This window comes from Zingiber officinale, chromosome 1A (assembly GCF_018446385.1).
Source record: "Zingiber officinale cultivar Zhangliang chromosome 1A, Zo_v1.1, whole genome shotgun sequence".
NCBI classification, from domain to species: domain Eukaryota; kingdom Viridiplantae; phylum Streptophyta; class Magnoliopsida; order Zingiberales; family Zingiberaceae; genus Zingiber; species Zingiber officinale.
Genome location: NC_055987.1, coordinates 151,230,662 through 151,302,750, shown reverse-complemented (window position 1 = coordinate 151,302,750; position 72,089 = coordinate 151,230,662). Strand labels below are relative to the sequence as shown.

The 72,089-nt window shown below is 43.9% G+C and overlaps 1 protein-coding gene and 1 long non-coding RNA gene across 2 annotated transcripts; both read left to right on the top strand.

The window, feature by feature from the left end:
- The first annotated feature begins 45,751 nt into the window (after positions 1-45,751).
- Positions 45,752-52,562, top strand: LOC122037970. Its single transcript, XR_006127779.1, has 5 exons — positions 45,752-45,889; positions 46,668-46,736; positions 47,124-47,184; positions 47,381-47,414; positions 52,331-52,562. It is a non-coding gene; the product is annotated as an uncharacterized LOC122037970 (long non-coding RNA).
- Positions 52,563-54,246: 1,684 nt separating this feature from the next.
- Positions 54,247-54,835, top strand: LOC122037969 (homeobox-leucine zipper protein ANTHOCYANINLESS 2-like). The gene is made up of 2 exons (XM_042597476.1): positions 54,247-54,370; positions 54,454-54,835. The coding sequence occupies exon 2, from the start codon at positions 54,478-54,480 to the stop codon at positions 54,781-54,783; it is 306 nt and encodes a 101-aa protein (XP_042453410.1). The 5' UTR covers positions 54,247-54,370; positions 54,454-54,477; the 3' UTR covers positions 54,784-54,835.
- The last annotated feature ends 17,254 nt before the right edge of the window (positions 54,836-72,089 follow it).

Here is a 72,089-nt window from a genome sequence, read left to right as displayed (position 1 = left end):
AGGGAGAGGATGGCCGGCCACACCAAGGAACAAAAGAGGGAGAGAAAATAATAGAGGTTGTGTCTCATGAAGGCACCCCTACCCCTTCTTTTATATTCCTTGGCCTAAGCAAATTAGGAAATTTATTTACAATAAAATTTCCTTAATTTCCTTGATATGATTTATTTGAGAAAAATAAAATAAAATTTCCCAAATAAACTCTAATGGCCGGCCACATCAAGAGGAAGCAAATTGGACAAGTTTCAATCAACAATTAAAACTTTCCTTATTTGTTTCCGGAAATTTTAAAAAAAAATAAAATTTCTCTTTAAAAATCTCTTCATGGTTAATAAAAGGAAATTTCTATAATTTTAATTTTATTATCATGTGAATAATTTTAAAGAGAAAATAAAACATCTCTCCAATCTACAAATAAGGAAAGATATCTAATCTCTTTCTTTAATCTTTTGTAGATCTTTTACAAGAGAGATATTTTAATTTTAATTCTCTTTAAATTATATCTTACACATAATAATAAAAATTAAAATTAAATTTCTTTTTAATTTAATTTGGCCGGCCCTACTAGCTTGGGTCGGCCACCCAATTTTATACCTAGGCCGGTCCTAGCTTGTTCCCAAGCTAGCTTGGCCGGCCCCTATTGGGTGGGTATATAAGGTGGGTATAGGTGGGTATAGAACTCTATAAATAAGAGGCTACGATAGGGACCGAGAGGAGGAATTGGTTTTGGTCTCCCGATAAAATTAAGCATCCCGTGTTCGCCGAACACAACTTAATTTTATCAATGATAATTCATTCCACTAGAGAACTATTATTGAACTACCGCACCAATCCCAAATTACATTTTTGGGCTCCTTCTTATTATGAGTGTGTTAGTCTCCCAGTGTTGAAGATATCGAATGTCCACTAATTAAGTGAGTTACTGACAACTCATTTAATAAATATCTTAGTCCAAGAGTAGTGCCACTCAACCTTCTCGTCATGTCGGACTAAGTCCACCTGCAGGGTTTAACATGACAATCCTTATGAGCTCTTCTTGGGGACATTATCAACCTAGTATCTCTAGGACACATTTTCCTTCTATAATCAACAACACACACTATAAGTGATACCATTTTCTAACTTATCGGGCTTATTGATTCATCGAACTAAATCTCACCCATTGATAAATTAAAGAAATAAATATCAAATATATGTGCTTGTTATTATATTAGGATTAAGAGCACACACTTCCATAATAACCGAGGTCTTTGTTTCTTTATAAAATCAGTATAAAAGAAACGACCTCGAATGGTCCTACTCAATACACTCTAAGTGTACTAGTGTAATTATACAGTCAAGATAAACTGATACCTAATTACACTACGACCTTCTAATGGTTTGTTCCTTTCCATTTTGGTCGTGAGCTACTGTTTATAATTTATAAGGTACTGATAACATTATCTTCTGCATATGACACCACATGCTATGTTATCTACAATATAAATTAATTGAACAACTACAAACAAATGTAGACAATTTGACCAAATGTGATTCTTTATCATAATGAATGTTTACAAAGCTTAGGCTTTCAGTATACACTCCAACATCTTCTTGCTTGTTGCTTTCCCTTATGATTCGCCGCCACCACGGAGCACCCAAGCGTCGCTGCTGCCGACTGACTTCCTCCGAGACTTTGCCGTGATCCTTCTTCTTCTCCAAGCCTCTTCTTTTCGTTTGTTCTTTCTATCACCTGAGATAATCTCTTTCGCAATGACTTCTCCTTCTTGGGTCTCCTTGTTGGCGGAGCACTTCCCAGACGCTTCGACTTTCGCTGAGTTGGATTGGGATGACCTACGGTACACTTATGAAATCCCTACTAGCTTTCACCCCATCATCCCTACTGGTGTGAACCTGTACTTCGATCCTCCGCCTGGTTATTGTACTTTCTTTACTGAACAATTTGTATCTAGCCTCCGTTTACCCCCACATCCTTTTTTGTCTGGAGTGTGCCGCTACTTCAAGATCCCCCTAGGTCAGCTAACTCCCAATTCCATAAAGATTTTATGTGGCTTCGTAATACTCTGCGAAGTTTGTGAAGTTTCCTGGTCAGCTCCCCTTTTTCACTGCTTCTTTGCTCTTGCTCGGCACGCCGACGGTCTTTTTTATTTCCAAGCTCGCAACCACACCGCTTTCTTCTCTCCTCTCCCTCCTCCCAGTGCTAACTGGAGGAAAAAGTTCTTTTTTCTCCGGTTTCCAGAGCAAACAGACTGGCCCATGCGCTGGCAACCTGCTCTGCCTCTACCCCCGACATTGGAAGAGTTCCATATGGATCTCCACTTTAATATGGCTGCAACCCAGATGGAGGATTGGCTCCTGAATCTGACAAGACTGCTATCTGGTGACCTACTTTCTTATTTCAGGCTGAGCCCTCCTTCTCCTGAAACACCGCACTCCTTAGGTAAGTTTGTACTGAGCTCCCCCTTTCGCTCATTTTTTACTAGATTGATTCTTCGCGTTGGCACCTACAGCTGAGGTTTTGCGCCGCGCATCAGAGGTTCTACCTTTGCCCCTCAGTGATCTGGAAATAATGCGGCGCGGTCGGGTGATCTTGGAGAGGAGGCTACTCCCTCATTTTGGATCCACCTCATCTGGGGCAGCGCCTCAGTCTACTTCCAAACCCGCCTCACACAACGCTTCTCCTTCACGTGCTGCCCCGAGCCGAGATCGGAGTCGTGCTCCAGCCGGCCGTTTGGCCAGACGCATCTTCCGAGGAGCCCCCCGGGCCTCTAGACGTGGTCGCGCAGCCCTTCATCGCGCAGGTCGAAGCTCATCCGGTCGGGGCGCCATAGACAGGGGTGCTGCAGCCTCTTCACAGGGTCAGCCTCGCTCTGAGGATTCTGACTCCGATAACCAGCCTCTGCTTCACAGGCGTCGCCGAAGACCAGGTCTGACTTCACAAACGCTTGATTCTATTTCTTCTACTACCCAATTGTCCCCCGCTGCCACCGTGGCTAGCTTCAACGCCATTCCCCTTGTCATTCTTGCTTTGTCTATCTGGCAGCCTCCCCCAACCCTTACAGGGGAAGACCAGCTGCATTCCGCTCTGCCCCCACTCTTGCTGAGGAAGATAGCCCAGGCGATCGTCACGACCCCGTGCCAACTGAACCCATTCCCGAGCCACCTCCCGCTCCTCCTGGTGCTGACGCCGGCCCTTCTCAACCTTCCTCCTCCACCCGCCATCATTACAGAACCACTATCCCCTCCGAAGCTGCTCTTGCTCGGCGACATGACGCCCCCACGAGCCTTCTGATGATGAAAGGTTCTCTTGGCAGCTTGTGAGCGGAGAGCATGAGTCAAATGGGTAGTTTGTCACCATTAGCCCAGATGGATAGGTTATCAAAGTCCTGGGATACAGTAAGTACTTCTCACCTCGCACTTGCCATTAATTTACCTCAGCTGAAGGTTGTTTCTTCCATCTAGACTCATGCAGAATCTTTGGTGCTGAACCAATCCTTCCACACCCTCCATCATGAAAGCAAAGAACTCCGGGAGAGAGTTTCCGCATTAGAGCTGCAACTGAACGACCCTGCCCAAGCCAGTTATGCTTTGCGAGCGGAGATTCAAGCCTTAACCAATCAGACCGACCGGCAGAAACGGTCCCTGATACAGGCGAAAGATGAGCTCCGAGCTATGAGGGAGGAAAGAGCTGCCTCCGAGGCGGGGTATCAGCAACAACTAGCCCACCAAGCTCAAGAAATGTAGTCCAAAGATACTCTTCTGCAGGAGAAGAATAATAAACTGGAGGTTCAGGCAGCACAGTTGGAGACTCAAGGGGCTGAGCTGGAGGCCTTGAGGGCGGAACTATCCCAGTCTCGGGCAGCTTTGACAAGAGCATCCACTGCCCTAGCGGTCTGTCAAGAAGGAGAGGATGATCGTTGCCTGCGAAGTCGAAGGTCCTATCTGAGCTCTCCTGAATTTTTATCCCAGGCCGGGTTACGCTTTGCTGCGACCGTACCATACACGGCGGCTGGAGTTATCAGACAACTGCATGCACAGGACTTCTTGAGCTCCATCCCTCCCACAAACTTCTTGGATCAAGGCTAGATCATTCAAGGCTTTCCGGATGAGATCTTTGCTCATTTCAAATAATTTGTTCCAACTGCTTAAAACTGATGAGCTTTTTACATGTACATGAGTATCTTCGAATTTTTGCTTGACTATCCTACTGTCTCCGGAACCCTCGGCCGACCTGGCTTATACCCATAGAGTTGGCACCCTTCAAACTCGATAGGGCCGTAGGTAGTTAGCACTCCAAGGTCGGTCTAGATTCCTTCCTTGAGCATCCTGCAAATAATAGGCCCCTGATGCCAGTTTTTTGATGACTTTGTATGGTCCGTCCCATTGTGGCGCCAGCTTTGTCACTTCCCCTAAGGGCTTCACCTACTTCCAGACTAGGTCTCCTTCTCCGAAGAAACGAGGGATCACCCTTCTGTTATAGTTCTGTCTCATCCTCTGTCTATATGCTTCCAGCCTGGCAGCTGTTTGCTCGCGGATTTCGCTGATGAAATCCAGTTCGGCTAGCCGTCGCTCTGTGTTTTCTTGGTCGTACATCATTCTTCTTACGGATGGTATCCCGACCTCCAGAGGTACTACTGCTTCATTACCATATACCAAGTGAAAAGGTGTCAGACCTGTGCTCTCTCGGGGTGTCGTACGATAAGCCCACAAAATGCTCGCCAGTTCGTCCACCCAACTGCCCCCCGTATGATCCAGCTTGACCTTGAGCCCTCGCACTATTTCCCGATTAACCACCTCTGTCTGACCGTTGCTCTGAGGATGCACCACCGAAGTAAAGGCTTGCGTTATGCCGAACCCCTTGCACCAATTTTGTATTTTGCGTCCTTGAAATTATCTGCCATTGTCCGACACCAATTTGTGAGGTAGGCCGAATCTGCAAAAGATATTCTTCCATAAGAATTGGATCACTGCATCTTCAGTGATTTTGGCCAGAGCTTCCGCTTCCACCCACTTGGAGAAGTAATCTACTGCTACCAGCAAGAAACGTCTCTGCCCCGTAGCCATCGGGAAAGGTCCTACGATATCCATACCCCACTGGTCAAATGGGCAAGACACTATAGAAGTTCTCAGCAGCTCTGTAGGTCGGTGCATCAGGTTCTGGTACCTTTGACATGACAGACAAGTATTCACCAGCTTCTGTGCGTCCTTCTGCAGGGTAGGCCAGAAATACCCGGCCAATAGCACTTTCCGGGCCAGCGTTCATCCACCTGCGTGGTTGCCACAGCATCCCAAATGTATCTCCCGCAAGGCCTGATCCGCTTCTTCCATATTCAAGCACTTGAGCAGAGGTCTGAAGAAAGACTTTTTGTACAACAGATCTCCGATCATAACATAAGAATGGGCCTGTCTCCTGAGCATGCGTGCCTCTTCTAAGTTGGTAGGTACAATTCCTTACTGGAGGAAACTTACTATGGGTGCCCTCCAATCAATTACTTCTTCCAGGTTATTTTGTAGATCTATCTGAGCTACAAGGAAGGTCTGTGCTATGGATCTGTCAAACGTCCAAGTGGTCAGGGAGTTGGCCATTTTAGCTAGCTCATCTGCTCTTTCATTTTCAGCCCTGGGAATCTTAGTGATTGTGACCTCTTTAAAATCTTTCCTCATCTTCTCATAGGTTTCCTTGTAAACTTGCATCTTTTCGTTGTTCGCTTCAAAATGTCCGGACACCTGCTGAGTTACTAGCTATGAATCCGAGTATATTACGACTCGGCTTACCCCCACATGCCGAGCTGCTTGCAAACCTGCTAATAAGGCTTCATACTCTGCCTCATTGTTGGTAGCTCTGAAATTTAGCCATACAGCCAGCTACATGATGTCTCCCTGCGGAGATATTAGAAGTGCACCTACACCACTTCCCCGATGGGTAGCTGATCCGTCTACATAAATTTTCCAGACCTCCTCCGAGTCTGTTTGATAAACTTCTGTCAAGAAATCCGCTAGAGCCTGTGCTTTGATCGCGGTTCGGGGCTGATACTGTATATCATATTCCCCTAGCTCGGTTGCCAATTTGATAAGCCGACCTGCTACCTCCACCTTGGTGAGAGCTCGACCCATTGTACTATTTGTCAGGACAGTGATGGGAAGCGCCAAAAAATACGATCAGAGGCGCCGAGCCATGAGAACAAGTCCGTAAACCAACTTTTCCAGAGGAATACCGAGACTCAGCCCTTCAATAGATGGTGAAAAAATACCGCCGTTGTACATTGTCCGCTCTTTAACGGCCACTACGACCTCGTGGGTGGTGACAAGTAGACCCAAGGGCTCTCCCACAACGAGCTTAAGCAGTGATGGCGAGGACTCCGGTATTGCTTTAACTCCTCAAGGCACTGTGCATTCTTCGTCCATTGAAACTTGGCGCCTTCACAGGCACTTTGAAGAAGGGCGCTCAATCTGCAGATCGGAGATGAATCGGGACGAGTCTTGTTATCCTGGCCGACCTGCGTTTCCTTGATTCGAGGGATGCATGTTCGAAGTGCTTGAACCTTCTCGGGGTTGGCTTCTATCCCTCGTCGGTCACCAGATACCCCAAAACTTCCCTCCTTTGGCCCCGAACAAGCATTTGGGATTCAGCTTTACCCCAGTCCCACAGGTTTCTTCTACATCTTTTATTAGGCTGGACGCCTGGGACTTGATCAGGATGTCATCAACATAGACCTCTACGTTCCGCCCGATCTGACTCCGAAAGACTTTGTCCATCATCCTTTGGTAGGTAGCCCCAGCATTTTTGAGTCCAAATGGCATGACCGTATAGCAAAAAGTACCGTCGGCCGTTATGAAGCTGATTTTCTCCTGATCTTCCATAGCCAAGGGTATTTGATGATATCCTTGATAAGCGTCCATCATGCATATCCTTTTACAGCCAGTAGTTGAATCTACCACCTGATCGATCCACGGGAGAGGATAACAGTCTTTGGGGGGTGGCTTTGTTGAGGTCGCGAAAGTCTATGCACACCCTCCACTTGTTATTAGGCTTTTTTACCAATACAACATTGGAGAGCCAGGACGGGAACTGTACCTCTCGAACATGTCCTGCCTTCCTGAGCTGATCCACTTCAGCTCGGATAATCTTATTATGGTCGGCAGAGAAGTTTCTCTTCTTCTGCTTGACTGGCTTGGCCTCGGGTATAATATGCAACTTGTGCTCAGCCACCTCTGGTTTGACCCCGGGCAACTCTTCTGGTGACCAAGCAAAAACGTCCCTATTGCGGATCAAGCACCGTATCAGCTCCGACTTAAGCTCCTGTGGCAAGTCACTGGCAATGCGAGTGATGCTCTCTGCTCTGTCAACATGCAGCCGAATTTCTTCCCAAGGTATAGGCTCCTCGGCAATAGGCAGAGGCTCTTGCGTCCTCCGGCTCTTGCGCGCCTCCACCTGGACCATATCAATGTAGCAGCTGCGGGACACCTTCTGCTCTCCCTTGACTTCCCCGACCTGCTCGCCTACCGGAAACTTGATCTTTTGGTGAAAAGTGGAGACGGCAGCCCGGAACTCATGCAGAGCTGGCCTTCCCAGGATGACGTTGTAGGAGGAAGGCGAATCTACCACTATAAAGGTACTCCTCCGGGTGCGCACCAGTGGCTCAGTGCCTATGGAGATGACCAACTTGATCTAACCCATGGGCTTGACTTCATTGCCTGTGAACCCGTACAAAGAAGTGGTTACGGGTTGGAGCTCAGCGGCGTCAATCTGCATCTCCTCGAACGTAACTCTGAATAAAATGTTGACCGAGCTCCCGGTATCCACAAAGACCCGAGCCACTCGGCTGTTAGCGATAATGGCCTTGATTATGAGGGCGTCGTCGTGGGGCAACTCCAGACCTTCCAGGTCTTGAGGCCCAAAGCTAATAACAGGGCTGGAGGCCTGCTCGTGGCTGCATCCCACGGCTCCCACATACAACCGTCGAACGTGTGACTTACGGGCTCGGCCTGAGTCCCCGTCAGTGGGCCCTCCTGAAATCATACCGATCTCTCGCACAGCAGCGTTGCCCCGGTTCTCCAGTTCTCCGGCATCTCTTCGGTCTTCCCCGAGGCCAGCTTGGTTAGATGGGCCGGCTAGGTCGGGCCGGGTCTGACGAGCACGTCCCGCTGCGGCCCGTTCCTCCTCCATCCTCTGTATTTGGGGCGCTAACTCCGGGGGGGGCAGACCCTGCTCGGCAGCTCTCCTGGAATCACGAGCGAATTGGAAGCAGTTACTAAGATCGTGCGTCCTGGACCGATGATATGTGCAATATGGTGCTCCCCTTGGTCCAGGTCTGGGTGCGTGTATAGCAGCAACTCGCGGAGCTGGTCTGACTCCCTGAGCGGGCTGAGGGGCAGGCCTGGGTTGACCGCGCTGGAAGGGCTGAGCTAGTTGCGGTACTCTCCTTTCAGGTTGGTTGCCTGGAGCCACCGTCCTTTCGGCCTTCCGCCTAGCGGCCTGCGCTTCTTCCACCTTGATGTAGCAAGAAGCTTTCTCCACCATATCGTCAAAGCTTCGGGCGGGGTTTTTGATGAGGTCCCTGAAGAATTCCCCTTCTCGCAATCCGTGGGAGAAGGCGCTCATCAATATTTCTGAGGTGGCGGAGGGGACGTCATTGGCCACCTGACTGAACCGGTTGATGTAGCTTCACAAGGGCTCGGTCGGATCCTGCTTGAGAGCAAAAAGACAGTGGTCGATTTTTTGATACTTACGACTACTGGCGAAACGGCGTAGGAAGGCCGTTTTGAAATCCATGAAGCGATTGATGGACTCTGGGGGCAATCCATCGAACCACTTCTGCGCCGACCCGGACAGGGTGTGTAGAAACACTCGGCATTTGACAGCATCGCTGTATTGATACAAGATAGCCGCATTCTTGAACTTCCTCAGGTGCTCTTCCGGGTCCTTGCTCCCATCGTATTCTCCAATGTTCGGGGCTCGATACCCCTTGGGCAGGCTTTCCCTCAGGATCTGAGCCGATAAGGGTACCTTGTCATCCGGGTCTTCAGGCAGATCTCTGGCAGGGATTATAGATTTTCCCTTTCTTGAATCCCGAGGTGGATGTAGAGAGCTTTCCGCCACCGACGCCGGCGGCTCCTCTTTCTTATATGCTCAGTGGCTCGGAATGATAAGTTCTGGTGGCAGGCTCGTGGAGGAATAGGATCTTCTTCCTCTGCTTCCTCTTTGAGCTGTGAATGGAGGCGTTGTTCACCAGTGGACCAGGCGAGGTCGTGAGACTGTTCCTTGTTTTTCAGAGGCGGCTTGCTTCCTGACCTCCTTGAAGAGCTCGTACTCCCCCGCGGTCATGGTGACATTAATCCTCCTGCTGGAACTTCGACCGGAGTCCTCCATCTTCACGCTTCGGATCAGGCTGTTGTGTTTCCCACAGACGGCGCCAAATTTGATCCTGTCTGAAGGCTGAGTCGAACGGAGGCTGGTCGCGGTGGCCTGGTTGTTGACGGAAAGTCGTGGGCGATTCGGCTCTCACGAGCGGCTGACGCTGCTGCAGGACCCTGCACACACTCAGACGATCTCCCCTCCCTCACGTTAGAGACCAGAACCCATGGAAAAAGTCCCCGAATCAGGCCCTCCGACGCTCAAGTCAGGTCTTTTTTCCCCAGAAAAAACAGAGAGACTAAAAACGAAAAGTTGTGGATAAATCACCAGAGAGCGCGTACCCGCGTACGAGGAATCTCCTCCTTTTTATGCACCCGCCTTGCTTCCAGAACCTGCCATCCTGTCAGAAAACGTTAGACGCTGGGCTTTGTCGTATATCCCCGACACCTGTCGTGCTGCTATTGGTCGTGAAGGCATCTTCTTGTTTAGGAATCTTCGCCTTTACACAGGGGTTTTGTCTCGTAGTGAGGGACATCTGTCAGGCTGCCATTGATTATGAGAGCATCCTCTCGCTTAGGAACCTCCGCCTCTGCACATCTCCCTGGTATGCAATGATTACCCTTGACGGACAGTTGTGATCCTCCGACTCCTGCACAGCTTAGCTCGTCCTATTTATCGCGGTCTGCATCTACCTCACACCCTCGACTAGATCCTGCCTCTAAGCGTTATCTGCTAGTCGGGCTGACTCCGACCAGCTCTGCTGCTTCCGACCTGTGAGTCGTGACTTGCACTTCCGGGCCTTCAAATCGCAGGCCTGTAAATCGGGCTGCCTCTACCCAGCTCTGCCGCTCCTGACCCATGAGTACTTGCTGGCCCTCGCCCGTAAGCCCGTAGATCGGGATGTCTTTGCACAGCTCTGACGCTTCCGATCTATGATTTGTGACTTGCGCTTCCGGGCCTTCAAATCGCAAGCCTGTAAATCGGGCTGCCTCTACCCAGCTCTGCCGCTCCCGATCTATACCCGATGTTCCGCCTGTCGTTTCCCCTTGTCTTTCAACTACTTTGCCTCCTTGATCAACAAGTCTGCCTGGCCTCTGACTACCCCACATGCTTGCCTCTGACTGCCTAGTTAGCCTGACCATTGACTGCTGAATCACCCTGACTATTGACCGCCACGTCCTCTTGACTTTTGACCGCTATATGGCCTTGAGCTTTCTAACCCTTTCCTCTTGGGCCCCTCCCTTGCCAACCGTATCATATATGATTTAAGGTCAGGAGATGGACTCACTATGTATATGCATTCGAGCTCTTTCATAGGTCGGATGCCCGTCAAATCAGTTTCTCTTAGGTTGATTTATGTTAGGTTGGCTCTTATTAAGTCGAGTCTTATCTGATCAACATAGCCAAATGGTTGTTATGAAATCGAGAATGTTCGATCGGCCTTGGAGGTCACCGAAGACATTGCTCGTCCAGTCAGTCGGATTTACAGCCTCCTTCAACTAGACTTGAGGGGAAGACTTGTGATGTGACGGTAAAGGAAGCCCACCAAGTATGATTCAAAGGCGGGAACAACAGCCGAAGTAGAGGTCAAAGTTAAGGCGGTCAAAGGCAGAAAACTGCCAGGTCACTAAAGTTGGCCGAGCATGTGGCAACGGGTCGAGTGGGCTTGAAGGGTCCGTTCGACCTAGAGACCCGTCTGAGCAGATCACTCATCCGATCGGGACGACTATAGAGAGGACATTAGATGCTCACAACTATGACGACTCTATAAGGGCTAGTCCGATCGGACTGTATGTCCGATCGCGCGAGGAACAACTTACCGAGTTGACCGACCGTGGAGAAGAACAGCTGAGAACGATCGGCGGGGATCTCGGGCTAGCGATTCCCCTACTCGCCCAAACAATGGGGCACCTTACTTAGCTCATTGTATCCTTTTGGAAGTTGATGTCGCTGGCAGTAGGGGATGGTCAACAGACAAATCGTACGACAAAAGCTTCTACTGTCATGTCAGAGATTTGCATACTTTGTTAAGGAATGGTGTCAGTGACAATTTTCTAACGTGTATTTTCATAGGACAGTTGGGAAAACGTGCATGTGCCTTGAGAACCATGCACGTTTGCTACTGGAGCACTATATAAAGGGGGAGTCCATGCACCGGTGGAGGTATGCTTTATTTGTGCTTAAGCTACTATTGTTGCTACAGTTCTTTGTCATCTTTCTACTATTACAGTGACTGACTTGAGTGTCGGAGGGCCAAAGCCGGAGACTCATTCCCTGGCCCAGTACTAACGTTCTTGATTTTTACAAAGTGGAGCGGAGTCTTCACAATGTCAACTGCTGAGCCACATCCCCAGCCAGCTGTCTTCACCATTTTCGGACAGGATCACCATCGAATATTTAACTTCCATTCTCATTTTATCCCTCTATACTCATCAGAGGATTAGATATCTATATCCTATCCATCATTCTATTACTACTTATATCATTCTTTTTAAATATATATATATATATATATTTATTGTACTTATGAATATTTATTAAATTATTTTAAAAAAAGTATTGGCGAGGATTCCTAAAAGGAGATAAGATATATATTGATGATGTATTGATGATTGGGTAAAAGGTAAACTAAGTTTTTTGTTTAGATGGAAAATGTGTTAAAGTTTTTCCTTTCTCAATAAAAAATAAGTTAGGTTTATATATATATATATATATATATATATATATATATATATATATATATATATATATAAAGTATCAAGTAAGGTATGAGTAGAATTTTACTACATTTACTTTCATACCTAAATTTGAAAATACTCATACTCAAAACCCTGATTATAATTAGGTATAAAAATTTTCTCTGTATTCTCTTCTATTTGGGTCAGATTCAGAGAAAATTATTATTTCTAAGTGTAAATCCGTCCATGAATGATGTAGCTGCTATAGATTCTTTAAGTACATAATTAGACTTTACTTATCTCCATATAGGTTGGCATTAAAAGGTTGTTTAAAATAGTATCTATCTTTTTTTAAAAAATAGTTAATTAGACATCTAAGAGTCAATCTAAGTTGCAGTGCATTTAAAAAAATTTTCTTTAGTAGTACTGTAATCCTCAGATTGCTAACTGTTTAGATAAATTTTTGTAAGTATTTTTTAATTTATTTTGATGTTGAATGAAAAATTAGAATGGAACTCACGTCTAAAATTAATTGAAAAATTAAATACATGGATTACTTAAAAAGAGGAATGACACGTGAATCAATGATAAAGAAATTATGATGCCATCGGAAGTAATCGACCCTCATATCAGAGAAACAATCAGAAATCTACATGTGGCGTGAAATCTAAGTGTTTACAAATGCATGAAACATATGAAATGCAAAGACTCCAATTAAATAAAAATAAAAAAACAATTCCAAATCAAGATCCGATCATCAATGATACGGTGATGTTGAGGAGTCTCATCACACTATTATGATAGAGGTTAAAGGAGATCAAAGTTAAGATGATCAACGAATGAGTCGGTGTTGGCCAATCGAGAGAATCATACTCTGACCGGGGATTAAGCACCGACCCACCGTCTTCGACACCAGGAGTAATCAAACAAACGCTTAAGGAGCATGTAGAAGCCGAGCCGAGCGGCTCCTCCGTTTGGCCAAGTAGTAGACTCAACATCAGCCGAGCAGCAGACTCAACATTAGCCGAGCATACAGACAGTGGACTTCCGACCGAGCGGCTATCCCATTCGACCCAACAATAGATCACGAGGACAGTGGACTTCCGGTCGAGTGGCTACCCTACTTGGCCGGGCGACGGACAACATGTAGACAGCAGAATTTCAGCCGAGTAGCTATAACTCCGCTCGACCAAGCAACAGACACAGCAAGATTGTTGGAGCAATCTGGGTACCCTAGGTTTTGATATTTGGGCAAATGTTTAACTTAGGTTTATTGTTGTATTTGATATGCATTGTGAGTGTGCAGGATACAGGTACAACAAGGAAAGTCGAAGGGTGATCTTGGCAAAGGAGGAAAGTCCAAAGATGAATCTTGGCGCTGTAAGTCCAAGCATGTAGTCTTGGCAACGTAAGTCCAAGTGTGACTTGAAAATAGATGAAGTCCCGGAGGCACGACCTCTTGGCAAAGGAAGACCCGACAACAATGACAAGGCTGATGGAAGCTCCAGAAGGTAAGACGTGAAGGATGGGGAGGCATCCGAGGGACACAAGGTTGATGGAGGAGGCTACAAGGCTAGGTCTAGGTTGGTTGGGCGAGGACGGGTGCTGAATGAATTTACTCGGGAGTTAAATCCTAGGATTAGGGGTTTACTGTAACGTAACTGTAGAGTTACTGTGGAAATACTGTAGCAGTCGACCAGTATTTTCATCAGTCGACTGGTGCGGTCGACCGGGCAGTTGAATGGAAGCGAACAGAATGCTTCTGTTCGTTCGGTTAGTATAGAGTAGTAGACTGATGGAAGTATCAGTCGACTGGTATCGAGCTGTTGGGTTGTAAAGGTCGAATCTCCACATAAGGTAGTTGACTGATGGTTTTGGCAGTCGACTGGTAGGTGGGGTTTTCCTACTCGTGGCCTATATAACCAAGCATTGGAAGCTTAGTTAAGGTTGACGAAAATCAAGGTGATTAACCTCTATTAGAGTCTCCAAGGTCTTCTTGAGTTATCAAGAGTTTATGTGAGTTTGTGGCGAGATTTCTCCATCCACAAGAAGCTACTTGAGCTAGCCGGAGGTTTTCCGAGGAGTCATCCACTGATGAATCGGGATCGTCCACCTTACGGACAGCCGTGGAGTAAGAGTAAGTGATCTCCGAACCATTTTACATAAACGTGTTAGAGGTTTGATTATCTTGGTTATTGCCTCTAGATTTAGCTTTTTATTTGTTATATTTGTTTTGTATTTCCGCTGTGCACTAACAAGCGTAGGAAGCGACGATTTGGGTGAGACGCTATCCAACCCCCCCTTCCCTCTAGCGGACGTTAAGGTCCCAACAAGGATATCTTTTGATATCCTTTTGGGAGCTAGTGCCGCTGACAAGCGGCATGGTCAAACAGAAGATCGTACGACGGAAGCTTCCACTATCACTTCGGAGATATAATCGGCCCGTTAAGATACTGTGTCAGGGACACTTTACTAACACGTCTTTTAGAGAAAGCTTTGAGATGCATGCTCTCCTTAGGAAGCGTGTATGCGCGCTTCCGGAGCTCTATATAAAGGGGGTCCAAGCATCGGCGGAGGTATGCATTACATGCGATATTTACTGTTGCGCTACAGTTCTCGTTGCTCCTTCTTCTTGTTTCGCCAAAGACTGACTTGAGCATCGGAGGGCCATCGACGGGGACCCATTCCTTGGCTCAGCACTGCCGCTGCTTGTGTTGTAGGTCGGAGCGATATCCACTGAAGGTCAACCGGAGCGTCACATCCCCAGCATCCATCTCCCCGACTTTCGGACAAGATCATATTTGGCATCGTTTGTGGGAATGTCACCTACATTCGAGCCAAAAAGATGGAAGATGATGGACGACTAACCACCATGACGCTTACTCAAGAGGAGCTGCAAATGCTCGTGCAAGCACGAGTGGCAAAAATGATCGAGCAACAACAATAACAGGCGCTAGCTGATCGGCTAGTGCCATAGCCTGCAATATTGGCGGTCGGCAGATGAGCAGGGCAAGAAGATCGAGCGGAGCATCTCTCCACATGGAGGCAAAATCGAAGGCCTACCGGCACCTAGGGAGAAGCGTCGCCCCGCGCCGATCCCCTTCCATCGAGCTCTGTTCCAAACCCCCTCGGAGATAGCCCAAGCGCATCAAGAACGAGGATCATCTTCAGGCGATGCTCCCGTTCGGGACATACGGAAAGACAAAGCGCCCCGAAGCAACACGTTTCCCGAACGGATCAACAGACAGTTCTTAGAAGAGATCTTTCAAGCCCCTTTGCCCCGACACTACACCCCGTTGGCAATCGGGGCATACAACAGGTCGACTGACTCAGATGATCATCTAGATCAGTTCGATAACAAAGCCACGCTGCACTAATACACGGACGGAGTGAAGTGTCGTGTCTTCCTCACGACTCTCTCCGGGTCAGCGCAGCGATGGTTCAGAAGGCTGCCGGACGGCTTGATACTAAGTTTCAAAGATTTCCGAGCCGCGTTCCAGCACCACTTCACCAGCAACCGACGCTACCAGAAGACAAGCGTCAGCCTCTTCGCCCTAAAGCAAGGGCCCAAGGAAGCGCTTCGAGCATACATTCAGCGCTTCAATCAAGTGGCTATAGACATCTCCTTGGTATCATCTGAGACCATGATGAACATCTTCACCCGCGGGCTCGCCGAGGGAGATTTCTTTCGGTCACTCATCAGGAAGTCGCCCAGGGACTTCGACCACATGCTCAAGAAGGGCAACGAATACATCAACATGAAAGAAGCCCAGGTGGTCAGGAGAAAGGAGGCGTCGACCGAGCATTCGGCGCCGATCGAGTGTTGACCGTCAAGCAGCCATCAACCACCCAAAGGGTCAAGCGCTGAAGGAACACGATCGCACCAAGACACCAGGGCACGCGCCATGCAGCATGTGGCGTCCGGATGACCTAAGGCATCGAAAGGCAATGTATGGGCGTCTATGTTTTGTTCATTCCACCATTCGGTGATGCACAACACGCAAGACTGCCGAGAACTGACACCGATCGTCAGCCGATCGACCCCAAGAGGATGCCGTCGCCGATCTCCCTCTCCTGATTGACAACAAAGGCATCGATCGACCAGGCAGCAAGAGGAAGAAAGAAGGGAGCCCGAGCACCATCACCATCAACGAAGGGAGGAAACCGATCCCTCAAGGATCCCGACAGAGCGAAATAGGTCATCCGCTCAGGAATAAGAAAATAGGAACAACGCTTCCGGGGGAGAGATATGCATGATCGCCAGAGGGTCGACCGACGGGGACTCCAACCGAGCCCGAAAGTCATACGCTTGGTGGTTAGAGATCCACGCCGTGGGATGCAACAAGTAGAAGGCTGAGGGCCCCCAGATCAGCTTCGGCCCCAGCGATTTGGAGGGTGTAGAGATCCCTTATAATGATGCTTTGATCATCCGAGCAGTGATCGTCAACTACACCATTCACCGGACCTTTATTGACATAGGGAGTTCGGTGAACATCATTTTCAAGAAAGCGTTCGATCAGTTGCAGATTGATCGAAGCGAGCTGCTGCCCATGACAATCCCACTTTACGGATTCATAGGCAATGAAGTTTTGCCGATCAACCAAGCAAGGTTGGCCATCTTGCTGGGAGAAGAGCCGTTGAGGAGGACCCAGACTGCCAACTTCATAGTGGTGGACGTGCCATCGACTTCCAACATCATTTTGGGCCGACCGACCCTCAATGAGTTCCGGGCGGTAGTGTTAACTTACTACCAGAAAATAAAGTTCTCAGTGGATGACTAGGTGGGCGAGGTCAAGGGCGACCAACTGGCCGCTTAGCGTTGCTATGTGGAGATGGTCAAGACCGAGGCAAAGGCCGCTTGGAAGACTCCACGGCTAGAGGTAAATGTTATCACTGAGAAGCCTCCTACTCTGGTATATGATGAAAAGGAGGAGGTCCAGATCCACCTAAGCCGGTCGGATGCCACGACCTTCATCGCCGCTGACCTGGAGGAGAAGAAGAAGGCAGAACTGATCACCTGCCTCAAACAGAATCACGATGTGTTGCATGGTCGACACATGAGCTGCCCGGCATCTCCCCGAAAGTGGCTTAGCACGAGCTTCACGTCCGACCGAACGCTCGGCCGGTCAAACAAAGGAAAAGGGATTTTAGTGCGGAGCAGAACATAATCATCCGGGCGGAGATAGAGAAGCTACTGGAGGCTAGCCATATCAGGGAAGTCCAATTCTCGAGCTGGCTAGCTAATGTTGTGCTAGTCTCTAAGCCGAGCAACAAATGGTGGGTCTACATCGACTTTCATGATCTTAACAAGGCTTGCCCAATGGACTTCTATCCCCTACCCAGGATAGATCAGATGGTGGACTCGATGGCGGGTTACGAGCTCATCTGCATGCTCGACGCATATCAAGGCTACCACCAAGTGTCGCTCGCCCGAGAAGATCAAGAGAAGGTCAGCTTCATTACAGTCAATGGAACATATTGCTATAACGTCATGTTGTTCGGACTCAAGAATGTTGGAGTCACCTACCAAAGGCTGACAAACAAGGTGTTCTGATGGTAAATCGACCGTAATATGGAGGTATACGTCCACAATATACTGATTAAATCCCTCCAAGCTGCTGACCCATACGCAAATATCAACGAGACTTACCGGACGCTGAGGACATATGGAATAAAGTTGAACCCAAGCAAGTGTTTGTTCGGCGCAACCGCTTCTTGGGCTACATAGTCATCGAGCGGGGCATCCAAACTAATCCGAACAAGGTCCATGCTTTGCAAGACATGTCTCCACCTCGGAACTTGAAGGAAGCTCAAAGGCTGACCGGTCAGATCACTGTGCTATCCAAGTTCATATTCAAGTCGTCCGATTGGAGTCTGCCATTCTTCAAGATACTGTGCCGAGTTACAAAAGTCCAATAGGACGCCGAGTGCAATTGAGCGCTGGAGGAGCTGAAGGAGTATCTGAACTCACTGTCTGTGTTAGCCAAGCTGATTGTGGGTGAGCCGCTTTAGATCTACTTGTCATCCAATAAGCATGCGTTCGGGTCAGCTCTAGTTAGGCAGAATGGCTAAGAGCAGCAGCCTGTGTATTTTTTGACTCATATATTAAAAGATGTCGAGTCCCGCTACACTGGTCTCAAAAAGTTGGCTTATACCTTAGTACTCGCCGCGCGGAGACTTCACCCATACTTCTTGGCGCACTCAATAATTGTGATGACCAACAGCGCTTTGGAAAGAGTCCTCCTCAATCCGGAGGCATCCAGAAGGTTGATTAAGTGGACGATGAAACTTAGTGAGTTCGACATTCAGTATCAACCCTGAGCGGCGATCAAGGCTCAAGCCTTGGCAGATTTCATCATAGAGTCTAGAGTGACGAGCCAGCAGCAACATAGAAGATATATCTGGGCGAATCGTCCACTCGACAAGGTAGCGGGATTGACATATTGCTTATCTCACCACGGGAGGACCGGATGCAGCTATCCATTCGGCTGGACTACCAAGCCACTAATAACGAAGCAGAGTATCAGGCGTTGATAGCCGACCTACAAGCAACTTGGTACGTGGGAGCGGTTAAAGTCCTCATCCACTCGGACTCCCAGCTCGCCACCCAACAACTATCTGTGACCTTCGAGATAAACAACACATGGCTAAGGCTCTATGCAGAGGCTTTCGAGAAGCTAAAAACCAACTTCCAGGAGGTTGTTATCAGAAGATCTCCCGATCAGAGAACCAGGCGGTGGATGAGTTAGCGAAACTAGCCAGTTCGTTGATGTCGATCGTCATAGGTCAGCCGATCGAGCAAGTCTCACTTGTGGCGTACTTTGACCGAATGAAGGGAATAATATTCCCAAACGACTAGAGGGCGGTCCTGACAGAGTTATTGTAGTCGGGGGCTTCACCTGACGATCCATAAGAAGCTCGCTTGCTGAAGAAGATGGTCGGACGGTTCACCTTGATGGGGGATCATCTCCACAAGAGAGCCTTCTCCAGACCCTTCCTCAAGTGCGTCGGATCGGAAGATGTCGAGTACATCTTGAAGGAGGTGCACCAAGGCTCTTGCAGAGGTCACCCGGGCGGCCGAGCGCTAGCCCGCAAGATAATCCTAGCTAGGTATTTCTGGTCGACCCTCCAGGAGGATGCCGCTCGGATGGTGGCCACCTGGCTGTCCTGCCAGAAGTATCACAATATGCCGCACCGACCGACCGAGGAAATGAAAGCATCCACGGTATCATGCTCGTTCAACCAATGTGGCATAGACATCGTCGGGCCTTTCCCTATGGGACCGGTCAAAGTAAATTTCTGCTCGTTGCGGTGGACTACTTCTCAAAATGAATAGAGGTTGATCCGTTTTCAAGAATCACCGAGCAGATGGTCACCAAATTTATCGGGAAAAATATTATTTGCCGGTTCGGAATCCCATGCCGACTCATGTCCGACAACAGAAGACAGTTCGCCGGACCAGAGCTTAGAGAATGGTGTGAAGGTTATGACATCCAACAAGCATTCACCTCGGTGACCTACCCTTAAGGCAATGGGCAAGCCAAAGTCGCCAATTGGGAGATTCTCAGAGTCTTAAGCGCTCGGTTCGACCACATGGGAGGCAACTGGGTCGACGAGCTCCTCAGTGTGTTATGGGCTCTCCACACGACTCCGAGTGAGGCGACCGATGTAACCCCATTCTAGTTGGTATACGGTAGTGAAGCAATTGTCCCCGTGGAGATCGGAATGGAATTCGATCGGGTGTAGCTCTACGATGAAGGGAACATCGAACGGAGGCTGATGGAGCTGGACTTGGTGGACGAGACGCTGGCAAAAGCAGTAGTTCAGCTAGCGGTGTACCGGTAGTGAATGAAACAAAACTACAACCGGTGAGTGATCCCGAGGTCCTTCTAGGTCGGCGATCTTGTCTAGAAGAAAGTGAAGTCGGTCGATGACGTTGCCAAGCTCGAGGCACCATGGGCAGGATCGTTCAAGGTCGTACAGAAGCTCCGTTCGGGCACCTACTATCTGGAGGATGAAGAGGGAAGGCAGCTCGAGAGGCCATAGAGCGCAAACAATCTTTAACCCTACATGGCTGGATGAGAGGTGTGTGAGTGAATACTATGTACTATATTTCTTGTATATCTCTCGAGTGCAGGGCAAATTTTGAATCAAAAAGCAGAAGCCTCTTGAAGTACATCTTTCTCAACGGTCAAGTGGCGACCTTAAACTCGAGTATGCATCAAATTGTCGAGCGGCGACGTTAAACCCTCGTCTCCATTGACAGTCGAGCGACGACCTTAAACCCTTGTCTCCATCGACGGTCTAACGACGACCTTAAACGCATGTCTACGATTGATGTCAACATCAAATCGTCGAGCGGCGACGTTAAACTCTTGCCTCTACCAACGGTCGAGCGACGACCTTAAATCCGGGATCATATCAAACCGTCAAGTGGCAACGTTAAACGCGAGTCTCCATCAAATCGTCGAGCGGCGACGTTAAACTCTTGTCTCCATCAGCGGTTGAGCGGCGACCTTAAATGCGTGTCTTCATCAGCGGTCGAGCGCTGATAACCATGATTTTGGCTATATTATTTTGAATCATGATGCATGTTTTTATTGGTTTATTCATAGTTTAATCTCACATTAGCATCATATCTCAATATTGCATTTGATTTTGGACCTAATTGTAAATGAGCTAATTTTCATGGTATTTGGTGCTAATATTTGATTCTTATTTTGTAGGCATCAAAAGGGTCATGGACCAGATCAGATCAGGGTGCATTTGGGCTCAAATCAAGGGCTAATCAAGTCGATCAAGCCTCGGAGCATTATAGGCCATTCATCCAAGATTGAGCAGATCTGAGTCATCCATTGAAGATCCGGCTCATCCAACCTAATGAGGGACAGATTTGAGCCATAGACGAGGATCCAGAGGTTTTGATCCAGATCTGAAGACATCACAACCGTTGATCAAGCCAGAAACAACCTAGACCGTCCGATCAGATCTGAGGAGTTTAAAAGGCTTCGCGTGAGAAGCTACAGTTGAGCTCGGTCGCGATTTCTGTCTACAGTGTCTTCGTTCTCTCCGTGTGACGCCGACGCTCCCATTCCTCAATTCCAGATTCGATTCTCTTTCTTCTCCGACGACGGCGATTCTGAGCTGACGACGTCCATCTTCCGACGATCAGAGAGTGTTTGAGGGAGGTTTCTCGGCGCACTGTGAATCTGTTCATTGCCGCGATCTTAAGCAAGGGAGGTTTCTTGTTCAACAATTTTCACAGTCACCAGAGCTTGAGGGGAGGTTTCCGATAGCTTCTGTTCATCTTTCCGATCGTCATTCCATAGCAAGCTAGCTCAATCTGATCAATTGGATTGGTTTGTGAAATAACAGATCCATGCTCTGTTTTCTTCGGCTGGTGAGTTTATTAGATAGATGTGAGCTTGAGGGGAGGTTTCCAAAAGCCATGAGCACCTTCTGATGATAGTTGTAAGCTTAGTGATCGTTGTTGGGTGTTGAGGGGAGGTTTCTGATGCATTTCTGTTGTTACGGCAGAATGGAGAAGATTGGTTTCTGTTTGGAGTTTGTGGAATGCTAGGGTTTAGTTTTCTTTCATTTTGTTTTAGAATTGTGTTTGCCTTTGCTCAGATGATCTGAAGATCTGATAGGTAGCTTGCACTTTAATCTTTGAGTTCCATTTCTTGTTTCAGTTTCAGTTTCAGTTTGAATTTTCTTTGCAAACCCCATGCCTGATTTCTAGTTCTTGATCTAAAATTTTGATACCTTAGACTTCTGTAATGATTAGTCAAGTTTAGTTTCTAACTTTATTGCAATCTAATTCTAGTTTATCATTATATGTTTCGATTTCTACAAGTTAAGGCTTAATTCCAATTCAAAGTCTAGGAAAACAATTGTTCTATAGCTTGGATTCATTATCACTATTAATAAGATTTAAGGTTAGATGTTAATATGAGTTATTGATTGTTTACCTCAGTGGAAAGTTGTTGAACATGTATGAGATTGGTAAATTAGTTTGGTTGAAGAATTTGAATTAATAATGCTTAATTAGTTGTGAAAACGTGATAAGGAGAAGTTTAATCATGATTAGGTGAGAATGGACATTATTTGATTTATTTGTGATCTTGTAAGCATTCAATTTGAAGTGTGAATTAAATGGAAAAGTTAAATTGAATTTGTTAACTTAATAACTTGATTAGAACCAATTTTAGAATTAACACACATTGACTAGTTAACCTTGGAAAAATACGACTTGGGACTCCTTACTACACGTGTTTCATTTAGTTTATGTGAGTTTCAATCTTTATTAATTTGGAGCGCCTTGTGACATGCAAAAAGGGCGACACTCTTGTCTCCACCAACGGTCGAGCGGCGACCTTAAATCCGGGATCATATCAAACCGTCAAGTGGCAACGTTAAATGCGAGTCTCCATCAAATCGTCGAGCGGCGACGTTAAACTCTTGTCTCCATCAGCGGTTGAGCGGCGACCTTAAACGCGTGTCTTCATCAGCGGTCGAGCGCTGACCTTAAAATCGAGTCTACATCTAATCATCAAGCGGTGACATTAAACGTGGATCTACATCAAATCGTCGAGCGGCGACATTAAACGTGGGTCTATATCAAATTGTTGAGCGACGACGTTAAACGCGGGTCTACATCAACGGTCGAGCGGCGACCTTAAACTCAAGTCTTCGCGAATTTTTCAACAGCGATCAAGCGGCGACCTTAAATCCAAGTTTTCATCAATAGTCGAGCGACGACTATAAACCCTTGAGTTAGAGACTCCCATGCCGATCAGTCGATTTGAGTCGTAATTGAGCCATGGACTCAGCATTAGAAACTCTCGAGCTGACCAGTCAAGGTCAAACGGTACTGGTCATAGACCAGTATATCGGGCCTTCTATCTCCCCCGTTCGGGATCGAGTGGAGCGATCTTCACTGGTCTCGAACTAGCTAGAGGATTTCCTTATCTCCCTCGTTCGGGGTTGAACGATCTTCATGGCTACTCAAAAGCTAAAGTATGCGGAATATACCGACCGTTTGGTGCTATTCTTTAAAACACTCCCAAGGTCGAGTGGGAGATCATGAAATCATGGACTCTGAGTACTAGAGGGGTCGATCAGCTGATAGAATAATTATTAATAAGGCCAAAAGCTCTGGTAAATGATCAAAAGGACTCGAAAAATATGTAAGGAGGTAAAGCTCGTCCGAAAGGACAAGCATGCATTTAAACTTCAAAATTTTGTACAGGACCGCTCAGCCTCACTCAGGAATGCTCGGTCTCATTCGAGATAATCCAGGGCATTGTCAGGCAGCGCGATTATAAGCTTGTCCCGACTGATGACGTTGCTGGTCAGAGCAGCTAGTAAGTGGCCTCCTTCTCGGAGCTGGCTCGGATGTAGGCTTGCTTCCTGGTTTCAAACCTACTCGACTCGGCGTCCTAGTAAATCTTTAGAGCCGCTCGGGAGCCCTCCAATTCGTCCTTACCAGTGGCCAACTCCTTGTCATTATCGACGAGTTGGCCCCGAAGAGCAGCTTCTTCGGTAGATCGATTGCTCCACTCGACCACCAAGAAGTCTTCGGCCTCCTTTAGTTTCTGGGTGAGAGCTCGAGCTTCTTTATTCTTCTCGTTGAGGTCAGTGATGGCCCGGTTCTTCCATGCGTTCGCTGACACGATCTTATTATTGAAGGTGGTAACTTATTTATTGAGTCTTTCTAGCATGGTAGCCTACCCGACGCTCTTAGCCAGTTCGGCCTCAAGCAATTTGTCGCTCTTCTCCAGAGCGGCTTGAAGTCTGGCCACCTTGGCGGTTGTTTGTTCCTAAGGGACGAAGGGTTGGCCACTCGATGCCTTCAGCTGCTTCACCTCCTCTTCCAAAAATATGAGCCTGTGGCATATGGACAGATTCTCCACCCAGTACTACGGACAACAAAAAAACATAAGTTTTGATTGGGAATGAAGTATGCAGATGTAGATGAAGCTTACCCCGGTGGACATCTGGGTGTGACTGTTAGCGAGAGCGCCCGGAGGCATCATCGTTGCACGGGCTCGAGCGTCCTCCCAGATTTTGGCGAGCGGCCCTTGTATAATAATCTGGTGCTCGGAGCCTCGAGATCTGGCGCTCAACTCACTGTACTCTTCGGTGGCCAGGTGGAGGATCGGTATGATATGGCACTGGCCGCTCGGGGCCGATTGTGCCTAAGTCGACCGACCGGATAGTCAGTAGAGGGATGCTGGACGGATGTCGGACTTTTTTTTACCTTCGATGGCTTCGAAGGCAGTGGCATGAAAGCCAATAGTAGTGCGGCAAGAGTCCCTTGCGGCAGTTCGGCTAGAGAAGGTGTCCGATCAGACGATGTAGCCCCGCAGTCTCTGGCAGGGGAGTATGGGTCGAGGCCTTGACTCGCTCGACAGATCGAGCCCCCGAAGTGGCAGAGAGTGGTGAGGGCTCTGCTCAGTGCCTCTTGCGCCTATTCAATGGCACGTCAGAGGAGGGCGAGCCCGATGGCTCCTCAATCGGGATGATCGGGCGTCGCTCGGATGGAGGCTGAGATCCCGTGGGCGCTTCTCTGCTCGGCGCACGGTTGGCCTCGCCTCTGATCACCAAGATGGGAGTTGCGTTGCTCTCATCCTGGGGCTCTTCATGTGGGCCGACTGGCTGCAGGCCGTGGCTCACTAGTTCTTCAACAGCTACCGCATTGATCATGGCATCCTTGAGCTTCACTTTGCCGGCCATACGTGCCTGCATCATGACTTCGACTACAAAAGAGAAGGAAAAATCAGTTAGCATCAAAGGAGGAATTAAAGAAGCTTCATACCACGGCTGGTCGACAGTCGAATGCGGATCAGACTCAGGCCGAAGATATACAAGACGCCCTCCAACAACAGCTTATGGGTATCGTATTTTTGACCAGCTAGCATGGAGGCTGCATTCAAGTAGTCCGATCGGCTCTTGTAGCTCTGCACGGGAGGCTGAGGCACCACTTTAAGTTGCCAGCTGGTCGGGAAGTCTGGTCGCTTGAGAAGACGCATAAAGAAAAAAAAATACTCTTTCCAGTGCTTCTTGGAGGTCGGCATCTTGTCAAAGAATACCAAAGCCGACTTGAGACTGGAAGAGGAAGGTTCCCGGATCAGACAGTTTAGGATAATAAAAATAATGAAAAATCTGGGGGTAAGAGAAATGTCGTGCAGACGGAATAGGATGATGACTCCCCACAACAGCCAAAAGGAGTTCGACACAAGTTGAGGAAGGGAATGCGAATCTATTTACAAACTACTGGAATAAAAGGATGAAGGGGAAATCGTAGACCGGCGATAAATTGGTCTCGGAAGAAACAAAGGCAGCCGGTCGACGGGGAATTAGGTCGATCGGACGAAGAAGGCGGAATGATCTGATGATTAGAAGGAATTTCAAAAGCATCGCGCATGCTCTCAGCATCACCCCCATCAAACCTAGACTCCATGGATGTGTACCAGAGTTCAGGGACAGGAGCATGCGCCTGAGAAGAGCTTGACATCGTAAAAATAGACGAAAAGGGGAAGAAATACGATTGAAAAGGAAGAAAAATGTCGCTGGAATGTCGCCGAAACAAAAGGAAATGTCGAAAAAAGATCGAAGGCAGACGCGATGGGGAGAAGGCTTACGGGAGAAAGGTCACCGGAAAAAGCCTAGAGCGCCAGAGAACGAAGGGAACAAGAACTTGAACGCCAGGGAACTCGCACGCTAAGTGTGCGAAGGAAGCGACGCAACGGGATTATAAGGCTCGGGCTTGGCCGACCAAAACCGTCCGATCTAGGTGGCGGAAACCCAAGCCAAGATCTCACCGTTGAATTCGAACCGCCAAACGTCACATCACGTCTGTCACGTCAGGCATGCGACGACAGTGGGTGTGACACGTGGTGCACCACCACGGGTCGACAATTAATGAAGGCGTGGGAGCGTGCTCAGCCTTAATGAGAGAGGATTTACACGATTCCAAAGAAATCTAGGTGACGTCAGTCTGGCTCGTGCTCGCCCGAGACAGCTCAAGGAGAATTTTTACAAGTGCAAACCTTCGTCATGTCGATCAGATCAAGGGAGCGTACTTATGCCCGAGCGACAAGCTTCAACAGGCTGATCAGCGAGGATCGGGCCTATCCCGATCGTAGGCCACATAGTGACGAAGGCCAGTCTGGAGGGAATCTGCTCACACAATTGTCAAGTTAGTTGGACTACAGTCTCCTTCGAGTAAACTTAAAGGGGAGGCTTGTGATGCAGTGATGATGAGGAGCCCCACCTCGCTGCCACGGTGGATGTCGAAGGAGGTCAAAGTCAAGACGGTCAACGGGTGGGTCGGTGTTGGCCGATCGGGCGAATTATACTCCGACTGGGGATTAAGTATCGACCCACTGTCTTCGACACAAGGAATAATCAAACCGACACTCAAGGGGCGCGCAGAAGCCGAGCCGAGCGGCTCCTCCGCTCGGGCAAGCAGCAAACTCAACATTAGCCGAGTAGCAGACTCAACATCAGTTGAGCAGCACACTCAACATCAGCCGAGCATGCAGATAGTGGACTTCCGGCCGAGCGGCCATTCCGTTCGGCCCAACAATAGATCACGAGAACAGTGGACTTCCGACCGAGCGGCTATCTCGCTTGGCCCGACGACGGACAGCACGTAGACAGTAGAATTCCGACCGAGCGGCTATTCCGCTCGGCCAAGCAATAGACACTGCAGAATATCTTTTGACATCCTTTTGGAAGCTAGTTCCACTGACAGGCGGCATGGTCAGACAAAAAATCGCACGGCGGAAGCTTCCATTGTCACTTCAGAGATATGCTCGGCCCGTTAAGGTACTGTGTCAGGGACACTTTGCTGACACGTCTTTTCAAGAAAAGCTTTGAGATGCGTGCTCACCTTGGGAAGTATGCACGTGCGCTTCCGGAGCTCTATATAAAGAGGGTCTAAGTATGCATTACATGCGATATTTACTGTTATGCTACAGTTCTCATTGCTCCTTCTTCTTCTCGTTTCGCCGGAGACTGACTTGAGCGTCGAAGGGTCATCACCGAGGACCTCTTCCCTGGCTCGATACTAACGGTGCTTGTGTTGTAGGTCGGAGCGACGTTCACCGGAGGTCAACTAGAGCGCTACATCCTAATATCTATCTCTTCGATTTTCGGACATATCAATCAATTAAAAAGATTAATTAAAATTTTGAATTTCAGTTGGAATGAATATTACTTTTCAATAAGTATAAATTGTGCTTCGAATATGAAAAAACAAAATTAAACATTTGTATTGTGTGGCAATCCTCCTTGAGCAAATATAGTGGACATTTTCCTCTATATTTATTAGGGCTGGCCCTTGGGTAGGCCACCACTGCCTTCTAATTTAACTTGCCCATAAAGTTGACGTAAATAGAATAGAAATTATTCGATTCATATTTCTATGGTTGTTGGTCTTTTGATGTGGATCTTCATTATCACTCATTAATCACACTTCAAGTCCATCACAAATATATATTGAAGTAGCAATTAGATCGATATTTATTCGCACTTTTTATTTTTCAAGAAAAGGTACGATGAATGAGGAGGAATGAATGAATGCCTCAGCCACATGGTTGCATTGATTTGTTCATTTGACCTAGATGCAATTTCGTCTTCCATTTGTTTCCTTGCAATAATGCAATGTCGCTTTCGTATTAATTTCGCCAAATTATTTTGAATCACTTGCATACGCATATATTGCAGCATGGTTGAATGACACAGAGAGATGAACATGCTAGGGAAGCATATGTATGTGGTTTAAAAAGCTCTATTCTAGAGGTCGACTTCTAAAGGTACATAAATTATGCTATAAATACAAACTGTAGTTTACCTCCAAAATTAATTGGGCAAAGTCTACATGTAGCCAAATAAATAAATAGATTGAAATGTTGTTCGATTCTTCGAGTTAACCAATTGAACCTTAAAGTGTGGGTATATATATTAAGCATCACAAAGCTAAGGAAAGAACTTTTAGATTCCCTACAATAAAAAAGAGCATATATATGCAACTCAAATGATTAGTGGCTGTTGACCTAAGCCAACTTTACACTTTAATTACTTCATCTTTTCCCTTGCTTCTTTTAGTAAACTAATTAAACTAATCAGCGCCGTTAATTAGTTGTTTCTAACAAATTAATTAACTCTTAAGGCTCGAACTAATCAACAATTAATTGGACAAAAAGAAAATCATTAGGAGGTAAAAGTATTGGAAATTAAGATAAGAGCAGCAAGACTTATAAGTCTTGCTGAATAATTAATTTATTGATTGATGAGAGTAGGAACCACGAAAGAGAAAAGGGATGTTTGTTAGTCTTCTATTTGTGGAGTTAACTTGACAGAGAAGCAAATGAGAAGTGTGGTCACCAGAAGAAGTGACAAAACCAAATAGTAGTATCAGTTGTTGCCCCGAAAAATAAAATATATTGAATTAGGTTCATTTAGAATTCCATAAACCAATAGTATATGCATAAACGATAGGCATAAGTTTGAGGATTAAGCTGAGTTTAGGTACTAGATTTCTTTCGTGTTAGATTTAACTCGATTGCAAAGCAAAAGCAATAAGAGGTTGCCGGGTTTGGCGGACCTAAAATTTCAGTTAACTTGTACTCTTGTTTGATGCATATAGAAAGCATTTTAATTTTATCTAGTCCAAGTCAAGTATTGCATTGACATACCTTTCAGTCATTGAATGTTCTATCAAATGACACACTTAAAATTGTGGAATTCTTAAATGTGCCTGATGCGGCGATAGGAGGAGGTTCATCTGACATGAGGTCAACTGTCAGGGTGGAGATCAAAATCAAGATGGTCAACGTCCAACTGTCAAAGGGTTGAACGGAGGATGTAACGATCGCTCGGGATAGGTAGGTCTCAATCGGTGGGAGATAGGTTCGAACGGACAATCCTTCCGACTCGGGAGGATACCATAGACAGGAGCTCAAGTCATTATCAAGACGCTGAGGGAGGTTGGATATGTGGTCCGAACAGAGGAAGGAAGGTTACTACATAGACTTCACAGAAGGGCAACTAGAGTTAGCAAAGCGGAGTCCTCCAGACCGAGCGGCTACCCGCTCAGCCAAGCAGCGGGATTTGACCATGGACCGAGAGCAGTCCTGGCTGAGCAACTGATTCGCTCGGCCAAGCAGCAGGACTGTGGTCCTCGCAACATCCTTTCATAGGACATAGTGGAGGACATGACCCCAAACATGTTGGAGAATGTGACCACGATCGTGTTGGAGAATGTGGCCACGAATATATTGGAGAACATGTCCACTCCTTGAGAAGCGTGTATACCGCTCACCAGGGCTCCATATAAAGAGGGATCCATCACTGGCGGAGGTACGCGTGATTTACTGTTTGCACATAATTTTACTACTGTTCCACTTCTTCTTCACATTTCGGTGACTGACTTGAGCGTCGGAGGGCTAACGCCGAGGACCCTTTCCTCGGCTCGGCACTAACATTGTTTGTTTTGCAGTGAAGTGGAATCCACCTCTGGTCAGTGAAACCACCACCTTCCTAGCTTTCCACTCACTCACTTTCGGACAGGATCATTTTGGCGTCGTCTGTGGGAGCGTAGCCTACATTCGAAACGAGGAGATGGAAGATGCTAGACAACCCCACACGGTGACGCTGACGCAAGAAGAGCTCGACGTGCTGATACAAGCCCGAGCAGCTAAGATAGTGGAGCAATAACAACAACAAGCGTTGGTAAAGCGCCAAGCACCAGAGCCTGCGGCCTCAGCTGTAGGCCGATTGGCCAAACGAGTAGAGCAAGCGGGCCAAATAGCCTCTCGAGAGCAAACTAAGAAGCCAACCGGCACCTATGGGGAAGCCCCTCATGCGTCGATCTCATTCCATCGAGTACTATTCCAGACTCCATTAGAAGAGAGGGGTTGGGCGGATAGAGATCGGGGATCTTCTTCAGATGAGGCGCTCGTTCAGAATGCACGAAAAAGTAAAGCGCCAAAGGAAGATGATTCACCCGAGCGGATCAATCAACAGTTCTCGCAGGGGATTCTGAACAACCCTCTGTCGAAGCATTACACCCCACTAACGATCAGGGAATATAATGGAGCAACCGACCTGGACTATCATTTGGCCAAGTTTGATAATGCTGCCATGCTTCATCAATACACGGATGGAGTGAAGTGTCGGGTCTTTCTCACCACGCTATTTGGATCGACCCAATGTTGGTTCAAGCGATTGTCGAATGGCTCGATCCACAATTTCAAGGACTTCAGAGTGGCCTTCCTGCATCACTTTTCCAACAGTCGCCGCCACCATAAGATGAGTGTCAATTTGTTTGCCCTTAAGCAAGGGCCCGGGGAAGCGTTGAGGTCCTACATCCAGTGCTTCAATCAAGTAGCGATGGACATCCCGGCGATCTCCTCGGACATGTTGGTGAATGCCTTCACCTAAGGACTCATTGAAGGGGAGTTCTTTAGATCACTCATTCGGAGGCTGCCACGAGATTTTGAGCATCTTCAGAAGAAGGCCACGGAGTAAATCAACGTGGAAGAAGCCCAAGCGGCAAGAAAAAGGGAAATGCCCGCCGAACCAGCAATCACATTAGAACGGAGATCGCCGAGCAGCCATCAACCCTCGAAGGGGCCTTGATCGGGTGGAGCCCAATCCCACTAGGACCCAAAGACACATGTCGTACAACATATGGCGGCTGGTCACCCGAGGGTTGTAAAAGGTAAGGTATGGATGCCACTCTTCTACTCCTTCCACTAGTCGACGACTAACGCTAAGCAGAATATAGATTATTCTGGGACGTGAAGTTACAGAGGGATTAAGAAGAAACAAGAGAGAAATAACGAAATAAGAAATAACTCAAGATAGGTTTTTAAAAAATAACTTCTTGAGAAAATAAGAGCAGGAAATAAAAAATAAAAGAGATGTAGTCGTAACGTGGCTTAAGCGAAATCAATTGATTCAATATCAAAATAACTTGTTCCCAAACATCATCTAAGCATAGGGTTATATAGCTCTCAAAATCCTCAAAATAATTTAAATAGAAAAATAACCAACTAGACTTATTTCCTAAGATTTAGGATAAATTAACTATCAAGGCTCGGTTCCTAAGATTTAGGACAAAATTAAATATAAAAAATAAATTAAACTTAGTTAATGGATAACTACTTAAAAAATCCAATTTTGGATTCTCTCCTGCATCAGCCACCTGGAGTTGAAGGGAACTTGTCCTCGAGTTTAGAGTGGGTGTATCCGGTTCTAGAGCACAATGACTTAGGTGTTTTACATTAAAAATATCATAAGTTTTTAAATGGCTAGGAAGTCGCAACCTGTAGGCATTGTCATTAATCTTTTCTAGCATCTCACAAGGTCCAATCTTTCGATCTTTGAGCTTGTTGTATTCACTAACAGGGAAACAGTCACGAGTTAATACACCCCAAACCATATCACCAATGTCAAAAAGAACTTGACGTCGATGTCGATCTACCCTGATTTTGTATTCGATGTTGCTTTCTTGAATAGCTTGCTTAACCTACTCATGAATAACTCAAAGAGGCTCGGCCATCTTCTCAGCCTTAGGGTTAGTTTGTCCAGGACGCAAAATAGGGACTAAATCCAGTACCCCAGATGGATTTCGTCCATAAACAACTTTAAAAGGACTCAAACCAGTGGTCCTGTTCTTTGATCTATTGTATGCAAATTCTGCTTGAGGTAAAACTAGATCACATTACTTTGGTTTGGTTCCTATGAGACATCTCAGAAGATTTCCTAAGCTCTGATTCACTACCTCGGTCTGACCATTTATCTAAGGGTGATAGGTACTGCTGAAGTTTAGCTTTGCCCATAGCTTTTCCCACAAAGTCTTCCAAAATTGGCTGACAAATTTAGTATCACGATCCGAAGTAATAGTTTGAGGAATATCGTGTAAACACACAATCTCTTTGAAGAATATGGTGGCAATCTGAACAACATCCATGATTTTTTTGCATGCCACAAAGTGAGCCATCTTGGAGAATCGGTCCACCACAACTAGAATAGAGTCTGCGGTTCATTGGGTGCGGGGTAAACCCAATACGAAATCCATGCTAACCTCATACCGAGGGGCTTCGGGAATTTGTAAGGGAGTATACAAACTAGCATTGGTAAGGGTTCCCTTAGATTGTTGACAAATAAAGCAACGATTCACGAAATGAGCTATGTCACTAGTTAGCTTGGGCCAGTAGAAGTCGGAAGTGACCTTCGTTATGCAATTCACTGATAATGTGTTGTCTTAAGGAACAGTCTAGAATGCATAATCATAGTCCACGAAATAGATAACTATTGTGTAAAATAAAGTCATTGTAAAGTCCATTAGTTACCTCCTGAAATATCTTGCCAAAGGAGGGATCATCAACATACATATCTGAGAATGATCCAAAGCCGGTAACCTTAATACTCATGGGAGTAAGTAGGGAAGAGAGATGACTTAGAGCATCTGCAACACGATTGAGACTCCCGGATTGATGCTTCAGCGTGAAGGTGAACTCCTGCAAGTAGTTTACCCACTTGGCATATCGACTACTCGGCTTGTGTTGGCCAAAGGAAGGCAGGTTACTACACAGGCCTCATGGAAGGGCAACTAGAGTTAGTAGAGCAGAGTCCTCCAAGTCGAGCGGCTACCTGCTCAGCCAAGCAGTGGGACCTGACTGTGGACAGAGTGCAACCCTGGCTGAGCAGTTGATCCACTCGGCCAAGCAGCAGGATTGTGGTCCTCGCAACATCCTTTCATAGGACATAGTGGAGGGCATGACCCCAAACATGTTGGAGAATGTGACCACGATCATGTTGGAGAACGTGGCCATGAACATATTGGAGAATGTACCCACTCCTCGAGGAGCATGTATGTCGCTCACCAGGGCTCTATATAAAGGGGAATCCATCACCGGTGGAGGTACGCGTGATTTACTGTTTGGCATAATTTTACTACTGTTCCACTTCTTTTCCGCATTTTGATAACTGACTTGAGCATCGAAGGGCTAATGCCGAAGACCCCTTCCTCGGCTTGAAACTAACGTCGTTTATTTTGTAGTGAAGCGGAATCCACCTCTGGTCAGCGAAACCGCCACCTACCTAGCTTTCCACTGACTCACTTTCAGACAGGATCATTTTGGCGTCATTTGTGGGAACATAGCTTGCATCCGAAATAAGGAGATGGAAGACGCTGGACGACCCCACACGGTGACACTAATGCAAGAAGAGCTTGAAGTGCTGATACAAGCCCGAGCAACTAAGATAGTGAAGCAACAACAACAACAACAAGCATTGGTCAAGAGCCAAGCACCAGAGCCTGCGACCTCAGTTGCAGGCCAATCGGTCGAACGAGTAGAGCAAGTGGGCACCTATGGGGAAGCCCCTCATACGTTGATCCCATTCCATTGAACACTATTCCAGACTCTATAAGAAGAGAGGGGTCGAGCGGATAGAGATCGGGGATCTTCTTCAGATGAGGCACCCATTCGGAATGCATGAAAAAGTAAAGCGCCAAAAGAAGATGATTTGCCCGAGCGGATCAATCAACAATTCTTGCAGGGGATTCTGAATGACCCTTTGTCAAAGTATTACACCCCGTTGACAATCGGAGAATATAATGGAGCAACCGACCTGGACGATCATTTGGCCAAGTTTGATAATGCTACCACACTTCATCAATACACGGATGGAGTGAAGTGTTGGGTCTTTCTCACCACACTATCTGGATCGACATAATGTTGTTTCAAGCGATTGCCGAACAGCTCGATCCACAACTTCAAGGACTTTAGAGTGGCCTTCCTGCATCACTTCGCTAGCAATCGCCGCCATCAAAAGACGACTGTCAACTTGTTCGCCCTTAAGCAAGGGCCCCGGGAAGCACTGAGATCCTACATCCAGCGCTTCAATCAAGTAGTGATGGACATCCCAGCGGTCTCCTCGGACGTGTTGGTGAACGCCTTCACCCAGGGACTCACTGAAGGGGAGTTCTTCAGATCACTCATTCGGAGGCCACCACGAGATTTCAAGCGTCTTCAAAAGAAGGCCACAGAGTATATCAACTTGGAAGAAGCCCAAGCGGCAAGAAAAAGGGAAATGCCCACCGAGCCAGCAATCACATCAGAACAGAGACCGCTGAGCAACCATCAACCCCCGAAGGGGCCTCGATCGGGTGAGGTCAATCCCACCAGGAGCCAAACACACATGTCGTGCATCATGTGGCAGCTGGTCACCCGAGGGTCGTAAAAGGTAAGGTATGGACGCCACTCTTCTGTTCCTTTCACTAGTCGGCGACACACAACACACGAGACTGCTACGATCTGAAGTCGATAGCTAGTAGACCGGCCCCGTGGGGATACCATCATCGATCACCATCTCTTGATCGACGACATCGGGGGCAACCTACAAGGCGAAGGGAAGAGGAGAGGAGGACGGTTGAGCCACGCCACCATCAATCCCTACGAAGGATTGCCTAGGCTTCTACCGAGAGGATCAGACCGTCAAAACGGGATGAGGTGAACCGGAGCAACGCCGCTCGGGGAAAAATAGGAATGATTGTCAGTGGGCTAAATAGCAGTGATTCTAACCGAGTCGGGAAGTCACACGCTCAGCGACTCGAGATCCATGCTGTTGGTTGTAGTAAGGAGAGGGCCGAAGGACCTGAGATTAGCTTCGGTTCGAGAGATTTGGAAGGAGTGGAAATCCCTCACGACGATGCACTGATCATCCCAGCGGTAATTGTCAATTATACAATTCATCGAATTTTGTTGATACAGGGAGCTCGGTGAACATTATATTCCGGAAGGCGTTCGATCAGTTGTAAATCGACCGGAGCGAGCTGCTGTCGATGACAACCATGCTCTACGGTTTCACGGCAACGAAGTGTTGCCGATCGGCTAGACCAAGCTAGCCATCTCACTCGGAGAGGAGGCCCCTAAAGAGGACAAAGAGCACAAACTTCATTGTGGTAGACGCACCATCGACTTACAACGTAATATTAGGACGATCGTCCCTCAACAAGTTCCGAGCTGTAGGATCCACCGTCTACCAGAAGATTAAGTTCCCAGTGGACGACAAGGTGGGAGAAGTCAAAGGCGACCAATTGGCCACTCGGTGATGCTACATCGAGATGGTCAGAGCAGAAGCAAAGGCCGCTCGGAAAAATCTACGCTTAGAAGTGAACGCTATCATGGAGAAACCTCCTGCACTGGTGTACGAAGATTAGGAGGAGGTATAGATCCACCCGAGCCAATCAGAAGCAACCACCTTCATTGCCTCCGATCTAAAGAGCAGATTGGGTGAGAGGCCGGTCGGACAAGAAGACAGGCCGAACAATCAGAGAGGTCGGCCGGACGAAGCAGAAATGCAACCCAAGCGAGAAGTGTCGGTCGATCAAGCTGAGTCAGTCGGGCAAAGTTACCGAGGGGGCGAGAGAAGAGGTTGACCAGGTAAGGGATCGATCGGGAGAAGTAGACAACTCGAGCGATTGAAGGAGCAGAGGAGCTCAAGCGGGAGAAAATGACCGAGGCCTACAGATAGGCCGAGCGATTGAACATGGTCATGACGAACTGAGTGACACCCGACGGGCACTCTGTCGAACAAGAGTTGCACGACAGAGAATGAAGGAATGCAGGTGGAGAGCAGTGAAACACCCACCGTTTCACTCATTATCACTTGATCGTTTTGATTCTGCATTAATGCATCAATGTTGATTGATCATACCTGTACACGAGTTAACATGATTCAGTGCAATCTGAGCCCTGAATTTACACCACCGCACACCCACACGTGAGAAAAAGTCTCTCCCCATGCATTTGTTCACATCCTCAATGCATGTGAATCAATATAAACCAACCAACATGTCATGAAACTCTCAATGTAGGACTAAAATTTTATTTACAATGGAACTTTCATCCTCTTCCACCTCTTCTCCATTCCCACATATTCAACGTCAACGTGCATGGATTACGTAACTAATATGGACAATCGGTGAATGAATGTCTTGGAATAAATGGGCGGAACTAATAGGGGCGATGACGGCGAGCGAGCGGCGAAGCATGCTGAAGCTGGCGCAGAGGATGATCGAAGCCTTCTGCGCTGGCGTTTACGAGTCGTCGGTGGACGAGTGGACCAAACTAGAATTGCACAGCATCGGGCCCGACGTGCACGTGATGACGAGGAAGAGCGTGGGTGATCCGGGCGAACCGGCTGGCGTGGTTCTCAGCACCGCCACCTCTATTCCCTTTCCCCTGATCTCATCGAAGCGCCTCTTCGACTTCCTCCAGGAGGCAGGCCTCCGAAGCAAGTGGGGCATCCTCTCCAATGGCGACCCCATGTACGAGATGGCTCATGATACGTATGTGACTTAATGGCAGGAAAGTAATTATGAGAGGGAGGAGGGGCAATTTTGTAATTGCACTATTTAGGGCTTTATTAAGGGGGAACACTGTAGCATGCAGGGGGGAGGCGACGATTTTGGTTTCTTCCTTCTTCTTCGTGCGTTCGGCCGAGCCGCCACCCTCTTGCTCCTTCGCACCCTCCTCGTCGACGCCGGCCTCCGGCCGCTGGCTACCACCTCTTTACCTCCCTCCTCCTTCTCCTTGCAACGCCATCACCGGACCGATTCGCCACCGCCAGCGTCACTAGTGCCGCTAACTCCCTTCCTCTCTCGCCGCCGTCGGCCAGTCATCACTCTCCCTACTCCTTTGCTCTCTCCTCTCCTCCTCCTTCCTAGCGGCCATCGCGTTCACCGCAGCCACGTTCTCCGATGCCTCCCTCGACTCCTCGCGCACATTGCGCCTCCAGGCCGATGCCGTCGTAGAGCACTGTTGTAGCCCAAAGAGGCCTTCGGCGTCACCGGCAGCCGCCTCCTCCTCCTGAGCTCGCCGGCACGTCGACAGCCTACTGCCCTCATCGTCGTTCATCCGACCGCCTCCTCTCTCCCTCGTAGCTCACCGGCAGCTCCAGCGAGCAGCCCCGCGCCGACATCCCTTTCTCCCCCTCCGCGTCGACGTCGTAGTGTCGCCTCTCTCTAGAGTCACAGCCCCTACACCGACCCCCCTCCCTTCCGGTTGCCATCTCCAGTGGTAGCCCTCGACGGGCCCACTATCTTGGCCGGCCTGCTATCCCAGCTGACCCACGATCTTCGCCGGCCCACGACCTGGGCTGACTGTATAGCGTTACTATCACTGTCGGCAGTCCACGTGTCGATTTGTCCTTGTTGCAGCTTTGTGTTGTGGTTGTGTTCCGACCTTCGAGCTGTGGCTATATTCCGGTCTTTGTATCGTCCGACCTGTGTGCCCATATTTTACTCCAGTCTGCGTGCCGATCTCGTCTCCCGGTCTGTGTACCGGCATCTTATCCCGGTCTGCGTACCACTATCTTATCCCGGTCTGCGTACCGATGTCTTATCCCGGCCTGTGTGCCGGTGTCTTAGCCCGGCCTGTGTGCCGCTATTATCTCCCGACCCGCAGCTCGTCTTCCGGATCCATGTCGCATCCTGCTTCATGTCGTCAGATCCCTCTCTCCAGCCTGATCAGAGTCATCTGCTCTTCCGGGTCACGACAACTTGACCAGCATCCCATCCGAGGGCGCCCCCTGGGCCAGGGTATGGTATCTGTTCATATTCTATGCATATTTCATTATTTTATGGCTTAGTCTTGTACTCATATATTCGTTGGCTCTGCCTCAAGTATCGGGGTACCGAGGGTCGGGTCAACCCGGTCGCTGGCTGCAGGTAGCGTTGACTAGAGGACTTTTGAAAACTTGGTCAACACAGAAGCTATCTCAGCACACCCCCCCTCTAGGACACCGCGACTTGGTCAACATTCCGCCCACCTCGCCTGGCGGTCCGTCTGACTCAGATTCTGGACAGGATCAATTTGGCACCGTCTGTGGGAATCTCCTTCACCTGTTCTAGAACGTGAAGATGGACGACGTTGGGAGATTCTCTGCCATTATCAAAGTCTCGGAGGATCCTGACGAACGTATTATCTTCTACACTCCCTCCACGGGTATTCGGGAGTCGAGGAATTGAGTTGGAGCATCTGTTGGCCGACAGGTTAGTGTTTCCCTTACATTTTTTCCCTGACTCCATGGGTATTCGGGAGTCAAGGGATCGAAACCAACCCTCAACCGATTGGCGTGACTCCTCGATTAAGTACGCTACAGACTCTACTCTCTTTCTACGGTTATAGGATCTACTATACTGCCCTGATAAGAGAGTAAGACCCTAGTTCCTTGATCAAAGACTAGGGTTTTCGATTTTTGATCGGACACTAGGGGCCCAGCTCCCCGCTCATACACTAGGGGCCCAGCTCCCCGCTCTTACACTAGGGACACAGCTCCCCGATCATTGACTCGTTGTACGACTTCCCAATCAGGATCTAAGGGCCTCGCTCTTTGAGTACAGGCTAGGGGCCTTACTCTCCAATCAGAGACCAGGGGCCCAACTCTCCGATCAGGTGTGCTACAGGCTCTGCACCCTTCACCAGGAGGCTCTGCATCCTCTTACTGCTACAGGCTCTGCACCCTTCACCATGAGGGTTTGCATCCTCTTACTACTACATGCTCTGCATCCTTCACCATGGGGTTCTGCATTCTTTTACTGCTATAAGCACCTCACTCTATTATTACTATATGCTTTGTATTCTCCACTTGTTTTGCGTGCTTTTTACGTCTACAGGCTCTGCTCCCTTATATGGCTATGGGCTTCACTCCCTTTGACAGTCAGGGCTCAGATTATTCTTCTCCCTGACTCCGCGGGCATTTGAGAGTCAAGGGATAGAGACTATTTCTCTTACTGGCTGTACGGGCATTTGGGATTCGAGCCAGCCGGTTGACATCACTTCGCCATCAGGTATGATAAAGGCTCTGTCCTTTCATATTACTATGGGCTCCGCTTCTATGGGCTTCAAAGCTTATCCTCCCCCGGTCGGGGTCGAGTAATCGCCACTGGTCTCAGACCATAGTATCACCACCGGTCTCAGATCAGAATATCGCTAACGATCTTTCGTTTAGTTTCCAGACCAATTCTCGGTCAGGCTTCCAGACCAATGCTCGATCAAGCTTCCAGACCAATTCTTGGTCAGGTCTCCAGATCAAGTCCTGGTCAGACCTCCTGAACATTTCTTGGTCAGGCCTCCAGAGCATTTCTTGGTTAGGCCTCCAGAGCATTTCTTGGTCAGGCTTCCAGATCTTTTCTTGGTCAGACCTCCAGATCAACTTCTGGTCAGACCTCCAGATCAACTTCTGGTTGGACCTCCAGATTAACTCCTATTCAGGCCTCCAGAGCATTTCCTGGTCAGACCTCCAGAACATTTCCTGGTCAGGCCTCCAGAACACCTCCCGGTCGGGATTCCAGACTCTCACCTCAGTGCGAGTTATAAGTGAGCATGCTCTCACGCCTCCACACTCTCACCTCAGTGCGAGTTATAAGTGAGCATGCTCTCACGCCCAACAACCCGTAGGTCGGGTCCCAGACTCTCGCACCAATGCGAGTTATAAGTGAGCATGCTCTCATGCCTCCAGACTCTTGCCCCAGTGTGAGTTATAAGTGAGCATGCTCTCACGCCTCCACACTCTCGCCCCAGTGCGAGTTATAAGTGAGCACTGCTCTCACACCCAATGACCTTCTCGGTCGGGTCCCAGACTCTCACCCCAGTGCAAGTTATAAGTGAGCACTACTCTCACGCCCAACGACCTTCCCGGTCGGGTCCCAGACTCTCACCCCAGTGCGAGTTATAAGTGAGCACTGCTCTCACACCTCCAGACTCTCGCCCCAGTGCGAGTTATAAGTGAGCATTTCTCTCATGCCCAACGACCTTCTCGGTCGAGTCCCAGACTCTCGCCCCAGTGCGAGTTATAAGTGAGCACTGCTCTCACGCCCAACGACCTTCCCGGTCGGGTCCCAGACTCTCACCCAGTGTGAGTTATAAGTGAGCACTGCTCTCACGCCTCCAGACTCTCGCTCCAGTGCGAGTTATAAGTGAGCACTGCTCTCATGCTTCCAGACTCTCGCCCCAGTGCGAGTTATAAGTGAGCACTGCTCTCACGCCCAATGACCTTCTCGGTCGGGTCCTAAAGTCTCGCCCTAGTGCAAGTTATAAGTGAGTACTGCTCTCACGCCCAACGACCTTCTCGGTCGGGTCCCAGACTCTCGCCCCAGTTCGAGTTATAAGTGAGCACTGCTCTCACGTCCAATGACCTTCCCGGTCGGGTCCCAGACACTCGTCCCAGTGCGAGTTATAAGTGAGCACTACTCTCATGACCAATGACCTCCCGGTCGGGATTCCAGACTCTCATCCCAGTGCAAGTTATAAGTGAGCATGCTCTTACGCCCAACGACCTCTCGGTTGACGCTCATCACTCACTCGTTGCTCTGTCCATCACTTATCACACTCGCCCCACTTGCTGCTTTGCCCGACACTTATCACACTCACTTCACGCGCTGCGCAGCCCGACACTCATCATCCGCGTTTCGCTCACCACTGTAGCTCGGTCGGTACTCACCGCTCAGTCGTCGCTCTGCTCGACACTCATCGTTTGCATTTCGCTCACCGCTGTAACTCGGTCGACACTCACTGACTCACTCGCTGCTCTGCCTGACACGCATCACACTTGATTCACTTGCCGTTCTGCTCGGCACTCTCAGGTCACATTTTCGCTCACTGCTATAACTCGGTCGGCGCTCACTGACTCACTCGCCGCTATGCCCGGCACGCATCACACTTGATTCACTCGTCGTTTTGCTCGGCACTCTCAGCTCACATTTTCGCTCACTGCTGTTGCTCGGTAGACACTGACTCACTCATCGCTCTGCCCGGCATGCATCACACTTGATTCACTTGCCGTTCTGCCCGGCACTCTCAACTCATGTTTTCACTCACTGCTGTTGCTCGATCCCTCACTGGTACCACTCGGCTACTCGCTTTACGCCGATCGGCCTATCGCTTAAGGGATTTCTTGGTTGTGCACTAGACATCACCCGCCCGTTCTTATTCTGCTTGGTAGGCATTCTCTCTATTTCCGGATTCTCATTTTTCGATTGCCCGGTCACGATTTATTGTCGCTCGGTCACGCTCATAACTTGGCTCGCCCATCATTCTCTTTATTGTCAGGTCGCGATTTACTATTGCTAGGTCGACACATCCCCGGTCACGCTCACGGCTTCGCTCGTCGATCCGTCTCTCTATTTCCCGGTCGCGATTTATCGTCGCTCAGTCGGTATTTTTTCGGTCGCGCTCACGGCTTCGCTCATCGATCCGTCTCTCTATTTCCCGGTCTCTATTTATCGTCGCTCAGTCGGTATTTTTTTGGTTGTGCTCACGGCTTCGCTCGTCGATCCGTCTCTCTATTTCCCGGTGGCGATTTATCGTTGCTCAGTTGGTATTTTTTTGGTCGCGCTCACGGCTTCACTCGTTGATCCGTCTCTCTATTTCCCGGTCGCTATTTACCGTCGTTCAATCGGTATTTTTCGGTCGTGCTCACGGCTTGGCTCGTCTATCACTCTCTCTATTTGCCCGGTCATAATTTCTCGTCGCTCGCTCGATTCTATTTGAGTCACTTGCTCGGCATTGCCACAACTACTTGTTCGATGTAATAAGACGAGCTCAGTGATCTGATTCTGCGTTCGGTAGCGATTCTGTTTAAGGCTTGGTCTAATCAGTCGGACTTGCGCCTCCTTCGACTAGACTTGAAGGGGAGGCTTGTGATATGTATATGACTTAATGGCAGGAAAGGAATTATGAGAGGGAGGTGGGGAAATTTTGTCATTGCACTATTTAGGGCTTTATTAAGGGGGAACACTGTAGCATGCAGGGGGCGGCGGCGATTTTGGTTTCTTCCTTCTTCTTCGTGCGTTCGGCCGAGCCGCCGCCCTCTTGATCCTTCGCACCCTCCTCGTCGACGCCGGCCTCCGGCCGTTGGCTGCCACCTCTTTACCTCCCTCCTCCTTCTCCTCGCGACGCCATCACCAGACTGATTCGCCACCGCCAGCGTCATTGGTTCCGCTAACTCCCCTCCTCTCTCGCCACCGTCGGCCAGTCATCACTCTCTCTACTCCTTTGCTCTCTCCTCTCCTCCTCCTTCCCAGCGGCCATCGCGTTCACCGTAGCCACGTTCTCCGATGCCTCCCTTGACTCCTCACGCACACTGTGCCTCCAGGCCGATGCCGTCGTAGAGCACTGCTGCAGCCCAAAGAGGCCTTCGACGTCACCGGCAGCGGCCTCCTCCTCCTGAGCTCGCCGGCACGCCGACAACCTACTGCTCTCATCGTCGTTCATCCGACCGCCTCTGCGGCGGACCACCTCCTCTCTCCCTCGTAGCTCGCCGGCAGCTCCAGCGAGCAGTCCCGCGGCGGCAACCCTTTCTCCCCCTTCGCGTCAACGCCGTAGTGTAGGCTCTCTCTAGTGTCACAGCCCCTACATCGGCCCCCCTCCCTTCCGGTTTCCATCTCTAGTGGCAGCCCTCGACGGGCCCACTATCACTACAAAAAAATAATAATTTAGGGATGAAAGTTTGGGACGAAAAATTTTCGTCCCAAAATCGCAACAATTTTGGCGACAAACACAAAATTTGATCCAAATTAGAAACGAAATTTGCAACAAAATATTTTCGTTGCAAATTCCCATCGAACATTACTTTCGTTACAAAATTCGTCCCAGATTCTGGGACGAATCCAGGATTCGTCCCAAATTCTAAAATCAATTTTTTTTTAAGAAAAAGAAAATAATCGGGCCAAAATCTGGGACGAATCCAGGATTCGTCCCAGATTTTGGGACGAATCCGGAATACGTCCCAAATTTAAGAAAAATAAAAAATAAAAGACAAATCATTTGGAAGGCCTAAATATGGACATAACGATCTCGGAATTTCATGAAACAAGTTTCTATGGGTTCCTAATTTTCTCATGATCTTAAAATTATCCTCATCTATAATTTTAACCTCATATATTTAGTGTGGTGATTTTTTAACCCGAATTTAACCTAATTAATAATAAAAAATTCACTGCATTTAATATAGTATGTTAAAATTATGGATGAAGATATTTTTAAGATCACGAGAAAATTAGAAACTCATAGAAACTTATTTCATGAAATTCCGAGATCGTTAGGTTCATATTTAGGCCTTCCAAATAATTTTTCTTTTATTTTTTATTTTTCTTAAATTTGGAATGAATCCTGGATTCGTCCCAGATTTTGGGAATTTAGAAGGCTTAAATATGGACCTAACGATATCGAAATTTCATGAAACAAGTTTCTATGGTTTCTAATTTTCTCATGATCTTAAAAATATCCTAAATCTAAATTTTAACCTAATATATTGAGTGTAGTGATTTTTTAACATGAATATGACCTAATTTGTAATAAAAAATTTATCACACTCAATATAATATGTTAAAATTATGGATGAAGATATTTTTAAGATCATGAGAAAATTAGGAACCCATAGAAACTTGTTTCATGAAATTCCGAGATCGTTAGGTTAATATTTAGTGAAATATAGATAGTTTAGTATTAATTAAGTATGTTAGCGTTTAATGCATGTTTGAATATGTGTTTAAAACTTAAAATATAGAACTACAAATGTCAAAATTTCATGAAACAAGAGTCTATGAGCTTCTAATTTTCCCTTAATCATAAATATATCCTCATCCTTAATTTTAAAATAATATATTGAGTTTCATGTTTTTTTACCTGAATTAGGTCAAATTTGGGTTAAAAAATCACCACACTAAATATATGAGGTTAAAATTTTGGATGGGGATATTTTTAAGATTATGAGAAAATTAGAAACCAATAGAAACTTGTTTCATGAAATTTCGAGATCGTTAGGTCCATATTTATGTCTTCCAAATGATTTTTTATTTTTTATTTTTCTTAAATTTGGGACGAATCCTGGATTCGTCCCAAATTTAAGAAAAATAAAAAATAAAAAAATCATTTGGAAGACATAAATATGGACTTAACGACCTCGAAATTTCATGAAACAAGTTTCTATGGGTTTCTAATTTTCTCATAATCTTAAAAATATCCTCATCTATAATTTTAAACTCATATATTTAGTGTGGTGATTTTTTAACCCGAATTTAACCTAATTCATAATAAAAAATTTGCCACATTTAATATATTATGTTAAAATTATGGATGAAGATATGTTTAAGATCATAAGAAAATTAGGAACCCATAGAAACTTGTTTCATGAAATTCCGAAATCGTTAGGTCCATAATTAGGCCTTCCAAATGATTTTTCTTTTATTTTTTATTTTTCTTAAATTTGGGATGAATCCTGGATTCGTCCGAAATTCTGGGACGAATCCAGGAATTCGTCCCAAATTTTGGGACGAATCCAGGATTCGTCCCAGATTTTGGGACGAATCTAGGATTCGTCCCAAATTTAAGAAAAATAAAAAAATAAAAGAAAAATCATTTGGAAGGCCTAAAAATGGACCTAACGATTTCAGAATTTCATGAAACAAGTTTCTATGAGTTCCTAATTTTCTCATGATCTTAAAAATATCCTCATCCATAATTTTAAACTCATATATTTAGTGTGGTTATTTTTTAACCCGAATTTAACCTAATTCATAATAAAAAATTCACCACATTTAATATATTATGTTAAAATTATGGATGAAGATATGTTTAAGATCACAAGAAAATTATAAACCCATAGAAACTTGTTTCATGAAATTCTAAGATCGTTAGGTCCATATTTAGGCCTTCCAAATGATTTTTCTTTTATTTTTTATTTTTCTTAAATTTGGGACGAATCTTGGATTCGTCCCAAATTCAGGGACGAATCCTGGATTCGTCCCAAATTTAAGAAAAATAAAAAAATAAAAGAAAAATCATTTGGAAGGCCTAAATATAGGCCTAACGATTTCGGAATTTCATGAAATAAGTTTCTATGGGTTCTTAATTTTCTCGTGATCTTAAAAATATCCTAAATCTAAATTTTAACCTAATATATTGAGTAGTAATTTTTTTAACATGAATATGACCTAATTCATAAGAAAAAATTTACCGCACTCAATATAATATGTTAAAATTATGGATAAAGATATTTTTAAGATCATGAGAAAATTAGGAACTCATAGAAACTTGTTTCATGAAATTCCGAGATCGTTAGGTCCATATTTAGTGAAACATAGATAGTTTAGTATTAATTAAGTATGGTAGCGTTTAACGCATGTTTGAATATGTGTTTAAAATTTAAAATATAGATTACAAATTTAAATAGTGACCTAGAATTATCGGAATTTTATGAAATAAGTTTTCATGTGTTCGTATCGTTCTCTTAATCATAGAAACATCCTTATCGATAATTTTAACATAATGCATAGAGTGTTGCGATTTTTTAACCCGAATTAGGTCAAATTTCATTTAAAAATTCCTAAATATCAATAAATTAGGTAAAAAATATTTATGAGGGCATTATCACGATCAGGAGAACGATACGAACACATAGAAACTTGTTTCATCAAATTTCAATATTTGTAGGTCTATATTTAATCCTTCTGAATTTTTCCTCTTTTTTTTTAAAAAAAATCAATTCTGGGATGAATCCTGGATTCGTCCCAGATTTTGGGATGAATCCAGGATTCGTCCCAGAATTGGGGACGAATCTAGAATTTCGTTTCAAATTTAGGGACAAAATTGGCAAAAAAAAAATTTTGATGCTAAAAACCCTAGATCCAGATTAAATTAACTCCTCACGCCTCTTTCTTCCCCCATTGCTTTCCTCTCTCCCTCGTTCCCCCTTCCAACCAGCGATTTCCAGGAGGATTTCGGCCACATCTCCGACGACGGTGTGATCTCCGGCGGTGGAAGCTTTCTAATTGGTAAGCCCATCTCCTCTTTACGCTGCTCTCCCATCTCCCTCTCTCGGCGACTGGGCTTTGGCCAAGGGGACACTGCCAGCCGGCGGTGCCCATTGTCAGGCGCCAGCCGCCACTTCCAGGCACCGGTGGCTGCTGCTGGTCGTGGCCTAGCCGAGACTGGCGCATCCAGGCGGGAGTGGCCGCGACTAGCAGTGGCTTGGCGCAGTCTGGCCACTGCCAGGTGCTGGCTGACCGACTCTGGCCGCCGGCGCAGGCCTAGCAGTGTCCGGCTGCCGTCGTGTGGCTGGCCAACTCTGGCCCGTGTCGCGTTGCTGGCCCGCGTCGCGTCGCTGGTAGTGCCTGGCTTAAGCTGGCAGCATGAGGTTGATACAGCAATGAAATTCTGTTTGTTACACTGTTGGTCAGACTGCTGTAGTTAATTCAACTTGTTTGTATTTATCATTGAAATGCTATTGATTTGCTGATAGCCTGACACCCCTATGATGATGAAATGCAAATACAAAAGATTTATTTCTGAACTTAATCTTCAGGTTGTTCTGCTCATGGATTAGATATTATGATGCTCTTGTTATACAGATGATGTATTTTAATTTTCTGAAAAGTAGAATTTGTCCATTGTCTATGCATGATTACATTAATACATTAGCTTATTATTAGCACACAACTATTCTTTAGAATATCAGAAAAATATTTTCATAGCCTTGGATCTCTGATTGACAGATTGAGTTTACCTCATTTGTTGATTTGTTCCCTAAGAATGCCTTTGTTCACTTAACAGGTGGAATACCTTCCTGTTGTCTTTCCAGATGAGAGCAAACAACAAAACATAGTAAAATTTTCAGATAGGGTAAGCATGCCCAATGAATTTTAATTTGCAATATATTTTAAATATATATATTAGATTAGATATGTGTATATCTGTGAAGATTTGTATAGATTTGATTGATTTAGTTGTCATCTTTAGTTGATCTCATTCCTTGGTAATAGTTGTCTAAATTAGAAGTTTTATTAGTGCTTAACTAGGTTGGCTAGATATCAAAATAATTGTATATAATCTTATTATTGTGATCAATAATATTTAGGCTAAATAACTTTAAGCCCCTGTGTTTTCTATGAAGTAGCAGTTTGCCCACTTATTTAAAACACAACACTTAACCCCTTTTGACTTGAAGTGTTTCATTTTTTATTTAAAATTCGGAAGTTACTGTCTGAATTCATAATGTTGTTTGTGCAGGTCTCAATTTACCGTGAACTCAATGTAGTTGAAGACAACCGTATTTGTTCACCTCTTTTCGGTATTCCTGAGTTCATTAATATACATTTATTGATCTGTATATAAAGTTAATTTTAATAATTATGTTATAGTTGATTAATTGTGTTCCTTCATTTTGATAAGGTGCTCTTTGTTGTTTTGTCTTCAATGATAAGATTTATTTATAGTAACTTTTCTAATTTTTATTTTAATTAATATTGTTAATTTATTTTTAACAGGATTGGTGAGGCGAAATATATGTCAGAGAAAAAAGTAAGTATTAAGTAATATGTTAAACTATTAATTTTATTTATTTATTTTACTAATTGCATTTTAAAAGTTAAGTAAGGGTATCATTCTTTTTATAAATTTATTGAAATTTGCTACTACTGCATTATTAGTTCAAATTCCAAATTATGATTAGAGTTTGTCTAGCAACCAAGTAACCATGAGTACTAAAAGACTAGTATCACCTAATTGATCTTAACTAGTTTGTGTTTTCTGCATTTGAGCTATTTTCATATGTTAGGAATTTTAAGAATGCATTTAATGCTCTCCATGTCAGATGGAAATAGAATATTTGTAGCTATTGTTTCATATGGTGAAATAGGTTATATCATAACAATTTGATGTGCTAATTAAAATAGGTTGTATCATATTTACGATACTTGTACTTAGCTTCAAGATACTTCCTATAATTTTATTTGTCGTTGCTGTGACATGGATGGTTCATATCGTTGGTAAATAGGGCATTTATTTGTGTAACGCCCGCCCTCCCTGCTAACCCTAAGGGACGGGGCTACGATACTCTATGTACAAAATTTTCTTTTTAAAACAGCGAAAGACTTAAAATAATTTTCTTAGTTTAATAAAAACTTTTCTTTTATTTTCCTTTTCATCAAATCCGAACTACACTATCATGGCCTCAATAACATGATATCAAAATTAGTAGAAACATAACATCAAGTCACACATACGGTACTACAATTCATGATACCGTGGAGTTCTTTAAAAAGCTTGCTGTTCTTCTAGTTAGTCACACATTCTTGCCTCCCCTGCCATTCCAGCTCATCCTGTTCTTTATCCGTGGTACAAGGACAGTAAGCTGTGAGCACTCATGGCTCAGTAAGTTCCTTTCCTACTCACTAAAACCGAAAATCATAGTATAATCAAAGAATGTCTCAACATGGCATCATTTCAACTAGTCATGACATAATGTAACATACTCTTTTAAGCATATCATGCAACATGAAGAAATCATAACTAGTCATGGCATATCATAGCGTAAAGCATAGCATGAAGCATAACATAATCGTATCTAATCATGGCATATCGTCATAAGGAGTCATGACATATCCTACACATGGACATATCATGGAACATAACATCATCATATCTAATCATGGCATATCATAAATCATCATAAGGTATATGCAATATGATTTTGAAAAACATGTATCCGAAAAACATGTGTATGTCTCATGATCTTTAAAATCATTTCTTCTTACATATATACTTGAACATAATCTCAACTTAAAAGGGATCCCGGCTATGTACCACTTACATACTGCGCGCAACCTATGTAGGTCCAAGGTAGCAAGTCTTGAACCCTACAAGGCAAACATACTAGGCCCGAGTCTTACTCCATCGACCTAGGGGCACTTAGGAGCCCATCCCTAACGAGGCCCGAATCTTATTCCATCGACCCCGGGGCGCTTATAGAGCCCACTCTTGGTACAAGCCATATAAAGTAAAGTACATGTCATACTTATACATATCATACATCATAAAAGCATGCATCACTTAGGCACACATCATATCATAAAAGTATGCATCACTTATGCCAGCATCACTTAGGCATACATCATATCATAAAAGTATGCATCACTTAGGCATACATCATGTCATAAAAGTATGCATCACTTAGGCATACATCATACCATAAAAGTATGCATCACTTAGGCATAGATCATAAAAACATGCATATCTTAAGCATAAAGCATATCATCAAGCATGCATAATTTAACCACATAGCAGATCATGAAAGCATGAATATTTTAAGCACTAAACATAGCATCAAAGCATGCATAATTTAACCACATATCATAACATAAGCATGCATCACTTAGGCATACATCATACCATAAAAGTATGCATCACTTAGGCATACATCATATCATAACAATATGCATCACTTAGGCATATATCATAAAAACATGCATATCTTAAGCATAAAGCATATCATCAAGCATGCATAATTTAACCACATAGCATATCATGAAAGCATGCATATTTTAAGCACTAAACATAGCATCAAAGCATGCATAATTTAACCACATATCATAACATAAGCATGCATATTTTCAGCTCATATCATATCATCAAAGCATGTAAAACCACATAGCATATCATGAAAGTATGCATATTTTAAGCACTAAACATAGCATCAAAGCATGCATAATTTAACCACATATCATAACATAAGCATGCATATTTTCAGCTCATATCATATCATCAAAGCATGTAAAATTTACCCACATATCATAACATAAAACATGCATATTTTGAACTCATAATATATTGTAGAATTTCTCATCTTGTATAGTTTACAAGCATACATGTCTAAGCATAAAAGTGTATCATGTGTTCATCCAATCATAAGGAACAATGTAACATGATTAATTTGGGTACTAAGCTTCCTAATCCCTTGGGTTCTTATCTTGGCCGAAACCCTCTTAGGTGCCGATTTAGGTTTTAAACAACATCCAAGCATGTAGAACCTAATTCATCCACATATCATTCTCATAGGAAGTATTATAAACAAGATTTACTTGGACTCTAAGTTCTCCAAGTCCTTAAACCTCATTTGGCCGAACCTTAACAAGTGTGAAACAAGGTTCTAAATGACATAAAGCATGGAAACCTTAACCATATTTATAACATTTGTTTCAAGGAATCTGGTAAGCACAATTGAGTTAGTTCCTAAATCCTTTAAGCCCTTAAAATTATGTCATGGCCGAAACTTACAAGTACTCATTTAGGTTTTCAAGTAAGCATCCAAGCATGTGAACTTACTATAACATCATGTATAAATTTATAAATGGCATCATACAAGTGGTCATGGCCGAAACTTCCCTTAGCATCAATTTAGGTCACTAACAACATATAGCATGTGAATTTTTAGCTTTCTACATTTCATATTTCATGGAGAGTGACATGAGCATGTTCAATGTAAGTTCTAGGGTTTCTAAGGCATGTATCCCTTCATGGCCGAGACTTTAAGATGTCCATTTGAATTATAGTTAAATGTATAAGCATGTGAACACAATCAACATGTTATCTCAATTTCATAAGAAGTATCTTTAACACATGAGGTCTAAATTTTTAAGGTTTCTAGGTCTTTAAACCCTACATGGCCGAACCTCATCAAGCATGGAATTTGTTCAAATGGCATAAAAGCATAGAAAGTCATAACACATTTCATAACATGTATAAAAGTCAAGCACTATAAGCATACATTTAAATTGTGTCTTAGGTTTCCTAGGTTTTTCCTTTCTTTATCCCATAGCATATGTTTGGCCGAAACCTTCCAAGTCTTTAAACTAGGTTTTAGGTGGCCTAAAGTATGGAAAAACCTAAACAAGTTTTATGACAAAAATATCAAAGAAACTATACATATAAGTTTGGTTCACAAACAAGCTAGGACCCTTGTGGTCATAATTATCATATATCATGCAACCAATTTTCCTATACTCTAATTAAGCATGGGAGCATCAAACAACTTTCATATCTTATTGTCATGGAGGTTTTGAGCATGTTAAAAATCTGTTTAAGCTATTCTAAAGCATCCACCTTACCATGGCCGAAACATTAAAAGTGATGTTCATGAGTTTCTATCAACATACAAGCATGCAACTCTTTAAGAAACTCTATATTCTATCATATAAACATGGTGAGTTTAAATTCAAAGTCTTCCTAACCCTAAACCCTTCCTTGGCCGAAACTTGTGAGTGGGGTACTTTTGGTTCCAAGTAACCTTCAAGTATCAAAACAATAATGGATCCTTAACCATTTATTTAGAGGGTTTTGTGCAAGTTAGGTAAACAAATAAATTCCCTAGCCCTTATAAAACATTTTTGGCCGAAACTCTAGGGTTAAGTACATCTCTAATACAGCATCACATATATATAAAAATATGAGAGAAAACCTTCTTACAAAGCATAGAAAAATTATCATGAATCAAGGCTTATATTAAACATTTCTAGGATCAACAAGTCCTTTCTTTGGCCGAATTTTCACAACTTTGTTTCTAGGTTTTAAAATTCTCATAAAATCCAAAAACACATTAAAACCACTTGTACCACGGGTGAGGGGATACTTACATCCTTTTCGCTTGTGGTTCTAAAGTGTGGTGATGGAAGAAAGGGTCTCTTCTTCTTGTTCTCCTCCTTTGATTTCCGTTGGTAGCCTTCCTTGTATCCTAGGAGGAACCTTGTTTTGGGGCCAAAAATGGAGGAGAGGGGGCTGAGGCTCTCGGTGATGGAGAGGAGAGAATGAGAGAAATGAGAGAAAAAATAAAAATCTTCTCTTTACATGCTCCCTTTTATGTTAAGGGGGAAGAGGTAGCAAAATTGGTTTTTGCTTTCCTTCTCCCTTTGCCCCCTTTTTTTTTTTTTTTCCATTTTCTTTTTATTTTATTTATTTATTTGTTCTCATCATTCATGATGAAACAAGGGGGAATGAATCCCCTTAATTTTCCTCTTTAAGTCACGGCAAAGGGAGAGGAAGAGGGAGAGAAAAGAAGGAAGGCAAGTTGCCTTTCTCTTGCTCTTTCCTTGCTTTCTTTTGGCTAGCTTTTACTCTCATCCTTATCATGAGTTTCCCTCCTTTGCTATCAATATTTCATTCCTATCCCAACTGGTTATTACCCATTAATCCTATCATTTACATTATGAGAGGTTCAAGGTTCAATCCTTGACCACTCCCTATTTTTATTTCTTTTTATTTCCTTTTTGGTTCAACATTCTACTAATATTTTTCTAAGGCAAGTTCATCATTCTCATGTTTATCTTAAAAGCTTAGTGGGTGTTACAATTTGAATGTTTAAGGAATTTTAGAGTTATGTGTTGTTTCCTATACCAATCTTTCTTGTTACAAATGATCTGGTTTGTTTGTTTGTTGTTATGTAGGAAAAGAAGATTTGAGGGGGAAGAAAGCTTTTGTGGCATAAGAAGATGACTTGATGTATCTTAGTTTGTTTAACTTCTTGGATTGATGGACTTGTTTAACTTTTGGAGTGTTGAACTTGTATAATATTTTCGAGTAGCTTGAAGAAGACAGATCTTGTATAACTTGTTGAGACCTTTATATTTGTTGAATTATGAGTTGAGTTCAATTATTAATAGATGTATGTGAAATTAATAGATGTATGTGAAATTAGGATGTGTTGAATGCATATAATGTGTTATTTGAATTTGTTGTTTATGTATGTATGAATTGAATTGCAGAAATAAATTGTATCTGGAAATTTTTTTTATATTAGGGACGAATTTGGCGACGAAAATGATTTGTCGTCATTATATCGTACTTAATTTTCGTGACAAAATCATTTTCGTTTCAAATTTCGTCCTAGATTTTTGGACAAATCTGTGAATTTGTCTCAGATTCTGGGACGAATATGTGGATTCATCCCAGATTCTGGGACAAAATCTGGGATGAAAATTTATTTATTGTAAAGTAAATTAATATTTTTGTTGCCAAATTCATCGCAAATGTTCATCAAAATTAGCTACGAATTTGGCAACGAAAATATAATTTGTTACCAAATTTTGTTGCCAAATTTGTTGTCAATTTTGCAACAAATTTAATATTCGTTGCAAAATTAGGGACAAACTTGGCAACAAAAAATAATTCGTCACCGAATTCGTTCCCAAATTCGTTGCAAAATTAGGAACAAACTTGGCAACAGAAAAATAATTCGTCACTGAATTCGTCCCCAAATTCATTGCAAAATTAGGAACAAACTTGGCAACAAAAAAATAATTCGTCACCGAATTCGTCCCTAAATTCATTGCAAAATTAGGAACAAACTTGGCAACAAAAAAATAATTCGTCACTGAATTAGTCCCCAAATTCGTTGCAGAATTAGGGACAAACTAGAGTCTGTTGTTGCAAATTTGGCGATGAATTTGGGGACGAAAATTTTATTCATTGCCAATTTCGTCCCCAAATTCGTTGCCAAATTTGCAACAAAAAAAAAATTCGTTCCAAAAGTTGGCATAAAACGGTTTGGGACAAAAATTTTTTCGTCCTTGAATTCGTCCCAAAAAATTTTGCAACGAATTTTTTTTATAAATTCGTCCCCAAATTCGTCCCAGAAAGCACTAATTTTTGTAGTGTATCTTGGTCGACCTACTGTCCCAGCTAACCCACGGTCTTCGCTGGCCCACGACCTGGGCCGACTGTACAGTGTTACTATCACTGTCGGCAGTCCACATGTCGATTTCGTCCTTGTTGCAGCTTTGTGTTGTGGTTGTGTTCCGGCCTTCGAGCCGTGGCTATGTTCCGGTCTTTGTATCGTCCGACCTGTGTGCCCATATTTTACTCCAGCCTGCGTGCCGATCTCGTCTCCCGGTCTGCGTACCGACATCTTATCCAGGTCTGCGTACCGCTATCTTATCCCGGTCTGCGTACCAGTGTCTTATCCCGGCCTGTGTGCCGGTGTCTTAGCTCGGCCTGCGTGCCGCTATATTATCTCCCGACCTACAACTCGTCTTTCGGCTCCGTGTCGCATCCTGCTTCGCGTCATCAAATCCCTCTCTCCAGCCTTATCAGAGTCATATGCTCTTCCGGGTTACGACAACTCGACCAGTGTCCCATCCGAGGATGCCCCTGGGCCAGAGTATGTTATCCGTTCATATTCTATGCATATTTCATTATTTTATGGCTTAGTCTTGTACTCATATGTTCGTTGGATCTGCCTCGAGTATCGGAGTACCGGGGGCCGAGTCAACCCGGTCGCTGGCTGCAGGTAGCGTTGACTAAAGGACTTTTGAAGACTTGGTCAATACAGAAGCTATCTCAGTACACCCCCCTCCGGGACACCGCGACTCGGTCAACATTCTGCCCACCTCACCCAACGGTCCGTTTGACTCATATTCTGGACGGGATCAGCTCACATCGCCAAAGGCCAGGCCGCCGGCAACGCCGTCTCCCTCCTCCGTGCCAGCGTACGCATTCCGTTAATTAATCAAATCATAAGGAAACAACAATTAAATCCGAAATAAAAAATCCCATTTTGTAACATATGCAGGCGGTGAGCTCGAACCAACCAAGCATGCTGATATTGCAAGAGACGTGCGCCGACGCGTCGGGCGCGATGGTGGTATACGCGCCGGTGGACGTGCCGGTGATGCATCTGGTCATGAACGGCGGTGACTCGGCCTACGTGGCGTTGCTGCCTTCGGGGTTAGCCATCCTCCCGGACGGCGGGGAGGGCTCTCTTCTCACTGTTGGATTCCAAATCCTCGTAAACAACCAGCCGACGGCGAAGCTGACGGTGGAGTCGGTGGAGACCGTCAACAGCCTCATCTCCTGCACGGTTCAAAAAATCAAAGCCGTAGTGTTCCACTACGGGAACTAATTACAAAGCACCCATCGATGTATCGATCGTATATATAGAAAAGCACGAATCATGGAGATAGATCATCGATCGAATTAAATAGAACAGTAAAAATTACAATGAATGGAGAGATGGATTCAAGAACGAACCGCGCGTACGTGTGGCCTATGGTGGTGGTTCGTGTATTGACTCGGTTTCATGAATGTTATGATATTGTTTCCTTTCTGACCACCAATCGACTCCTGCACGAGGTGGGAGTACTTGAGCGAGCTAGGGAGGGGCATTTGTTTGATCTTGTTGTTCGATTGTGATGGGCTCATATGTGCAATGATCGATCGGATGCAATGAGTAACTGCTGTACGTTTCTTTCGATCTCGATTCAGATATGAAGTCGAAGACGAAGAAGTAGTTTTTATTGGACATGGATTAATGGTGTGTTTGTTGGGTTGTCCTGATGTATGTATGCATGGACGACGTCTCGCCTCTCTGCCATAGTGCCATGCATAAACGTAGGCAGGCCAGTGCCAGCGGAGCGCATTAATGCCGTCGTCTGCAACTCTGCTCATAAATTAATGCTGCGACCTCGCCGATAGAGATCGATTGATGCTGGGAGATCGATTGCCTGTTTCCTTCGTCTTATCAGCCTGGGAGTCCAACCCACCTTTTGCATAACTAGTTGATAATCAGATTTATTTTTCCACTTCCTATCAGAGTTAGAAAGTCTTGTAGATATGTCCCCAGGGCGTAGTACAGCTGGGGGTGCATGATTTCATGGTTGAAAGGTTCAAGATTCGATCCTCGGAGTATCATTGTCTGGGGTTAAAGTCCCGACTATGCGCTTTCAGCTGTGTACCTGCATTTACCTCCCTCCATAATCGTAGGACCGACTCTAGGGGGGCCGCTGATGTGGCGGTTCCACATTTTTTTAGAAAGTCTAGTAGATATATATATTTATAATTGAATCTTAATTTCATTGATGATCTAAAATATTTTTAGAACTAAAATGCACAACTAAAAATACAAAGAAATTTAATCTATCCGATTTAACGTCAGGAGATGGACTCACTATGTATCCGCATCCGGGCTCTTTCGAAAGGTCGGTTGTTCGTCAAATAAGTTATGCTTGGGCTGATTTAATTATGTTAGGTTGGCTCTTATCGAGTAGTCGAGTCCTATCTGATCAAACGATTGTAAGGTATTGCAATTGTCGGGTCAATAGTTATCGGGTCAACAGTTGTCAAATCTAGGGTTTATCGAGTCGGTAGTGTTGTTGGATCGAGCAATGCAAGGATAGAGTTATAAACGAGCCAAGCCAAGTAAAGTTTTAGATCTAGTGTTCAAACTTGCTTGCTAAGGTAACCGAACCGAGTTAAGCCAAACTTAAAATAAATCAAGTCGTTGAAATGATTATTCAAGCTTTACGTAGTTTATTTTTTATAAACTTAGTTTTGTTCAAGTTTGGCTTGAGCTTGGTTCATTAGATGTTATCTAGCTCTTGATTCATGTTTGTTGATTATATTGTTTGAACCAGATGGTGTCTCTTTTTTCTTTCTCGGGCTCCTCCTCTCTAGAAAACTAGGTCGCCTTCCCAAAACGTGAGATCTAATAGTGAGGAAATCAAATTCGATCATTGTTAGCTACCTCTCCATTCATTAATCGCTGCGTACTTGTTGGAAGGCAATTAGGGGACCATATTTGACATCACTACAAGCTTTTCCATTCAGATGATAACACATATCCATTAGTAGGCGAGCATGGGACCAGATCTGACATATACTACTCTCCTACCATTCAGAATTAGTTGGATCATGCTCTGGATGAGAAGTTTCAATGATTAACAATTCTTTAAATTTAGGTTAATACATTGGATCTAGCTTGTATTACAAGTTTACAGGATAAGAGAAGTCCAAGAAAGTCGAATACCAGATTCTTGGCAAGAAGGAGTTCTTATATGTCGAAAGACGGGATGCAAGGTAAGAGAAGTCCAAGAAGATCAAGAGTTGGATTCTTTGCAAGAAGAAGTCCTTGTAAGTCGGAATACTGGAGTCCTTGTAGGTCGGAAGACTGAATGCAAAGCAAAAAAAGTCTAAGAAGATTGAGAACCTGAATCATAACAAAAGATGGGAACCCGAGCAGATCGCGAGATTAGATGCTAGGGTAGATGAAGACCCGGAGATGAAGAAGCTCCAGGCACAAAGTCCAATAAATAGGAGATTCATCTGACATAAGATAATTGGATGTGCTTAGTAATGTGCTTGAGGGTTTAGAATTGGAAAAAAAAAAAAATCCTATTTTAGGTGTATCAATCGATTGACATAAATTGCTAATCGATTGGTAATCAAACTCAAGCACACAAAATCATTCCAAATCGATCAACTAATTGATTAGGAATTTCCTAATCGATTAGTGCAATCTATAAGGATCTTTCTGTAAGTACCCCGGGTTAATTTTGATGTGATCATTTGAGTTAAGTTAGGTCCTGTATTATTTTGATATCTTATGTCAAAGTGTGTAGGAACTTAAGAATATAAGAAATCCAATGGAAGACGCGGTGAGCGAGAAGGATGTCATAGGAAACGAGTCGATGGCTCAGTGCATCCGAGGGATGAAAAGTTACGAAAGAGTACATTGGCATACCAGAAGGATGCTCGTTGGAGCATTTGAGGGATGAGTGTTAGTGCATGAAGCACCAGACAATCGAACCTAAGTTTTGATTATGGCAAAGAGTCCAAAGTTAAGGTTGTTGTCTAATAAGGTTGAATAAGTTTGCAAGAAAGTCCTAAGTGTTCTTAAGCAAAAGTTTTAGTGGATTCTAGGCAGGTGAAAAGTCCTAGGAGAAGGTAATCCTAGGTCCTAACTGCGGTTAGACAAGATGAAGTCTTGGTGGGTCAAGGACTTTGGGCGAAATCCTAGAGTCGGGGACTCTAGGTGCGGACATTCAGCATAAAAACCTGAAGTCTCGGACGTTGAGTAAAAGTCCAGATGGTCTGAAGGACCGATCTGGCAAAAAGGTAAACTCTCCTAAGAGGAGTAGGTGAGGACGCGTTCTCCCGAGGAGGGAACAGTAGGCGTCGGTTCGACTTAAAGTTTCAGCGAAACTCAAAGTCAGAACCGGACAGTTAGAAGCTGTCAAATTTATATTTTACATATATTTTATACTGTCTGGACTAACTTTATTTTGTAGGAAAATAAGTTGCTGAAAAAAGTCGATCCAAGCGCTTGAAAGGGGTTTGGGCGCCCGGAATGCCAAGACTTAGCTCGTCGCCAGGTTGGAGCGCGCTGATTGGATGGGATGACGTCACGCTCTAGGCGTCCAGAAGGGATCCAAGCGCTCGAAACAATCTATATAAGCAGCATTCAACCAAGAGCCAAAACACAACTTACATTTGCGATTGTTTTCCTGCGCACTGCTCCGAAGATGTTCCTACGACTTCACAACGTGACTCCGACAATAGAGTGACACGACTCCAACAACTCCGACAATGACCGAGCAACATAACTCCGACAATAGAGTGACACGACTCCAACAACTGAAGCACAACCTTCCAGATCCTAGAAGTTGTTGGTATACTTTTAATTACTGCACTTAAATTATAAATCCATTGTATTTGTCTTTGTAAAGATTTGATGAATTGATAGTGAATTGTCCAATGAAAGCGGTTAACGATCGCGGACCTTGGAGTAGGAGTCATCACAGACTTCGAACCAAGTAAAAACAAACTGTGTTAGTTGTGCTTGTTTTTTCCTTCTGTCTTTCTTTCCGCTGCATTGTCTCTGATTGTGTTTTTAGAAATGAATTAGCCATGAGCGCTATTCACCCCCTCTAGCGCAATGATCCTACAATTGGTATCAGAGCAGAGTACATATCAATGGGAGAATGTATATGATCAATTACTATGGATGATGCACACTTTAAAAGATTATCAATTAGATTATAAAAATATAAAAATTTCAATTGATAACATAAGCTCCATCAACTTAACTAAAAATCCAATCCACCACTCAAGGACTAAACACATAGAAGTAAAACATCATTTTGTAAAGGATCATGTAACTAAGGGTGACATTGTACTTGACTATGTTGAGTCTAAGTCAAACCTAGCAGATATTTTTACAAAATCCTTACCTAAACTTGAGTTGAGTGCACTTAGAAGATAATTAGGTATGTACTTAGTAGAATAGATTTTAATACTTGCCTTTACACTTTGCTCTTTCAAAAGTTATGATTTTTTTTTTCAAAATCAGCTTAGTTTTAAAATTCTAGGAAAAATATTTTCAAAATTCTAACTTTTTTAGCATTTTCAAAGGATTGGACTTACTATAGGTATCTACTCCTAGAAAGCATGTACCCCTAGCTTTCAGCCAGACCATCTCACAAGCACACTAGGAATACCTTGCTTGTGTATGACAAACATTTAGAACAGTGTGAGATGCATAGGATACTACTTGGACTTCAAAATACTTATATCTGTGCATCAACATAAGTCTAGGCAATAAATATCAAGTTAAGTTATTTATTTTAGTTAAACTAACTGGAACTCTTGCTTAACTTGACTAACCAAGTGAAAGCTACTACCTCATGGTAAACAGTTAGTAGCTAAAGGTTGGACATTTGTTTAAAGAAAAGTAGATGTTTGTTTTTGAAGATTTTGTTACTTTAAATACTCATGCTTAGACTCTTAGGACCCTAAACTTAGAACACTTAATTTTGGCATTAACCAAGGGGGAGTGACAAGTGCTAAGACATTAAGTTAAATAGTCTCTCAAAGTTAAAAGTTTTTTTTTTCTACTTTTCAAAATCTCAAATATCCTTTAATTTTTTTTTTAAAAAAAAATCTTGCAAAAGCTAAGTGTTTAGTTAAATTTTTCGAAAAAAAATCTTGTAAAAGATAAGTGTTTAGTTAATTGTTTTTTTTTTTTTGCAAAAGCTAAATGTTTAGTTAATTTTTTTTTAAAAAAATCTCTCAAAAGTTAAGTGTTTAATGTTTAACTATCTTTGAAAAGCAACTTTAAATGTTTTTCAATAAGTTTTGAAAAAGTATTTAAAGTTTTTTTAATATCTTAAAGAAGTTTTTTCTATAAGTCAAGTATTTAGTAATTTTTTTTTAAAGAAAATCTTTAGAAATTTTCCTAAAGCTAAGTATTTAAATTTTCTTAAGAAATCTTTCATATTTTTAAGTTTTTTTTTAAAGACTTAACTAAGTGGTTTAAATTCCTTTCAAAACTTAAATTATTTATTTAAGGGGGAGCTTATTGCCATAAAAGAGATTAAATTTTTTTGCAACTAGATTTTTTTCTCTCACTTAGTATTTTTTTTATGTATATCAAAGAGGGAAAGAAATGTTAATGTTAAGTTAAACATATAACCTTTGATTAAGAGGGAGCATAAGGGAATCATATAACTTTTGATTAAGGGGGAGCATAAGAGAATTTTTTTGTCAAATTATTTTACTTATGCATAAGTTTTTTTTTTTTTGCTTAAGTTCTATCCTTTATTGTTATGTTTTACTTAACTTTGAATCAAGTTATCATACTCAAAAAGAGGGAGATTGTTGGTGCAGGGAGTACCATACGATCGAACCTAAGTTTTGATTATGGTAAATGGTCCAAAGTTAAGGTTACTTGTTATCTAATAAGGTTGAATGAGTTTGAAGGAAAGTCTTTAGTGTTCTTAGGTAAAAGCCCTAGTGGATTCTAGGTAGGTGGAAAGTCCTAGGGGGAGGTAACCCTAGATCCTAACTATGGTTAGGTAAGGCGAAGTCTTGGCAGGTCAAGCACTTTGCGCGAAATCCTAGAGTCGGGGACTCTAGATGAAAATCCTGGTGGTCGCGGACCAGGTGGAAGTTTGGACGGGCTGTGGAGCGGATGTTCAGCATGAAGACCTGAAGTCTCGGATGTTGAGTAAAGGTCCAAATGGTCTGGAGGACCGATCTGGTAAAAAGGTAAACTCTCCTTAGAGGAGTAGATGAGGACGCGTTCCCCTGATGAGGGAATAGTAGGCGTTAGTTCGACCTAGAGTTTTAGCAAAACTCAAAGTCAGAACCAGACAGTCAAAGGCTGTCAAATTCATGTTTTACATATATTTTATACTGCGTGGACTAGCTTTATTTTTCAGGAAAATAAGTAACTAAAAAAGTCGGTCCGAGCGCCCGGAATGCCAAGACTTATCTCGTCGCCAGGTTAGAGCGTGTTGATTGTACGGGTTGACGTCACGGTCCAGGCACCCGGAAGGGATCCAGGTGCCCAAAATAGCCTATATAAGCAGCATTCAACCAAGAGCCAAAACATAACTTGCATTTGCGATTGCTTTCTTGTGCGCTACTCCAAAGACATTCCCGCGACTTCACGACGCGACTCCGAAGATCGAGTGGCACTACTCCGACGACCGAGCTACGCAACTCTGACGATAGAGTGATGCGATTCCAACAACTGAAAGCACAACTTTCCAGATCCCCAGAAGTTGTTGGTATACTTTTAATTACTACACTTAAATTATAAATCCATTATATTCGTCTTTGCAAAGATTTTCCGATATGATAGTGAATTGTCCAACGAAAGCGGTCAATGATCGCGGGCCTTAGAGTAGGAGTCATCACAGACTTTGAACCAAGTAAAAACATACTGTGTTAGCTGTGTTTGTTTTTCCTTCTGTCTTTCTTTCCGCTGCATTATCTCTGATGATGTTTTTCCCAACAATTTAACCACGAGCACTATTCACCCCTCCTCTAGTGCAACGATCCTACAATGAGAAGCTGGAAGAAAACTTCTCCAAGAGAAGGTCGGAATTGAGTTCGGGTGAGCACAACTCTGGATGACCGGAGCATCACCCATGTGGAGTTGGGTTCGGACAAGTCAACTTTGAAGCTGACTTTGGATCTGCCAACTGTCAGGATGGAGGTGTTGGGACCTTGACGCCCGCTAGAGGGGGGGGGGGTGGATAGCGTCTCACCCAAATCGTCGCTTCCTACGCTTGTTAGTGCACAACGGAAACAAAATTACTAACAAACAAAAGGAAAGCTAACCCTAGAAAACAATAAACAAGAAGCAAACCCAATGACACGTTGTGTAACATGGTTCGGAGATGAATCTCCTACTCCACGGCTATTCGTAAGGTGGACGATCCTGATCCGTCGGTGGATGACTCCCCAGAAAACCTCCGGCTAGCTCAAGCTCCTTGTCGATGGAGAAACCTCACCATAAACACTTGAATACAAGCACACCGATCACACGAGGGCTTGGGAGACTCTAATAGGCTTTAACCAAGTCTATTTCGTCAACCATAACTAAGCTTCCAATGCTTAGTTATATAGGCCACAAGTTAGAAAACTCCGTCTAGCAGTCGACTATCCTCTGTGGAAATCCGACCGTTACATCCGAACGGCTCGATACCAGTTGACTGCCAAAACATGCAGTTGATTGCTCCACACTGACCGAACGAACAGAATCATTCTGTTCGCACCCAGTCGACTGCATGGTCGACTGTACCAGTCGACTGCTAAAACATGCAGTCGACTGCTACAGTAACGCTACAGTACTGCTACAGTGAAACCCTGGAGTCTAGTATTTGACCCTCGAGTACATTCGCTCATCACTCATCCTCACCTGACCAACCTAGACCTAGCCTTCTAGCCTCCTCCATCAGCCTTGCGTCCCTCAGATGCCTCCCCATCCTTCACGTCTTACCTTTTGGAGCTTCCATCGGCCATATCATTGTTGTCGGGTCTTCCTTTGCCAAGAGGTCGCACCTCTGGGACTTCATCCATTGCCAAGTCACACTTGGACTTACGTTGTCAAGACTACATGCTTGGACTTACACCGCCAAGACTCATCCTTGGACTTTCCTCCTTTGCCAAGATCACACTTGGACTTTTCTTGTTGTACCTGTATCCTGCACACTCACAATGCATATCAAATACAATAATAAATCTAACTTAAACATTTGCCCAAACATCAAAACTTAGGGTACCCAGATTACTCCAACAATCTCCCCCTTTTTGATGTTTGACAACCCGTTTAAGTTAGGAAAATAATATAGCAATAATAATGCAAATAAACATGCAATCTACACATGCATAAATCATGGAACCTAATCCTAGGCTCCCCCTTCACCTAAGCTCCCCCTTGAGCTAGGATTTCTTGCAAAGGTAAACTTCTACCCATTTGCTAATAAATGAGCAATCGCTCCCTGTTCACCTAAACTCCCCCTTGAGCTAGGATTTCTTGTAAAGGTGTGTAGGTTTCCCACTTAAACCTAAATTTCTCCCCCTTTGCCATACATCAAAAAGAGCTCCAACAATATCTCAATTATTGGACTCTTTGACCTCTAATGACCATAAACATCATGTATTAATCCCCCATAAGATTACATACATGTTCACCACTCTTTTGGTCATTTTCTAATGTAAAAAAAATATTTTCAGACCGTATCAGTCGACTGCTATAAGCCCCAGTCGACTGGCATCGTCAAAATGAGCTTATAGAGACATTCTGTGCTCATGAACAATGTTACCAATCGACTGGTATAAACCCCAGTTGACTGTCATTGTCAAAATGTACTTACAGAGGTCTTCTATGCTCAAAATTACTGTTACCAGTCGACTGGTAACTGTACTAGTCGACTGGTACTCTATGTTGGCAAAAATCAATCTTTTTGACCCACTTTCAGAAATGTGCCAAAAATTTCACAGACCTCCAAAAAATCTCAAATTTTGTGGAGAGGTCTATTTTATCCATGTTTACTTGGGAAAAATATATATATAAATATATTTTTCACAGATCCTAAAATTGACACAAAATTCAAAACTAGCTAAATGGTTCAATTGAACCTTGACCTAAAGTCCTAGTTTTGGCTTCCTCTTGATGTATCTGCCCATAATAAATCATAATGCATCCCTAGCATTGGTTTATATGACATATATACATCAAGAACTAATTTTCATGTAATATGACCCCAATGTCATATTTTCATGCATGAAACTTAACCCAATTGTGCCAACCAACTATAATAGAGACTCAAATCCATCTCTAATCCCTTTGGCACATCTTAGTTCACTTGAGATCATTTACCATATGTCCCAAAGACTCTTTGAGCTCCCCCTTGAACTCTTAATCTTAGCCACCTCCCTAAGTGACTCATTTACTATGGCTAGACCACTTCGATGCACCTCAGGTGACACTTGACCTACAAAACTCACCTTCTTAACCTTAGACACCTTGTCTTTGGTGAGTTTCTTCTTGTCCTCCACCTTGGACACCTCATCCTTGCCATAATTATATGTCACCCTAGCATATTCCTTCTTATTGGACTTGGATGACTCTCCCTTGTCCTTGGTCACTCCTCCCTTACCAATGTCATGTGCCACCTTAGCACTTGACCTCATTTTGGTCTTGGAGGGACCCAATTTGGCATTTTTGGATCTTTGACCACTCAAATACATGTCAAGTCCTTTAGGTCCAATAATGAACCTCTCTAGGACTTTCTCCATTTCCTCAAGCTTTGCCTTCAAGGCTTGATTTTCTAATTTTAGGGTTCTAACCCTAGAATCAACATGTCCATCATGGACATTCCTAGACCTACCCTTTCTAGGCATGTGTTTCCCCTTCTTGGGATTAATGCTTAGGTTTTCACCCAATTTCCTTCCCTTAGGCAAAGTGGTTTGGGTCTTATTAGGTCTACCCTTAGTGTATGATTTCTTAGGGTTATCTACCATGTTAACCCTATTTTTATTATTATACCTAAATCCATGATTATGTTTAGGTACATAATCTATATTATTTCTAACAAGCATATAAGAATTGGAGCTTGGATTAAACTTCAAAATAGTGATTACCTTCCCTTTTACCTTTGAAGCTCCCCCTTGACTTGTGCTTCTCTTCTTTTCCCATTTTTTCAAGTGCGCCAATTTCTTGAGTTTTCCTCTCCTTGGGCACTTTGTGTGGTAGTGACCCCACTCGCCAAATATAAAGCACCTAATATACTTCTTAATTTTCTTCTTCCTATGACTCACATTAGTTTCTAAATAAACTTTAATGAGTTTAGGGTTTACCTCCTTTACCTTCTTGAGCGAAGGGCACCTACTTTTGTAGTGCCCCATCTTACCACACTCAAAGCATTTGATGTGGTCCTTTATGCTCTTCTTGGTAGTTGAGGTGGAGGGTTGAACTTCCAAGATCTCCTCTTCCTTGGATTGCTCTTCTTCCTCTTCACTTGAAGATGTGGATGGTTCCACTTCTTCCTCCCTTGAAGATGTGGATGATACCTCCTCATCTTCCTTCTCCTCCTCGGATGTTGAGCTCGTGTCAACATTCGATTGATCCTTCTCTTCTTGGACCAATGAGTCCTTCTCCTTGGGTTTCTCCTCTTCTTGGATTTGTGTAGGACTCTCATGAAGTGCAATTACCTTTTTCCAAAGGTCGCTTGCGTTTTCGTATTCACCTATATTCAATATCGCATTAGGAGGTAATAAATTAATTAAAATTCTAGTTACCTCCTTGTCCATCTCCGATTGCTCCCTTTGCTCCTTGGTCCAATATCGACGTCGGAGACGCTTTCCCTTCTTGTCCGTTGGAGCTTTAAATGGTTCCTCTAACGCAATCCATTGGTTCCAATTCATTTGGAACCACATCTCCATGCGATTCCTCCAATAGTCAAAGTCCTCGCGCTCGTATGGAGGTGAGATCAAGATGTCCCATCCGAGAGGTCCCTCCGACTCTATCTTCTTCCTCTAGCTGCTCTCTTGGCGATTAGTCCAACAAGAGCTCACCTAGCTCTGATACTACTTGTTGGGACCTTGACGTCCGCTAGAGGGGGGGGGGGGGGGGGAATAGCGTCTCACCCAAATCGTCGCTTCCTACGCTTGTTAGTGCACAGCGGAAACAAAAATACTAACAAACAAAAGGAAAACTAACCCTAGAAAATAATAAACAAGAAGCAAACCCAATGACACGTTGTGTAACATGGTTCGGAGATGAAGCTCCTACTCCACGGCTGCCCGTAAGGTGGACGATCATGATCCGTCGGTGGATGACTCCTCGGAAAACCTCCGGCTAGCTCAAGCTCCTTGTTGGTGGAGAAACCTCACCATAAACACTTGAATACAAGCACACCGATCACATGAGGGCTTGGGAGACTCTAATAGGCATTAACCAAGTCTATTTCATTAACCTTAACCAAGCTTCCAATGTTTGGTTATATAGGCCACAAGTTAGAAAACCCCACTTACCAGTCGACTGCCAAAACTAGCAGTCGACTGTCCTCTATGGAAATTCTACCATTACATCCCAACGGCTCGATACCAGTCGACTGCCAAAACATGCAGTCATCTGCTCCACACTGACTGAACGAACAGAACCATTCTGTTCGCACCCAGTCGACTGTGCGGTCGACTGTACCAGTCGACTGCTAAAACATGCAGTCGACTGCTATAGTACTGCTACAGTAACGCTACAGTGCTGCTACAGTGGAACCCTAGAGTCTAGTATTTGACCCTCGAGTACATTCGCTCAGTACTCATCCTCGCCCGACCAACCTAGACCTAGCCTTCTAGCCTCCTCCATCAGCCTTGTGTCCCTCAGATGCCTCCCCATCCTTCACGTATTGCCTTCTGGAGCTTCCATCGGCCATGCCATTGTTGTCGGGTCTTCCTTTGCCAAGAGGTCGCGCCTCTGGGACTTCATCCATTACCAAGTCACACTTGGACTTATGTTGCCAAGACTACATGCTTGGACTTACACCGCTAAGACTCATCCTTGGACTTTCCTCCTTTGTCAAGATCACACTTGGACTTTCTTTGTTGTACCTGTATCCTGCACACTCACAATACATATCAAATACAATAATAAACCTAACTTAAAAATCTTTGCCCAAACATCAAAACTTAGGGTACCCAGATTACTCCAACAGGAGGCACCTTCAAGGAGCTAGACGCGCCCTCATGCCTCATGGAGGAGGCGCCCTGCTAGAGCTGGAGGCGCCCTTGCGACTCATTAAGGAGGTGGCCTACTAGAGCATTAAGGAGCTCTCGCTCCTCCCTTGGAGATTGCCCTAGATCAACCGAGGTGCCTCCTAATGATCAAAGTCGTTGGTTGATTGTTGGAGTTAGGATAAAGTTGTATCCACACTAGAGGCACCTCCAGCTAATCTGAGGTGCCTCTAGGCCATATCAGCATAACAGTAACAACTTCCAAGAGGCTATAAAAGCCCTAGGAACTAGGAATTAGGCATCAACTCTTGTATTTGTTTCCTAGCTAATTTCTTGAGCTGTCAATGTCCGTAAGAGGCTATTCTGCCTTCCACAAAAGAGGTTTTTAGTGAGCTTTTTATTATCTTAGATTAACAACTACTTAGGTTGTAACCAAGTAACTCTTTGAGCCTTCTTATCTTTTTAGTTATTTCTTTTATATTAGTTATTTGTTTTTGCTAATATTGTGTCATTGCTTAGTTTAAATAACAAGAGATTTTTTAAACTTATTTTTAGGGCTATTCACCCCCTTTAGCCAACATTACTTGGGCCTACAAGTGGTATCAGAGTCAAATCACTCTAGAAGGACTAATTGCCTGGTAAAGCAATGACACAATGGCAAGACTAAGCATCTACCCGACAAAGTTCGAGGGAGAGTTCATACTCTAGAAACAATGGATTAAAGTATTTTTTTTTAAAACAGATTTTCTTTTAATAATAAAATATGATTTTTTAGTATCTAAATATCAACATAGAGAAGAAAAGAAAGAGCATATGTGGAACAAGAAGAAGCAAAATAATTTCATGGTAAATGAGAAAGCTGAATTCCACTTGCTGAGTGTTCTTCCACCATAAGAAGTCAATCGGATCAACAGCTACGACTCAGTGAAAGAACTCTAGGAGAAGTTTCCAGAGTTGCACCAAGGAAACTTGGAGGCCAATCTCGTAAGACAAGACCTATTTGGGAATCAATTGACGAACCTCTGACTGAAAGAAGGAGAGTTGGTCACTCAATTGTACACCAAACTGAAGGAGCTCATCATTGGACTCATAAATCTTGTAGAAATAGTAACGAACAGAGACTGCATAAGGTATGCTCTTAATGTTTTCCCAAGGATCTCGGATTGGACATCAATAATCGACTCCTACTACATCTTTAAAGATCTAGAGGTAAGTACGTTAGAAAACTCATTTTCTACATTAGAACTTCATGAATCCAGATGTGCAGGACTAAGAAAAGAGCCAAGTCAGAATATCGCCCTAAACTCAAAAAGGGACGAACCAGACTCTGAAACTTCTCTTGACGAAATTGAAGAAGCTTTTCTGGTAAGAAAGTTTTCAAAATTTTTAAAATCTAACAATTTTGACAAGAAACAAGAAACAAACTCATTTCAAAGTAAAAGGAAGGTTCAGTGCTACAACTGCCAAGACATGTCAAAAATAACTATTCGAAGCTAAAAAGTAAAGGAATGGACAAAGAGCCAAGTAAATCCAAGCACAAGAACTTAAAAGCAACGTGGAACGAGTTCTCATTTGAGTCCGAGCTAGAAGAATACGCTAGGCTAGCACTAATGGTGGATCATCAAGAAGAAATGAAAGCTCGTCCAAAATGAGCATTGATAAAGGGGGAGATACATCGAAAGAAAGCAACGGTGAAGAGGAAACGCTAGACTATGAGAACAACACGGTAAGTGAGGTACGTTCCTTATCTCTCAAAAAATTATACGAGTTCATAAAAATTTTCATTGATTCATAACATATTAATTATTATGAATTTATTGCCAAAAATTATATTTTGATAATTAAAAATTATTGAAAATTATTTTTAAAAAATTTATTTTTTCTGTGGTTGATCATTATATTTCAAATAATCAAAACAAAAATTAGTATGATTTTTTGAAGTCTACAAATATTTTTAACATTAAATTTTCAAAAATATAAATTTCTGTCTCTAAATATTTATTTTGATAATAGAAGAGAACAATTTGTTCATGAAACTTTTTATATTAATCTGAAAATTTATCTTTGATTCTGACAATAATTTTTAATGTTTCTCAAAAAAGTTAAAATAATTTTAAAATCATTTTTGGAAAATCTGAGACGTAATTTTAAAAATTAATTTTTTAGTGTACGATCCCTAGAAATATTTTAAATTTTTTTTCTACCTCTGCTTATTTTTTTCCTTTTTTTATTGTGATCAAATGGGGAGAAAATATTATGTTTAAGGGGAGGTTTTAATATCATATTTATTTTGATTAAATCTTTTTAAATGCCATATTTAAATTTTAATTGCATGTCATTGGTTTTTTAACCCTAATCTTAACTCGGATTGATGCACATCAAAAAGGAGGAAATTGTAAGTAGCCCAAGTTAATTTTGATGAGATCAACTGAGTTAAGTTAGGTCCTGTATTATTTTGATGTCTTGTATCTAAATATGAAATAACTTAGGAACACAAAAAGTCGAGCAGAAGATACGACATGTGAGAAGGATGTCACAGGAAGCGAGTTGATAGCTCAGTGTATCCTAGGGATGAAAAGCTGCAGAAGAGTACACTGGCAAATGAGAAGGACAGGCACTGAAGTGTTAGAGGGATGAGAAGCTTGAAGGAAGCTTGCTCGAGGAAAATATCAGAGTAGGATTCAGAAGAGCTCAACTCTGGATGACCTGAACATCACCCATGCGGAGTTGGGTTCAAGCAAGTCAACTTTGAAACTAACTTTAGATCTGCCAGCTACCAGGATGGAGTTACCTCTAAGGAGCTGGAGGTTCCCTGCAGGAGCTGGAGGCGCCCTCATGCCTCATGGAGGAGGCGCCCTACTATAGCATGGGGCACCCTCGCACCTCCCTTGGAGGCGCCCTGGATGATCTAGGCACCTCCCAACGACCAAAGTCATTGGCTGACTATTGGAGTTTGGATAGAGTTTTATTCATGCTGGAGGTACCTCCAGACCGCATCAGCACAATGGTAACAACTTCCAAGAGGCTATAAAAAGCCCCCAGAGCTAGGAATTAGATATCAACTCTTGTATTCATTTCCTAGCTAATTTCTTGAGTTATCAACGTCTATAAGAGTCTACTCCACCTTCCATGAAGCAGATTTTTAGTAAGTATTTTATTATCTTGGATTAACAACCACCTATATTGTAACCAAGTAACTCTTTGAGCCTTTTTACCTTTTTAGTTATTTCTTTTATGTTAGTTATTTGTTTTTGCTAATATTATGTCCTTGCTTAGTTCAAATAGAAAGAAATTTTACTAATATATTTTTAGGGCTATTTACCCCCTCTAGCCAGCATTACCTAGACCTACACTTTCTTCATGAATATAGAAGCATTCCAAATCGATCAACTTAATGACTAGGAATTGCCTAATCAATTGGTGCAATCAATTAAGAGTTTTCTTCATGAACACAGAAGCATTCCAAATTGATCAACTTATCGACTAAGAATTGTATAATCGATTGGTGCAATCAATTAGGAGTTTTCTTTGCGAACACAGAAGCATTCCAAATCAATCAACCAATCAATTAAGCAAGTCTTAATTGATTGGTACAATCAATTAAGGGCTTTATTCAAGAACATAGAAGCATTTCAAATCAATTCATTGATCGATTGGTGTAATTGATTGGAAGGTGTTCTTTGAGAGCACAAAAAGCTTCCAAATCGATTGGCTAATCGATTGGATCAATCAATTAGTAGAAGTTTCGCGAGGATATAGAAGGTTGTCAAATAGATTGATTAATCGATTAAGATGTCTAATCGATTAGTTGGAACTACTAATCAATTAGAGTTTTAAAATGGGATAATCTCAGCCGTTGATCTGGAATTAGTGATCATTCAATGAATAGTCAAACAATCAATAATCGATTGAGGGTTTTTCCAATTGATTAGTGGCAACAAAAAATCAAAGAAACGACCTGATTTTGAAGTGTTTAAAAAGAGAATTAGGGAACGAGAAGAGACAACTGTTCCATTACTATTCTTCTACTTATCTCAGTGCTAAACTTCCATCTGCAAGATCTTCAAGCAACCAAGAGAAGGAGAGCTAAGCTAAAAACTTGTAATCTTTCTTTTCTTCTCTACTGTTGCTATTTAATTTGGGGAGCTTTGTAATATTGCTGTAAAAAGGTTTCTCTACCTTTGGTTTTAGTCCGAGAAGGAGGAGCGATAGTCAAAGCAGACAGCTCAAAGTGACCCTTGGATTAGTGGCCTTAAGGAATACCAAGTAAAATTGGAGGTGTTGGCGTTGTGTTTTGCTTCAAGTTTTTTGCCGTCAATCAACTTTGAAGAAGAAAAGCTAGCTATTTGCTCCCCCCCCCCCCCTAAAGGTCCTAATATTGAATTTAATATCCCTTAAGGTGGGCTCACATGTGATTTAAGAGACTTGCGATACTGAAATCCGTTAAGTGATCTAATTTAAGGATATTGAGTTTTTGGTCATTAGATGTGGGTTTAATGTATAGAACCCTTTAGCTCAATCCGTTATTATTTATGGGATGAATACAAATTGGATTCCTATATAAAGGGGAGGTCCCCAAGAGTTTAGGGTAATTTTTGACAGAGCTTTTGGTTCCATATTGACATAGAGCTTTTTGATGTAGTCATCTTCTAAGCCCCTTGGAAGCCCTTCCTTTCCACTGCATCTTCTTCCACAAGGATCAAACCGACGATGCTAAAGATAAGGACATAACTCTTCAACCAAGTTCCTTGTCTATTATGCTTTCTTATGTGTTGTTATGTTTACGACATAACTAGATCTTGATTAGGTTATTGTTTATCTCTTTGGATTTTTTTTATTTGTTCTTATAAATCATGAGGTTAAGGAAAACAATTAACTCTATCAATTAGTATCAGAGTCAAGACTCTAGTTCATCATTTTCATGGTAGTAAAGGTTGAGTTTTACGTTGATCTTTATTTTTATATGCTAGATCAAGTTTTCCTAATATAATATAATTTTTTTGATCGTCGGAAAATATGTAAGAAAGAACTAGGATAGGGTTGTTTTTTGGATTTTTTTTGTATTTCTGTGAAGAAGACGAAGAGTGGTGGAAGAACTGCTAAACTTAAGATAATTTTTAGGTCAAATTGCGATGGCTTAATCGACCAATCGATTACCAGGCCTAAAATTGTGAACAAAATTATTTGGAATCGATCCTTCAATAGATTAAAGCTTCCTTGATTGATTGAGAATTTTTCCAATCAATTAAAAGCCTTGAGTCGTGATAAAATCTTGTTGTTAATTAATTAAGAATTTTTCCTAATAGATTAATATGCTGATTGAAATCATGATAGACTTGATTAAAATCGATCAACTAATTGATTGAAGTCTTTAATTGATTAGGATTGAAGTCTAATCGATTAGCG

Excerpts from the sequence above, each read along its gene's own strand:
- LOC122037969 (XM_042597476.1), top strand. The coding sequence starts at position 54,478 with ATGCTGATATTGCAAGAGACGTGCGCCGACGCGTCGGGCGCGATGGTG.